The following is a 72,089-nucleotide window of genomic DNA, read 5'->3' on the forward strand; positions in this document are numbered from 1 at the left end:
TTTTTGTGGTGGATTAGCAGAGCTATAGGCTATGATGATGATGACTCTGAATCATTGAAGCTTAATGAAGGGGTGGAATAATAATGGCCAATAAAAGACATTTGGTGTTGGTTGAAAATGTAGTGGGGCCTAATACTTTCAAGCTATGCTACACTGTCATGGGAAATGCTGGTATACTGTTTAAATGAATTACACAGGACAACATGGGGGTTGGTCTCTGACCATGTCCACTCTCTCGTTAATTGTTAACTGTTAGAGCAAAAGAAATTAAAAAAAGCCTTCTCAACAAAAAATCATGGTTAACATTTTTTATAATGCTAGCTCGCTTGGGCATGAGAGTACCAAACTCTATTCTTAGTCTTACAGTACTACAATATATATAGGGCAGAGGGGAAGGTTACTGACAAAGCAGAAGACTAGTGCAGATCAGAAAAAGTCAGCAACCAAAATAAAAAAAAATACGAAAATGCAGGGGTAACAACAACAAGAATTAAACCAAAACTGGATAAGGGAGTTGGGGGGAAAATAGAGACTGTATAAAAAACAATAAACAAGGCAAAATTAAAAGTAGTATAATAGTAGTCAGAGGTAAACGTTAGGGAAATAATAATAATAAATAATAGGACTAAATGGGCTAAGCAGAGCCCTAAGAAGGGGTGCCGTTGGTTGGCGTCTCCTCCCCAGCTCCTCCCTCACTGGCCTCTACACAGCCCCTTTTCGTGCACTTAGGTTCTGATATAAAAAATAAAGAAGATTAAAAATAGATTTGTGGTACTGTTTATCTCCTCAAAATTACTATGACAGGCAAACACAGTAACATTATACTTATCCAAATCAGATTGCCTATAGAACTATTATCTACTGTCGTTGAGTTGGCCAAACTAATCCTAAAATCCCTATTCCAATTGTCCTTAAGAAAATCTACATTTGGAACTAATGCATTGCAATAAATGATCTTTGATTCTATTCTCATTTATCAGCTCCCTTGATGGGCCAACTCAGTCTCCCTTTTTTTGCAATACATAGATGCACACTATTACTACACATAACTGTGAAATTGCTTGGGTACTGTACAAGCTACATAACAAAAGTCACAGAGAAAGTTTAGTCACTGATATCAGTAATTCACTATGGTAACCGGAGGACAGAGGAGTCTGCAATGGGTTTTTAAATAATCGACCAATGCGAGAGCTGATGAGTATGATTAGGTAGTGCAAACTGCATCACATAATAATATATATATTTTTTTAATTTTATTTATTTATTTTCACAGTTGTATCAGTGACAATACCAAGAGACTTCATACAGTTGATACAATTGCCCAAAAAAAAAAAGGGAAGAGACAAAAAAAAAAAGAAAAAAAAAGGAAATAGAATAATTACAGATATACAGTGCTGTACTTCGGCCATATCTAAACAATTGACGTAAATAATAATAATGAACTTAACATTCCTCCAAGTACTCTTTCAGAGCACCCCAGATTAACATACCAATACATTTTTTCCTAACCCCCTTCAGGGCGTATAAACTCCACTCCATTTCATAAATATTATAAAGCTTAGCTCTCCAAAATTCAAAGGTCGGAGCCTCAGGCTGAAGCCACTCAGTTGCAATACATAAGCGGGCTACGGTCATGGCCATAAATAAAAAGTATTTATGTTTACATAGTGCATTATCGTTACAAACATTTTGTGCCCCACCTAGTAACATGAGCGCCGAAGATATCCTGATCGGATTATGCAAAACCTTGGCAATAAACATTTCAATACTAGACAAGAAATGCGCTAACTTAGGGCAATGAAAAAAAATATGCAGCATATCAGCATGCGCCCCACCACAACAGAAACATTTACCATCATATTTATTACCCCAAGTTGCCATTCGTTTTGGAGTATAGTATAGCCTAAACACTGTCTTGTATACTTGAGCCTTTAAGTTAGCGGCCAAACATACCTCCTTAACCATACATAAGGTATCTTGAATATCCAAACCTGGTTCATCTACCTGATTCGGCCAGTATGTATTATATTTTTGCATATCGTCAGTTCTAAATTCCATCAAGATCAAGTATAGCGATGTTTCCTTGAGACGAATCCCCTCAACTAATTTGTTAGGAGAAGGTTTAATTTGCTTTTTTAAACAAAAATCGCGAATTTGGAGGTATTTAAAAAAAGAGAATTGGGACAACTTAAATTTAATAACTAAATCTCCATATGTAGCAAAAATTGCATTTGTATCATATAGATCTCCGATTTTACATAAACCTTTTTTTGACCAACCCTTTGCCACTGTGTCCCAAAACACGGATAGGAGTAATTTATCCGCATTGAAGGGGGTATAATATGTAATTCTATCAAAATGTATAGATCTCCGTATACTTTTCCACACCTTAAAGGCCGCATCTAATACCATAAAATGTGTATGTTTGTAATAATTCCCCTCCAGCTCCTTTAATAGACACCCCTTTGCATGCTCTCCTAATAACAAAAAAAATATCGAAGGAGCTTCCGCTTCTTCCTCCGTAGACTCCCCAGTCAACATAAGTCTCATTCTTTGCAGGAAACATATATAATAATAAAATACAAAGTCCGGTAACCCTCGCCCTCCCCTTTCCTCCGGTAACGTCAGCCATTTCATGGCTCGCCGGGTTTTTCCCGGAGTCCAAAAAAATTTCAGACACATAGACTGGAGTTGTATATATTTCATTGGAAATTCCAATGGAACACTACGAAATAAATATAATATCTTAGTGAGAACATTCATTTTGATAATGTTCCCTCTACCAATTATAGATAGTTGCAGCCACCCCCACCTCTCTAAAGATTGCTTTACTTGTTGTGTTATCTCTTCCCAATTACTATCAACTATCTCTTGCATTTGGGTTCTGATTTTTATACCTAAATATGTTACCTCGGTTGTTGCCTTTGGATCGTTAAATTGTATCTTGTTTGTGCATAGAACCTGAGTTTTTGCGGAATTTAATTTATAGCCAGAGATGGCCCCAAAATCTCTAGCTAGTTGTTCAATCGCCTCTATTGCCTCCCCAGGATCGACTGTAGTTATGGCAATGTCATCAGCGTATGCAAATACTGAATATGCAATTTCTTTAACAATAAATGGTTTGATATTAGGTGAATTTAACAAATTAATAATGAAGGGATTTATAAATAAAGCAAAAAGCAATGGGGAACACGGACATCCTTGTCGTGTCCCTCTAGTTATAATAATCTTTTCAGATATCAATCCCATTGCAGCTATTCTTGCACTAGATGATTTGTACAGAACCTTAATTGTAGTTAAGAAAGGCTTCCCAAATCCCATCCTTTTCATCACCTCCCATAAATAAAGCCACTCCACACGATCAAACGCTTTCTCAGCGTCAAGCAGTATCAGCGCTAGATATCTTTTTTCAACTGCTGCAATATCAAATAAGGTAATAACCTTATTGATATGTGTGACTGTACCTCTTTTTGGGATAAACCCATGTTGATTTATTGAGATAAGTGGTGTAATAACTTTAGATAAGCGATTGGATATCATTTTGGAATATATCATGCTGTTGCAATTAAGCAAAGAAATTGGATGATAAGATCCAGGTAATTCAGGAGGCTTCCCTTTTTTAATAAATACAACAATTGAAGCGTCATTCCAAGTATGTGGGGCCTGCCCAGTATGTGCCATTCTAAAGGTCTCCAACATAACTTTTTTCAGTGGTTTAAAAAAGCATTTGTATACTTCTCCAGGAGTAAAATCAGGGCCTGCTGCCTTGCCGTTAGATATACTTTTAACTGCTGTCTCTAATTCCTCCATGGAGAAGGGACTATCTAGGAATTCTATTTCGCTATCTGTTAATTTATTAATCGTGCCCTCTTCCCATACCGGACCCACTACAGAATTTGACTGATGAGTTTATAATTCTGTGTAAAACTGCTGAAATATCCCAAGTATTTCCCCCGGCTCCTCATAAACCACCCCGTACTGATCCTGTAACTTAGGGATCATACGAGAGGTCTCCTTCATTTTTAATCTTAAAGCGAGGGATCGACCAATTGCCTCCCCATATTCATGAGTATGTCTCCTATTTACTAGATATTTCCGTGCTATCTTTTCACTCCATATCCCAGTTATACTGGCCCGACATCGTGCTACATTTTCCTCGGCCTCAGATATATTCAATGAGTTATCCTTCTTCCCAATTGTCTTGATCAGGTCTTCTTCCACTTTCCTTAAACAATTATAGAGATCTCGCATTTGAGAGCGTAGTTTATTTTGATGATAAACCCCATAACTCACCGCCTCCCCTCTAAAACAGGCCTTGAATGTATCCCACATAGTTTCAATATTAGCCGAGCCAAGATTGGTATTAATAAATTCCAATATCCATTTATTCATATGCGCTTTGTACTGTTCATCAAGACAAAGTTTTCTGTCATACGTAAAACTCATTGAATGGGTTATCTCTTTTACTATGGGACACTCAATTAAGATTGGAGAATGGTCCGAAGATACCCTGGGAAATATCTGCATTTTTGTCCCGGATTGAATAAGAGTTGAAATTAAACAATAATCCAGTCGGACAAATTTCCTGTGCGGAGATGAATAATAAGTATACCCTGGAAGTGTCGGGTGGTTTTTACTCCAAATGTCTATCAAGCCATGATGTGTAACCAAGTTGTATAAAGCTTTAAATACTCTTGGTTTGCGGCCCTTATAAATCTCCAAACCGGCAGCTGACTCCTTTGTATTTAAATTAATATTCAAGTCCCCACATACAATTAAAGGAGATCTCCAATTCGCAAGTTCAGTATTTAACAATCCCAAGACATCCCCCTCATCCATATTAGACCCATAAATTGAACATATTGTAAATTGTGCACCCCCCACCTTTAATTCCGATATTGCCCATCTACCCCACTTATCAGTCAAATTACGAATTGGAGTGCAAAAGCGCTGTTTAGAAAGAATCATCACCCCTCTAGTCATATTAGTTTGTTGGGAGGCTGCAATTAAGGTGTACCCCAAATCTGCTCTAAGCATCCGTTTATCCCATGTCAAATGCGTTTCTTGTAAACAGAGGATATCTGGTTGAATAAAGCTAATTTCGGAGGCTATTTTCTTCCTTTTGTTAGCATTATTAAGGACGGACACATTAAAAGAACAAATTTTAATATTTCGGGGCATGAGATATGATTTAACAAATTCTCCGATCAAAGTTTCTTCTACCTATGAAAAAATATTTTACTTTAATTAAGCAGCATGACTTAAAATCCCAATGCCAGCAATGTATTTTCTTTTCCGCATTGTCACCTGACATCACTGTGGTTTTTTCCCCCTTTACCCCCTGTGCCCTCCACCACTAACCCCCCCAACTGCCCTCTTCCCCCCTCCCAACATCCCCCCCCTTTTGCAAAGCTTTAGGACTCATGGTCCTGTTGATGGTAGCTAGCTTCCCGCCCCCTCTGTCGTTTCCCCACAGGAATATACGCCATATCATTTTCCATATTCAACTTAAATTCTACTTTTCAGCAACCAATATTCCTAATCTCTTAGCACTGGACACGGCTAGATAATTATTATTGCAGATAGAACCGACATATGCTAAAAGACCTTCAAATAACAACATTTCGAGCTTAATAATACTCCAATTAAGTACTCAGAAAGAGTCTAAGAGTCATTTATAGTCTGCAGATATTCCTTCGCTGCTGCCACATTAGTAAAGAACCGGGCATTCTCCTTATAGATGACCTTGAGTTTCGCAGGGTTCATGATATACGCTTGTGCACCTTTTCTTTGAAATCCACTCACCAATTATCGCAACTGCCAACAATTATCCATTGTGTATTTACTATAGTCCGGTGTGGCGAAAAAGGTGAACCCTTCCCCCATACTCTTATTATTTGGTTGAGTTCGCATATATATATCTTCTCTGGCACGAAAGTTGTTGAAGGCCACTAGAAGCGGTCTGGGTTTGGTCACGTGTTGCCCTGATTGAAGACAGATATTGAAGGGATATCTATGGGCTCGCTCTATCTCTCTTTCCCAGTCCCATTTATTCAAGCTCGGGAATGCCTTCTGAAAAAGCTCCACTATAAACTTTCGTGGATCTTGCAAGATGGTGCCCGCACGGATGGCCGTGTCGGACATGTGAGCTGACCTCTCTCGCTGACCCCACAGGGCTATGTTCAGGAGACGCTGTTTGCGGTACAAAATTGATGCGAGATAGCTGATGAGAACGCTGCCGGAAAAAAATATATATAAACAAGCAACTTTTCAGCAGCACCAGAGAACATACCGAGTGGGGAACGCCGTTAGAGAACGCCGATGCTTGCAGTGATTACAGCGCTGGTGAAACTCCGCCGAGCCCTGTGGGCAGTACCCTCTACAGGTGCTGCGGCTTGGTTCCGCGGTGAACGCCGTTTGACTGCAAGGAAGGAACAGGGAGAGTCTTTGCAGTAATGGGCCCGAAGGGTGTACGTAGTAAACGCGGCCAGGAGGCGAATACAACCGCGATCAAAGCTGGAGCTGAGAAGGCCACGAGTGGTGGGGCCGTGCAGAAAACTGGAGCAGGCATAGTAGGCGAGAAGGTAGTGGAGAACCCTGGAAAAGTTAAACAGACTATTTGTACCTTGTTTTCAGCTGTGGAGAAAAACAAAAAGGGAAGGCGCCCAATTTACAAGTTATATCTCATGTGGAAAGCGGTTCGATGGAGCCTTATACGCCGGTAAATGAGATGCATATGCCCATGGAGGATTCCGGAGCCACGCCGGGAGTTAAAGAGGTAACGCTGCATGATAAGACAGTAGAACTAGAATTAAGGGGTGCGTTACAAAATGACAGTACTGTATCTGGTTTAGACGGAGATACCGGCACGGGCATTATAGAGGCATTAATTGAGCGGAATTCTGGATTATTGGAAGCCAATATTGTTGACCACCCTGTGGACTCAATTATGTCAGAAAAGGTTCTGGTAGTAAAGCCGGCGGCAATGAACGAGGCAGAATCAGGTGATTTTTATTCGGCCTCGTCGTGCGAAGATTTGGCTACACAGTACTCTAAGCAAATGTGCATGGACGAGGGTGAGAGTGAGGCTGATGATGAGGAGCCCGGGGAATACCCAGAATATTCGGAAGACAGCCCGATTACGGTGAGAGTCGAAGGTGATATCTCCATGGTAGAAGGGGCTCTCAGAGGGCGCCAAGAAGGGTTGACGGAACATATTACTTTAGCTACGATATATCAAACAATTTTGAGTCATATGGACAAAACCGAGCAAGAAAGTCACAAAATTCAGAACTCTTGCCGAAAGCTTCAAAGTTCTATTCGGAGATTAGCAAAGTCGCAATCTGACTTTGGAGAAAGGTTTACCGAGGTGGAAACCAGAGTGTCCAATATTGAGGATGAATTGGTAAAGCAGAAAATGGTTACGGAAACTTTAAATGCCAATAAGGAAGATTTGTTGTGGAAAATGGCCGATTTTGAAAATCGCGCTCGTCGCAATAATTTAAGACTTATACATAATAATATTCTTAACGTAAACTAAATGCAACTTACCTCCGAGTGTGAGCAGCATGCTATTCAGATTTTTTTTTTACCATTTTAAAACACAACAAATAATTAATACTCATCGAAATCTTGATGCCTAGCAGGTCAAGCTGGTCCTGCCACCAGTGTAGGATATCTGCCCAGTGGTGCATCAGCTGCTGGGTAGTGCAATGGACTTTCCTGGCATGCCACACATACCTGCACACCCTCCCCCAATGCCGTTGACGCTCATGCAGAGGGTACCCACTGCAAGGCCTTCTACCAGCATGAAGAGGAGGTGGCGCTGCATGAACTACACTAGTGCTGCCACCTCCACCTCACAAAAGATTGCCTGTGGCTGCACCCCTTGGCAGCACCACTGTCCGAAGTGCAGGAAGCTGCTGCTGCTTGCAGTTTCGGGGGCCTGGCGTCACTACTTCCCTGTTCGCCGTGCTCTGACATGGTGCTGGGTGGGGGGAAATAAAGAAATACAGGGAGGAGAAGGAAGAAAGGAAGGTAGGAAGGATGGAGGGATGGAGTGAGGGTAGGAAGAAAATTAAACACAAATAAGAACCTAAAGGGAAAAATAGAAAAAGTACAAATACTCATGAAAAACCACAAAAAATTGAAAAAAAGGAAAAATACACAGACACAAAACACACACTACTAATACAATAAATAAAAATGAGTGGTAGATTAATAAGAAGGGTGGAGGATTGAACAGCTTAAGAAGGGATTTAAAAAAAGGCCCAGCACGTTGAGTAAGTAAACAAGATGGTTCCACCCATGCAAACCACATGGTGCTATTTGTGTATGAATTCCAATGCAACAATGTACTCAGTGTTGCGTTTGACGTAAAATGCAATGGGCATTCTTGGGAACTCCACCCACCCGCAGTACTTCGTGTAGTGTGGCAGAGTTTTTTAACACTTTGCAGAGTTTTCCGTAACACAACTCCGCGAACTCCGCCCAGGCCTAACAATAAGTCCCATGTAACTTTCTCTATATATTGATTTATGTTCTCTCAAGTCCCGTGGGCGTATTAGGTTGTCTTTGTTTTGTATCCACCCTTTCTTGTGGTGGCAGCCTACTGCTGCTCAAGTCCTGAAAATACCACTTCTTGCTGTTGCAGAAACACTGCAGTAAAACAAGCAGTATTCTACACCTTGTGGGTTTTTTTATGTCCCGAAGGCAAGTTGTAGTCCTTTCTGGGTTAAAAGCAGAGTGTTCTCACCAGAACTGTCTGTTAGATAACCTCATTAGAATTCTGATGCACTCAAAGCCAATTTCAGGCTACAATAGGTAAGGCAAGTGTGAGGGCCAAGATTTCAGAACACTACAGTGGAATATTCACTGCATCCTGATGCCGCAGTGTAAGCACCCAAGGAACAGAGTACCGACCCCAGCTCACCCCCCAACCACGTTCCTCATCCACTATGGCAAACACATTAATATATGTACTATTGAGAGGCTGCAGTAGATGTCTGGGGTCTGACTGACTGCAGGAGGTGACCAGGAGGGAAACAGCCATCTACTACTTCCTAAAGGCTATCTCTACCCTGACCTGTATATCTGAATAAATGTCTTAAAAATTCTGGACCTGCCAAGCCTAGATTGCTCTTCACAATAAAATTAGTGACTATTGCCTCCTGTTCTTTCCAGACTCCTGTTGCCTATAACCTCTTCCAATCCTTTTTCTAAAATTCGTTATTGATACAGTCAACACATTATAACTTTGAATAAGTAGAGAAATAGCAAGGTATAAAGTGAAGTCCAATCCCACAATCACATATAATTTGGTGTATAGATATTGCACCGAACAGTTAGAGGTACACCCAAGCCCTCGGGTACATTCCTTCATCAACGAGCAGTCACCCATCGAAGTGGGCAAGAGTTTCAGTCATTGTGTCATCATGCCCTGCACGACACCCGCCCAACTTAGGTGGGACCCTGCATCATGTGTCTATGCCGAGCATGATGTCATGTATGCACTAAAGAAGCTCTGTATGTCTTTGGGGCGGGACCACATCGGTCTCATTAGTCTTCAAGTTTATCTTGACATTATAAGATTTCCAATTAGCCAGTCCCTCACGTGTGGGTAAGTGTGACGACTCCAGTGCATGGCCACTCTTCTTTTGGCCAACAGCAGCATCATCGCCGCTGGCAGGTATGTCTTAAAGGTACCTGAGGAGTGCAACAAACGGGGATGTTGGCATTGGGCAGCCAAGCACCTGGGCAATGCAGTCTAGCACCTCAGTCTACTAATCTTCAATTGCTGTACAGTTGCAGGTAAGGTGTAAAAATGTCATGCCCATGCATCTGCATGGCAGGCAGCGAGAGTCAGGGACACTATTCATTCTTCCCATGGGGGTGCGATCTACTCTGTGATGAGATGTGACATGCAGCAGTCGTAGCCTAAAGTTGAGTGAAAGCAAGTCTGTCATCATGCAACAATATTTCCATTTTACTTTGGTAATTTCCCCAGGCAGGTCAGTCTGTCTCATCTGCAGTGCACTGGGCTCCACCATGGGGACCTTATCTTGCATAGTAATCAGCTTCCCGGGTAGGAAGATGAGAGGATAGTATCAAGGGCATGCAATGCGGCTGGCTCCTGTGGAAAGAAGGTAAAAAAGTGTCCCCTTAGGGTAGAGGTCACCCAACCTCCGTAGCCCAAAGGTTGTCAACTGGCACATAGGCTTTGGCTCTGTAGTAGGGGGCAGCATTAGGTTATTAGTGAGTGGCAATTCAGCAGAGTAAAGGCAACCCCTTCCTGCCCTTCGTCTCAGTCGGTCCCATGTCCAGGCGGCACACTGGACGCTGTTAACAGAGTTCCTAAGGTGAGTAGGTCTCTCACAGATCGCCTTCATAAGCAGGCATGAATTAGCATTATCCGCCTCAACAGCTGTATGCAGCAGTTATAACATGGGGTGAGACCAGTGAAATGCGTATTGGGCTTGTGCGCAATAGTAGTATAATTCCATGTCAGAAGCATTTAATCTGCCTTGACAGAAGGGGAGGGTCATCTTCCCCCAGGCCCATTTATGGCTGCCAGCCAGCCCAGATCAAGTGCACCATTAGGGATAGGAGTCAGGTGAAAAATGCCCTGGTGAGTGGTATAATCAGATTGATGAATATATATGGAAAGTTTGCAAAACTGCCATCTTGAGAGAGAGTGATAAGTTGATCCTCACCAATATCCAATCCTCCTGCTACTCAGTCGCCCTGCTGTAGTTCTCAAACCAAAGTTGTGGGAATGGCTTATCTCTACTCCTAGATATATAATCGCACCCTCTGCCCCTGTCAGTAGGTAGTTTACAGCAAATTTATCTGGAACACATGTTAATGGGATTATAAGTTCTGGGGCTAGGTTTTCAGCAGGATTTTCCACGAATATGGTCACATCATCTGCATGGCAAACCTGCTTAATGTGTAGTTAAGGCTTCTGTCCGAATGGTGCTTTCACTGGCAAGTCGCAAGGGGTTCAAAAGTAATGGAATATAATATGGGGGAGAGAAAACATCAATGTCAAGTACCTCTCAGGATTGGAATAGGGTCAGAGACACTGCCATAGATGTTGAGCCTGGCTGTTGGGAAAGAATAGAGAATGCGAATACAGCCTAGGAATGAGTGGCTGATTCACAGTTTGTTGTGTTGAAACCTCATATAAGAAATGAAGTAATGACTTAAATGTATCTATTGTAAAATGAGTGTAATAACACAGGAGCTGTGTAAATAATATTCAGGCTCTTATCTTGCTGACAATTAAAAGACAGCATTGAACTTGAGACCAGGCATTTGTGCATTACTATGATTCTGATGCTCAGCATTAGTGCAAAGGGGAAGGACCATTCCAGAGGGTTTAATGCTTTTGTAACATCTAAAAAAGCAGCCACAGCCGGGAGCTGCATCTGTAAGGTGTGAAACAAGGCACAAAGGGTCTGCAGGTTGTGAGTGGTAAAGTGCCCTGGGACGAAGCCCGACTGATCTACCACGAACATTGAGGAAGAAGAGCAAGCTGCCTGGAGGCAAGTTTGCAAGCTAGGATTTTATTGTGGAAATTAATCATGGCAAGTAAGAGTGGTAGGAGTTGCAAAGATCAGCTTGTTTTCCAGGTTTCAGAATGGTGATTATACAAGCTTCACAAACTGAAGAAGGCAGCTGACCAGTTTTTCTATCCATATCTCATATTACCAGGAGACATGGAGCAAGGTCTTCTGAATAGGTCTAGTGGAATTGTGCTGTCAGACCATAAGGCCCAGGGGCCCAGGCTGCACGCATAGCATTAATAGCCTGAAGTATGTTGTCACTTGTAAATGGGACATCGAGGAACTGCCTGCGGCAATCATCCAACCAAAGTAGCTGGATCGAGTCAAAGTATTCAATGAGCCTGTCCAGTGGGGGCACCTCAACTCAGAAATAGAGGTCATTGTAAAATTGATGTATGGTCTATGAGATAGCAGGTGTTGTATGACAGGCTACCCATGTGAGGTTCTGCAGCTCCAAGATGTTAGAGCTGCTCCCCTTTTTCTTTAGTAAGTTCTCTAACGTCTTGCTCACCCTATTTCCTTCACTGTAATGATGTGTTGTGGCTTCTCTGTGTAAAAACGGAGTCTCATTTCCTGATCACTCCTCATACTCCACCAGCCTAACATGAAGCTGCACTAGCTGGCTAGCATACGGCGAGTCGAAGTCCTAAAGTTCAAGGTCTTGCAGCTCACCCTACAGTAGTCAAAGCCATCTGCGTGTATCACGGATGGCTCCTGCTTGTTTAGATATGCAAATGTCTCATATGTAGAACTTGAATGCCTCCCAAAGGACTCGGTGGAAGAGACTGAACCAGAGTTCAGTTTGTAATAGTCAGCAATAGCATTACCAATCTTCACTCCAAAAAGGGAGTCCGATGGGCTTTTGGAAACAGTTTCTAGGTAAAGGCTTGACTTGATGCCCAGATCACTGCAAGCATTAGGACCAGAGCTATATGGTCTGGCAGCATACAGATGCAATGTCTAAATGTTGCTTGTATTGGAACAAATATTCCTGTAGAGCTGTCAGTACCCAATGCATGACTATGCATCCATTGAGGCACACATTCCCTTCCTTTCATGAAGCCATCTAGTGCACCACAGATCAACAAGGCCCTGATCAGCTAGGAGCAACCACAGGTAAGTTGTGGTCTGTGGATGTGGGCAATAGTTTGGTTGAGGATTGTCCATTTTGGAATCAAGGACCACATTAAAATCACCGCCTCATGGTACATTCACCTAGTGCTACTTTGTTGCTTCAGATCGGGGCAAAGAAGTCCAGGGAGTCAACATTGGGGACATATACACATTTGAGTGTGACCCTTGGGTCCAACATGGCATTATGTAAAATACCACATCGACCTTCTGAAACGCACAGGCATCTAAGGTACACCACTGAATCAAAACTATGAGGCTCTCCTATTCAGCCTGCTCACAGATGTGATTTAGTGCAGTCAGTTAAATGCAGTTTCTGTAACACTGCTAAATCTACATTGTATCTACGAAGATATGTTATCATCTGTCTGACTTTTCTAGGGTCAATTGTACCCCGGATATTCCTGGATATGAGGGTAACTATAGTTGAGTAATGTTGGGTGTCATGAGAGGTTTGCGTGCAGGGACATCTGGCACTGTGCAGAGCATGGGCCTCTAAGAAGAGAGCCATACATGGAGTTTGTGGGTAAGTGGTGCTCCATGGATGAACTGCATTTAACAGGTTAAACAAGATCCCCCCAATTCATCAAACCCACTTCAACTTGCCTAACTCGTTGAAAACCTTTACCCTCCCCAGAAAAACAACATAAGTATTGTCAACTGGAATAAATCCTGGGGACATCGTAGTGAGACAGGCATCACTCCAATCCTCAGATGGGATGGAGGGTCCTGCGCGGCCTTAGTTATGGTTGAGCTAAACGTGTTCAGTTATTGTCACTCGTGAATCAGGTACACCTATCCCACGGGCGCATTTATATCTGAATTTCATGGTCAGCTTGGGATCAGTGAAATAGTGTATCTTGTTATTTACTAGGACACGAAGTTTGGCCAGGTAAAGGAGGGCACATGTGGTTTTGCCAAATGATGCTTGGTGGGGAGAAGCTCCCTGCGAGAATCCTGGTGGCAAACTCAGGGATACCGAGGACTCTGATGTGGTTCCTCCTGCCTCCCAAGTCCTCATTTTCCTCCTTGCTAATTGCAAGAAGCTTTTCCATCTGTAAGAGGTGCCTTTTATAAGTCATTTTTACACCCTCTGAGGCCAAGACCCGCTGCTGTAAGTGGCCAGGCGGTCATCATGCTTGTCCAATCGATTGCTGTAATGACCTACTTCTCCGTATGTTTTGGTGCTTCTGTCAGTCACCAGGCCATTACTTACCACATTACTTACCACATCCTTTCTCATGATCCAGAAAGACACCACATTTCACAATACTTACCCAAGAAAGGAATAAACACTGACAACATATAAGACCATTGCCGAGGAGCTCGCAAATAACAAGTCACAACACCTCCCCATCCGAGAGGGTACACAGCAAATCACAACACCTCCCCATCCGAGAGGGTACATAACGCATGTTCCTCCTAGCAATGTATTGGATAGAATAATTAGAATTTAGACATTCCTGATGGGAGGCAATTTCCCTTCCGTATCAACAATTACCCATTAGAGGGGAATCACCCATCCCTCTGTAAGTACTTGGTAAAAAAGGGTCCCGATCTTCCCTCACAAGGAATACAAACAAATGATATGCTCTAGGGTTTGGAGTGGAGAAGCGTGGCTCAGTGGTTAGAGGCGGCAGACCCGAAAGCTGAGATCGGCCGTGGACCAGGGTTCGATTCCCCACCTTGGTGGGTCTCGGGCTCAAATATTCCACGGACTCGACAATTCTCGCTCTGGTGCCTACTCGACTCACGGGGTCACACTCTGCGACTCTGGGCAATAGCTTGCTTAATCTCCACTACGGCCCCTCGCGGTGGGATGCCTGGCTTTCACCTTGTGGATACCCTGCCGGGGTATCTCACAGGGGAATACCAGGACGGGTTCCCTAAGCAAGCGCCTTGATGCCTTCGGGTGATACGTGCGCTATATAAGTCGCAATACATTTACATTTACATTACATTTCTTTATTACATGATAATAGGATGACAAAAGAAAGAAATAACTAAACATCACAGTAAACATGAGTAGCAATCTTCAACACAAACATATACATAGAGCCTGAAAATAAAAGACATAGTTAGATACAATAAGTACACCTGGAACACCTCACCATAATCTTAGGCGTCTTGTCATCTGAAGAAGGGTCTGTCTCTCTTTCCCTCTCTGTTTGGGTCAGGACTCTCTGTTGCACAAACACGAATGCACGTCTGCACCGTGATGTATCACCAGACCGCCAAACCACCAGACCAGCATCTCAGCATCTCAGCATCTCAGCATCTCACTCTCTCTCTGACCCCCTTTCTCTAATATAGAATGCAGCTCTCCATCGAAGTTTCTAGCTAACTCTGCCTACAGTTCTCATTGGATTCCTGTACCACCTCGTACCAAGAGCACAACAAGCAGCTGACCAAGCGTTTTGCTATGACTGTGGCATCAAGAGAGCACATTCTTCCAATAAAGAACCAGTCCTGTCTGGTTCACTACTGGGGGACAACACATGTAATCTCAAATATAACCTCTCACCTACAGAGGCTCAGAAGATGGCTGCAGTTTAGAATATGGAGTTGCTCAAGCATAGGCATCTACTACTTGGAAAGCAGAATGATATTAGACCACGTCAAAGCCAATAGGCTAAAGTCATAATTCACCTAACTCAAATAACACTATGCACTTAATCCCTCAGTATCCACTATGGAGCACATGTGTGCACCATCACCAACAACACTGCACCTCGACATCCCATACCTTCTATTCTTTGGCAAGATTATTCTAATGCAAGACCAACCTACATTAAGTCTAAAGTAACATAGCACACTAAAGTCAGTACACAATGGTGGTGATCGAGGGTCATCACAGAGCATCAGACCACTAAAGTGGCTGATTCACTACAATTGCTCATGCGGGTCAAGCGGGTAGTAAGAGCATCTATTTTAGAGTCAATGGACTTGAGGGCACTGTGAACATTGGCTTGATGCTGCTGGACATTAATATCAACTCCAGAGGCACCGTGTCCATTGGAAGCGCTCCCTCTGCTTATCCCCCGGGGGCACAGGGAGCCTCTTATTGTTGAAAGTCAGTTTAGACTGTTTGTCTTTCCCGTGGTGGAGGGGGTCAGGGGGAAGACGCATCATTTAAAAATAGCTAAGCCCAATGCCATGTTCAATTCCAGAGGGCCCGCCACATTCTGGGGACACCAGGTGGCATGAGTAAGGACAGGAACACAGGGCAGGGGCCCCTGAAGTCAGTCCAAGTCAGATCTCCAGAATCAAGTCATCAGGACTTAAAGGATGATCATGTGGCAGCTCATCAACCAGGGGGCACATGCAAATCCCAGTACTAAGAGTCCAGGTGTGCCAGCAGCACCAAACCGAATATACTGGGGTCCAGGTGAGCGATGTCAGTGCCACACACAAGACACAAGCTCCCTGGCAGCTAGAACTTCCTGTGCTGCCGGGGCCAGCAGTCTCGATCTCTCAGGACAGTAGGCTCACCATGAAGCCAGGGGGGCAGTGCTCTACTCCTGCCCCAGTCTCTCAGACCCTGGCAACTCCTCCACTCACCTTGCTGGGTGGCAAGTGTCACAGCATGGGGGTCCCCTAGAGTCACCCTCTCTCCCGCAAGGAGGAGTTAGGTCCGTCCAGCACAGCCCCCACTCCAGCATTGTCCCCCTGAAAGGAGGATTCACGCCCATCCAGCACAGCCCCACTCTGCAGGTGCACCACAGGCAGGACCACAGGATGTGTTGAGGGCAACAGACACTACAGGAGGCACTTGGGACAGAGGCTACAACGCTGAGGGCTACCTCCATCGCCAGGGGCTAGAAAAGTGTGAGCAGGCCCTCCATTAGCAATCCACCACCCCAGTTGGCCGCAAGGTCCATCTAGACTGCAGGTCGATCGAAGCTGACCATGCTGGTTCATAAAGCATAAAAAAAGCCACAGCTCCACATCGGCAGCTAACGAGAAGGCAGCCAGCCTATCTCTGCACATCGATGCCAACTCGATTGGAGGATAATGTGCGGGTTATTTGCCAGACCGGCGGAGACTCACAGGGTCGAGGCCAGTTTGCAGCCTGGCTCGCTATGCCCTCAATTTAGACAGGATTAATAATTACAGTTTTCAATTCTTGAGTTTGAACATCATTTTCAAAGCAAACAAAATACTTTAATGTACAAAATTTAAAACAACTTATATCCTTCTTATTAGAAATATAAACTTTAAACATAACTATTGGAACAAAATTTGCATTTTAATTTCCGATCGGTATAAGAGCTCGGGTCCGTCACACCACTAATGTTACTTCTGACATTACATTTTAACGTGGAATGGAAGGTTTAGACTCCATTGGACACACACCTTGCTTGGAATGAGAGCATCAACTGACTGAAAAGATCAGCAGTTCAGCATGCTTTGGTTTTCTAATTGAGAGAAACATTGAAACCAGATATCTCTCCACCTCACAATCCTTATTTCAGTTAAGGTGACTTCTTTCTGGTGCGGTCACAGACTGTCTACTCATAGTTACAGTAGGCCTGCAACGGAGGACATCACAGACATCCCCAGTGTACACACACTAAAGGCCTTTATGATGTCTGGGATAGAACTTCAGCTAATATCTTGTAGAGTCCAGGGGGATTTTTTAAAAACAACTTCTCATCTGCATAAAAGTGATGGAGCTTTCCAATATTCCCTACCATCAATGTGAGTCTGGGTGCCATTTATATTTGAGGAACGTGACCAAATCACTTTTTATGATTCGATATTTTAATAAGGCGAATCCTAATACATTGCTATTTGGAACAAGTACATGATTGTAAATTTTAGTTTACCAAATTACAACATAAGATGTCTTAAAAATCGCTAGTTACAATTCAGTAAATTCAACACTACTACATTAGACCCTAAGTGCCCTTCTACTGTCAAGTTGGTTTAAGGGATTAACAGAGCGATTCCTATATATGATGGAGGAGAAGTGTGGCTCAATGGTTAGAGCAGCAGACCCTGATGCAGAGGTCCAGCCCGGGACCAGGGTTCAGTTCCCGCCTCGGCGGGTCTTGGGCTCAATTTCCTCGGACCTGCTAATTCTCGCCTCGGTGCCTATTCTAATCATGGGTCCCACTCTGCAACTCTGGGCAATAGCTTGCTTAATCTCCACAACAGCCCCAGCAATGCTAGGATGCCTGGCTTCACCTTGGGGGTGCCCAGGAGTGGGCACTTCACAGGGAAAAGCCGGAAGGGTTCCACAGCGGTATGCGTACAAGCGCTGAGATACCTTCATGGTTCGATTTGCGCGCTATACAAGTACTACTACATTTACATATGATGAAAACATAACGTCTGCTGGCTGCTGATATTCTCAGATTATTGTTTTAGGAGTTAAGCCAGGCCAGTTCCAGTGGGCAGGAATATATTCACATAAAGACCTATTGTAAGAGTTGCCTTGGACTTACTGTTGAATTTTAGGTAGTTATATTGTTCTCTTAATTGTTTTTGTTGTTAGGTTATTGGCATGCATTAACTTTTTTCAAACCACTATTTTAGCACAGAGAGCTTTCAACATCCCTCATCCTGTCTTGTTTAAGTACCTGGGATCTACACAGCTGTGTAATCTCTAGCTAGTAAATATAACTTTTGATTACAACCATGGTTGATGCAGTTGTGAAATCTTGTGGGAGTGAGATGTGAATGCCGGAAGCAAATTCTCTATGCCACCAGAACACTGCAAGGACCTGAAGGGTAAGAAACCCCTCAGGTGAGAACAGTGTCCCTGGGAAAGGGGAAGTGCAGAAAAACACAAGATAACATCCTTGGGATTCGTCAATGTGGCTGCATAAGTCCTCCAGGTTGCTGATACCTTCAGTGTTCAGTGTTCATGTTGTATCTAATGAACACACGGTATGTGTAGTGTTATATAAATGGATACATTATCCTGTTCGAGCCACGAGCAACTATAAATAAGGAAGTAGCATACAGCCAATTTGAAAAGGCTTTAAAGATCGCACCGTGAAAGACTAATCCTTTGGTGAGTTTGAATTTGTATATAGAGGCTTCACTGAATAACAAGACATGTGCTTGCATTATGCACTTACATGTACTAAATTTTAATTAGTCCAATCGTGTCTTTCCCTTTTAACACAGATAAAACCATTGTTTTTTAATCTTCTACTTATCGCGCTGCACCTTATATTGCAAGCCAGACGTCCTTAATCAAAGAACTTTGGATATGTTTACTAAAAAGGTGAGATAATTCAGGCCCTCTTTGGTTAGTTAGTTCTAAAGGAATATGCTTTGTATTTTTCTCATTGGTACTTCCTATCCTTGAATAAATAGGTAAACTCACCATTGATGTAAGAAATACCCTATTCCCTTTGGACTCTCTGCGGTACACGTTAGGAATCGTAGCCATATTAAGAAAGGGCACGAAGATAATCATACCCCATCCCTGATTTTAGTAAGTCCAATTACATGTACTCTATGTATTGGGTTTCTGACACAATAAGGAATGTCTTTTCTAAATATAATAGGACATAGACATTTTTGTATATTCGGTAGATCCAATATGATGATTGCATGAATCCATGTTCTTTTTGTATAAATGATTGGTTCTGAATAATTTCTCTGTAGGAAATGGTTATGTATTAACAGCTGGTTTTTATTATGTTATTTTTATGTTAATCATGCTGTTTTTGATTGTGCTGTTCTGTATATAATCTTGTGTTATACCAATAGGGTCTAATAGCTAAGGAGTGGAGGACAAACCTTTTTTGACTAAAGTAGAAATGCATTAACTAATGATTTTAATCAATAAATAGGGTTGTTATAATATATGTTTTTCTGTTACATTGCAGAAAATTGTGTGGCTCCTGAAGAAGGCGTTGTCTTGCACGCCGAAACGCGCGTCGAAATAAATTTGCCACCCTTGGTTTTATTATTAATTTTTGTTCTATTTTGATATTTATGCTTTATTATTGTTATTAATAATTTATTGTGTCATTGTGATTTATGAATTGTCTTTTTGTTTTTTAAACAACTTTGTGTACAATATATGTTTTTTGATAAATAAATAGTACATGTATGTATATGCATTTATTTAGTTGTCCGTCCCTCCTTGCATTAGTTTCCTTGTTTATGATTGCCTAGGAAGTTTTCACACACCTATATAAATGGATACATGCATAGGTTTGTACATTGATTATATGTTTTTACCTAATACCTCCCACTTTCCCACAAGTGTGTATCAGCTGCGACCTGGGGTGTGCAATTTGCTCCTAAGGGAGGTGAACTCAACAATGTCCGTAAATATATGCACTAACCAAGCACTTTCCAAATCAAATAGACATACTGATTAATACCTCATAAATAACTGTATTGTTCAACACAGACCAAACATTATACAGAAGTAGGAAATACTTTCCCACTACAACTGGCAAAAGAAATCAAATATATGTATAGATACATTTATCCATCTGAGCAGTTATGGTTCCAAGGTTCACCACAAAACAGTAATACAAATAATAGTCTTTTCTGTTCAACCTTATCCGGAGAAAGAGTATTACAGTTTTGTCCTTCTTTTAGCAGAGAAAATATTCAACAATCAAAAGACTCACCCAAGCACAGCAAGGGACGGGGAGTTTGCAGATATCCAATTAAGTATCTAAACATGCAATTTACCAACAAAGAAGAAAAGTCAGCTGTTGGTAAACTTCTATTGTACCCTTTCTGTATTGCAGGTATCCAGAGAAGAAGATGTCGTTGAGGAGGAATGCCAAAAAGCCAGCATGAGTAATGTGGAGTAAGAAGAGGGAGGAGAGTTCCCAGTGACTACTGGTAGAGTCCTCCAAGAAATCAGGTAAGCAGTGATTCACAAAATAAACACAGGCACAAAAATAGCAGGCATTTTGTAGGACTCCGGGGGCAGCCTTGATGCTGCCACACCTGAGAAGTCCCACCATGACTAGCGCAGTCTTGCAGGAGAGGCGTCAACAAAGGGGAGCACAGCAACACTAGGCCACATCCCCTGCCTTGGCCCGTGCCCGCTCTTCCATGTCCTTCACCATGCCACACATCTCACATAGAGACATGGGGCACAGCAGTGACCATGACAGTAAAGTGCTGAGTTCCTAGAAATGTTCTTAAAATTGATTCAAGAGGCACTAATTGCCTTCAATGGTAGGTCCAATTGACAAAGACATTCGAAAAAAATGAGTGGTCAGGCCTGGTGATGATGCATGTTAAGGCTATGGGAAGCACAACTGAAAATCTGTTTCTTCAAAGTATTGTACAACTCATACAGGATCAAGCACAGACTCATGCTGGAGATGTCGACTCTCAAACTATGATCTAGTCAATGTAACCCCAGACTGGAACCTTATAAGTCTCAGTTTTGGACAACTGTGAGGGAAAACAGCAGCTACCACCACCAAGCATCTGCTTCACTTGCCCATTCTCCAATATGTGTCTGGTATCAGTCCACAAACAAGCTGCTGGAGGAGCTAAATCACCATGTCGTTGGCAGCAGATTAGATCTGCGTTCAAACATAGTGAAACTCAAAAGAACCCACAAGGCAAGATGTCTGTATGTCAAAAACAATTTGCATATCGAGCCTTGAAAGGCTCATTTGCAGACTGTAACATCATAACCACATTTTAATGCACCTAGGCCCAGATGTAGGTAAATCTTATTTACCGATTCATAAATACTGAATTTTACCGATTCGGTATTTATGAATCAGAAAATAAGATGTAGGTAAATATTCAGTATTTTTTACAGAATCGGTAAGATTCGGTATTTACCGATCCGGTAAATACCGAATCTGTATTTGCTATTGAATCCTATGGGCCTTTAAGCCCTTAGGATTCAATAGCAAATACCGATTCGGTATTTACCTAATCGGTAAAAATACCGAATTGCAAAGGGGGACAGGGTGTCACTTTGACACCCTGTTGCACCCCTGTAACTGGCTTGCGCGTCAGGTGGCACACAGACATGCCCTTAGGGCATGTCTGTGTGCCACATGCACAGGTTTACATGCACAGATGTGCACGTACATACCGATACCGAATCCTGAAAGGCCTGTTGCACTGTTCAAAGTGCTACTTACATCTAAAAATACAGAATCGGTAATTTTACCGGTTGGTAAATTTACCGAATCGGTAAAATTTACAGATTCGGTAAATTTACCAAATCTGTAATTTTAGCGATTCGGTAAAATACCGAATCTGTATGGTTTTTCAGCCCCTACATCTCCATAGCCCAATACCGGTCGGAAACGACCAAAAATCGGTATTTTCGGCCGTTTCCAACCGGTATTGGGCTACCTACATCTGGCCCCTAGTGTTCACTTCTCTTCAAATGCATAAGTGGCTGAACAACATTATTGTAAGCCATTATCCGGCTGCTGATCCATCCCCGTACCATTGTGAATTCTTTTTCATGCTGGTTTTAATTTCTACAGCTGATATATACATGACTTTCTCAATTTGTGATGTCATGGTACCCTTGCACCCACCATACTACTGACCTCTTCCCGTGCTCCATTATTTTGTCCGCTCCCTTCTCTCTTGCCTGTGTGTTTGCACACATATGATTCTCCTTGGCATTAAAAATTAGGCATTTATTTAAAACTCTTTTTGGAGATGTTTATGTATTGTGTTATTTTCTTCATTTTGATCCTTACTTGTGTAATCAAACAAATGCAATAAAAACAACGGACAGATTTTATAAAACATTTTCAACAGTTTGCAAGCACTGCTTGGGTTCTGTCTTGGGGTCTGCCTATCAGGGATTTGACTCCTTATCAGGAGAAGCACATATCAGGGGAAGAGAACTGAAAGATGATGAGCAGATATAGATAGTGGGCAAAGTACAGATCTAAAAATGTTCTAACTCTGCACAATTGAGAAGAGGGACATAGTCTGTAAGTGAAGAAGATAGTTTGTAGGATACGATCTAACCAGGATGTTACTTAAAAAAATAAGGCTTGTCTGAAATTGTAAGTGATATTTCAAATCTTCTAAGGGCATAGTCGAGAAATCAGAGCAAAGATGCTTGAGATCTAGACTCCTGTCTGCCATTGTACACCTTTTTGAAGTGGAGTACAATTAGGAAACCATTTTTAATATCTTGAGAAGATTTTCAACTAGGCAGGTTTCGAGCCAACTGTGAGCAGGCCTACTTAAAATGAATTCCGATTGTGCTAGGTAGGCAGTTCTAGATTTTTACAATCATTGAAACATGGTTACTTCTGTTGAAACCCTTTGCTAAGAATACTACTGTGTTTGTGTTTTAGACCATCACAGCTTCCTAGTCAATGTCTAAGCAATGCAACACATAGAATGTGCCAGTAATCACGTCAAGCACTATCAGTAGCTCTGATCACTTCAGTTTTGTTCAATGGAGAAATGCAATGAAGGATTCTCTTTAGATTATGCAGTTGAAATAACAAATCAGAGAGAATTTGGTTCATATGAATTCTGTACATTATTTTCAAATTCCACCACATTACCAAACACACCCACACTGCCAGAAACCTATTTAACCCGAATTTCTCCTCAATCAGCAACATCACTGTCCACAAGATAGCAGCTATGACCAGGACAGACCCATGCCCCTGTTGGTTTCAGCATACCCAACCCTCATCACCACAGACCTACCACCACCAGAACCGCCAGCCATAACTGCAAAAGCCTCACAGAAGAGGATTAGGTTTCTCCCTAATGGCCCGATCACATCAGCAACTTACCAAAAGGCATCAATCACCTCAACAGCTGGATCACCTTATGGGGTCACACCTTGACTCCCCTGAAGTGAAACCCAATGGCAGGAGCCCACTCACAGGCCAGTTGGTACACAAACAAACTCAGCTGATAAAATTCCACAGCAAGGAACTGGGGCGCAACTGGAGAACAAGTCAAGAAGCCACATACAAAGACATCCTCAAATCAGCCCTAATACTCCACCAACAGCAGACATGGAACACTAAGCACACAGATTGCATTGATGCTGGCACTAACAGCAGCAAGGAAATATTTTCCATTGTCAAAGATTTTGCTGTGCCTCATGCTGCCTCAAGCAAAATCACCCCCTCACATGACCTTTTCTACAAGCTCTCGGAATGTTTCTGTATCAATATCACAACCATATACAGAAACTTTGAGCCTCAAGAAGACCCCATCACTGAGAGGAAACATCCATTACAGTGCAGTCATTACAACGACCTACCTTTACAAGGTAGCTGCCTTTACATCACATGCCATTACAATGCATGCCTTTACAATGCATGTCACTACAATGCATGCCATTACAACACATACCATTACAACGCATGTCATTATAATGCATTATAAGTAAGTAATGAGATTTTTTTAGTATTAGGTTGGGTATGGGTTTTCGGGGTACATGGGAATAGTACTATCTACATGTATATACACCTTTTCTATTTACTTACATTACAAGTTTGAGTGTAAAAGGGATCCTTTGTTCCTGATGAAGAAGCCAGGGGAGGGCTTCGAAACATGTTGACATAGGAGAAGCAGCTCATAATAGCCTTGTTTCTCCATTCCTTTCCCTACTCAACGGAACATTAAAGACTTTTTCCATAGAGCCTGGTATTTTTTGTAATATATTCACTCCTCCACTCACTCCTGACCCTTCCATCATCATGTCCCTGTGCATGAAAACATCCCAAGCAGTCTGAATTCAGGCTCAACCAAAGTACAGAAACAGCACTTATCACCGCTACAGACGACATTTGAGGAGACACAGAAGCTATCCTTCTCCTGGGCCTCACTGCAGCATTTGATATGGTCTCACACCCCATACCCATGGGGTGTCTGCATTAAATTGGCATCAAAGGACTCGCTCTATGCTGGATCTGCTCCTTCTTAATGGATAGAACACAGGCTGTCAGCCTGGCACTTTAGTCCTCGGAAGCTTGTAAACTTGCATGTGGAGTGCCTCAAGGTTCATCGCTCAGCCTTGAGGCACTCCACATGCTCTTGCATACTTGTTCAATCTGGCCAATGTCATCCACGCACATATTAACATCCTTTCCTATGCTGACAACACGCAACTCATACACTCCCTCTCAGCAAAGACCCCGAACACAAGAAACAAATTCACAGCCTAAATGACCGAAGCCACTAACTGTTTGAAAGCCAATTGTCTCAAGCTCAACACCGACAAGACAGAAGTAGTGGTCTCAGCAAGGACACCTCACCATGGTACCCCAAATGGTCACCTGCCAAACTCTGACCCACACCTAGCATCCAAGCCAGCAACCACGGAATAGTCATCAACAGCAAACTGGACACAACCACATAAGTCAGCACGGTCACTGCATCCTCCTACTTCCTGAAGATGCTGAGAAAGATCTTCAATTGGCTCTCATGCAACACTAGAAAAACTGTCACTCTCAGCTTAGTTACCAGCAAGTTGGACTACTGTAACTCCCTCTATGCAGGGATCACCAAACAACTCAGTAGAAGACTGCAAACTGTCTAGAACTCGGCAACCAGACTCATCCTCATACTCCTGCACAGAATGCACACCACACCTCAGGGAGCATCACTGGCTCCAGATATACAAGTGCACTCATTCAAAACTCCTCACACACTCATTCAAAGCACTACAGAACATAGGACTCACCAATCTGAACAGTAGCATCTCCTTCCACCAACAACTAAGACACCCCGCTCAGCAGGACTCATACTTGCACACATCCCATGCATACACAGAACCAGATTAGGAGGAAAGGCATTCTCTTACATCAGTACCAAAGCGTGGAACAGCCTCCCACTGCACATCAGATCCTCCTTCTCTCTTCTTGAATTATTCAAGAAGTGGAAGACCTAGATTTTCAACTAACCAACCTACCATAGACAGGGCTAGGCACACACACTCAGAGGGTGGCATGTCAATTCAAGACTTACACATATGCATATCTGTAATTGATTTTATTTAAATTGAACCTACCCAAAAGCCAACAGTGTTATACTGAAAGAAGGGGTACCACTACTAGGGTAGAAGGAGGTGGAAGTAGGGTTGGGGTATTTTTGTGAAAGGTGCTGGGAAAGAGGATTGGAAGGAGATGAACTATTAGGCAACTTGGAATGACTTGAAAGTGGGGTTGAGGGAGAATTGGAGCACACTCAGGGTCTAACTGGATAAAACGGTAGCTTGAGGAAGAGAAAGGAGGCACATAGTCATGGTGTGCTATTTTCCTATTGAATAAGGTGAAAAGACAACTCTACAAGCTTTGCTTGTTGCTCTGCGGTCAAGAGTACACAAAGGAGGAAGCAGTTACTGTGCAGTGCTAAATGCAAGCAGTGTATAATAGTCTGCCACAAACATCAACACAGAACTTTAAAGATGACACCAATCTTTCTTATCTTTTTCTCCTCTACCCTTGACCCTTGAATGCTTTCTAGATAACAAGGGAGGGGGGGGGTCTTATGAGGTAATCCAAGCCCTCAGCACATCTTCTTTTCTCGTAACCGCTCACAGGCAGCAAACATCAAATATGCTCTGCTACCAGAAATGTTGGACTTTACTCTTGAAACAAATATGAGGGAGATAACCTCCATCAACTCCAAATTAAGCACTTTTGATACACAAATTACACTGAAAAGTGATAAACATGAGGACAGGCCAGGCATCGTATATAAAAGAGTTGACTCAATGGACCCCACAAAGGAGCGGTGGGAAGACATGTCACTGAAGACCCTAACTGAGGAATAGAAATGTGGAGAGCGCGAAAGAAAATTACAAGGAGGACTGATCGAAAAGGAAGAAAGTTAGCAAATGCGGAGTTCATGGAGCAGGACGATATGATATCCTATATGATTAAAGGCTTCTTAGCACGCCTTTTGATCATTACTTTGAGGGTCCATTGGAATTTCAAAGAGCACACAGAATAAGGAGTAGAAGCGCAGAGAGAAGAGAGGGTCAGATAGGCCAAGACCAGTGATTGCAAACCTATAATACACCACCAGCAAGTCTGTACACTCCTGCATGGACTAGAACCTAGCCATGGATCCTTTTGTTGACAAGACTGGGCCGCAAGACAGAAATAATGAGGCTACTAGGGTGATAATGAAAGATATGGGACAAGAGCTCAACATAAATAATGCGTGGCATTTGATGCACCCAAAGGACTGAGAATTCACACATCCGAAATGATAGAGAGCAGATTTTTACACCCATACCTTAACTCAGTTTCAGTGAGCTGCATCAAATGCGACCATATGCAGACAGTTGGAACAGATGAGAAGGGACTCAGCAATCAAACATAAGGCAGCAAAGTAATGCAAAGACAATTGAACAAAATATACTGCAATTGAATACCGCATATAGTAAACATCCCACAGAAAAATGTGAATGCAAATTGATTGTGAATAAGTTAACCCTTAATGCCTTATATAGAACATCAGTTGAACAGGCACTGCTTAAATTACAGCTCAGACACTATGAGAGAGGTGAGAATGCTGGTATGATTCTGGCATTCTGGTTGAAACAGGGCAAGACACAACTAGCCAGACCAGCGATTTCAGGCAGATGGGGACAATGAGTGACACATCTGAAAGATATCACCAATATGTTTACCCAGCTCTGTGAAGAACTTTAGGATACCACATGGAGGGGATGAGACACAGAATGAGGCAACCTTTATCGACAAACATAGTACAACGTGTTGAGGGTCTGCCCACTAATCGTCAGCAGTATATCTTTAGAGGAGATAAAAGGAGCATACATTTGCTGCTTACATGTAACTCCCTGGTGAAGGACGGAATCATGGAAAATTCTGTAAAACATGTAAGGCTCAGGTAGCTCCTAGGCTTATAGAGGAACTCAAAGGAGTAGGAAATCTGCTTATTTGGCCATATACCTACTGCTGCTATTATGAGTATTTTGCCGAAAGACGGAAGGGATCCACTTGAATGCAGGAGATATAGACCAATTTCACTCTTAAACATGGTTCTTAAAATACTATCAAAGATTTTAGACATTAGACTCAGTAAGGTTGCACCGTCTATAGTACACAAGTTCCAAGTAAGCTTTGTGCCACGAACATTTTCAAGTAATGAAGAGGCACTTGCCATCTCTCTCGAAGTAGAAAAAGCTTTTGATAGAGCATAGTGAGGATATCTATTCATAACAGTGAAATCAGACTTTATTTTGAAGAATAAATGTTTATAAAATAATCCCACTACACTTATCAACAGCAGACGTTTCTTATCACACTTTATCAATGTCAAGCTCGGCACAAGACACGGCTGCCGTCTCTCTATGCTCTTATTTTTGATAGTTTTGGAACCCCTTGCAATAGGAACGAGAATTACAGATGAGATTAAATGCATACAAACTATTGAAGGCCCTATAAAGGTCTTCATATAAGCAGACTATATCTTCATGACAGTCTGAGATCCAAGTAATACCATCTGGCCTTGATGTTTTTGATTATTGTATTCTCTTCTTTTTCAGGGTATAAAGTAAACTTGGGCAAGTGTGATAGGATTGCATATAAAATGGATGATTCAAAAAATTAAATACTTAAGTGATCTTTTTAAATGAGGATTGTCTGGTCTGGTCGAAATTAATATCAAACCTTTGAAAGTCAAGTCTTCATGATTTTGAAAAATAATCCTAACTGATCAATCATTATGGGGCAAGGTGCACGCTGTTTAAATTGTGGTTGCTCCACTGTACAAGTATATGTTAGATATACTATCCCTTTTAGTCTGTAGGAAGATGCTAATTCAGATGCATGTAGACATAAGACGTTTTTTTATAAGTGGCAACAATCCTAGCTTAAAATGGGTAAACTGTATGTACAGAGAATCTGGGGGCCTACATCTACCACAGTTACAATTATACCACTTAACCCATCCTATATCCTAATTAACAAGATTGGACTCAAAACAACAGGATTCCCCTCTCTGGGTCAGGTTGGTAGAAGCAATGCTGAAGTGTGAGAGAGGTTTTTATGTAATATACACCCATAAGCATTTGCATGGAATATCTGATAACCAGGTTGTGCAAGGGACAATACAAAGCTGGAAACTAATTCCTAAAATGCTTAAGCTAGACTCTTGGCTGCATGCAGATGCACCCGTAGAGAGAATGTGGATATTGCAGTAACAAGCTTCTCGACCGTAAGAGGAAAGTAGAAAGAAGCGAATATAACACTATTGGACTGTCTGATCGAAGGGGGCAACTGGAACACTTTTCAGGCTATATGGCAACTGAGGTTGGATTGATACCTGTTAATGTTACATTTCCTTAAAGGTAGGTCCTGCAAAGGTAGGCAACCCCGTTCTAACTTGGATCTTCAACAGTCTCCTCTCAGACACAGCATGGATAAACTGGGACAGTTCAGAGAAGTGGTATCCAGGATTTATATTATCCTGACATGTGCATTACACTCTGAGTCCATACAAGCGATAGAGCACACTGGAGGACAGTATTGCAATGTGATTACAACAAAGAAGAATGATTGGCATTAATCATATTGCATCATAAATTGCTAGGAGAAACCAAACTAAAGTTTCTTTTTCGAAAGTGTTGCATAATTGGAAATTGGACACCCTCACATTTATATGGGGGCGGCCTGTTGACACATTCAGAATATTTGGAGATGTACAGCATTGAACTGTTATCAAATACACATCCTATAGAACTGTCACACTGTAGTCCAAAATTAGCAAGATGTATGGCACACTCTTACCTTGACCTCAGATGTAACATTTATAGGCTTGAGCCGTTTCTTCTTCAAAATTTATTAGAAGATTTCATAGAATTGAAACAGAGGAGGAGATGACAGGCGAAATATTGGCTCTGGCCACGACATGTTTATTACGCCACTGGAGGAAGCCCACCATGCCTCCACAAGATGAATTGCTTAGTAAAGGTCCTGGAGTGGCGAATTGTAAAAGGGTTGTGAAAAGGTTACATACAGGCTTAATGACCATATATTTCAATTTGGGAGTCATTTCTGAAGCCTCATACAAATACAACTGATTGGGTCTGAAACAACATGTGGAACCTTGAGGTAACATATACGCATAGGCCAGTGTAAATAGTTAGGTTTGTCTTTGGATGCTCATCATGGAATGTTGGTAATTGACTATGGGAGGGAGAATGGAAAGGGTGAAATGCATAACATCATAATGTGTTTGGTTGGTCTATATATTATCAAAGATAGTTGAATAATACTTACCTTAGAAGCCTTTTAATCAAGGTTTACAATAACATGTAGAAGGGGATTTTGGTAAACAGATCTATCAATGTAAGAGTGGGGGCCATTTTTTGACTCAAGGTTGAATTTTTACATGGACACGTATACTTATGTGATACTACAGGATGGTGGAGAGGATTTGGGTGGACATTAATACTTGAAGTATCAGACAATATATTGTTGTATGTTATTTCATAATACATAACACACTAAGATACTGCTTATGCCTATATTCTGTTGATTGAGAGACTGTCTGAGGCACAATTGTGTCATATTATGTGAAAGTTTGCAAAAAACAACAGCTAGAGAGTAGGAGTCATCATTTTTGTCACCCATTTTGAAAATGCTGGTTCCCCCCTTTCAATGAAAGAGAATTTAAAGGCATTGCGTATTAGCAGCCTGAACAGGAGGTCGTCGTTTATACGATCAACTGTTCATTTGGTTGGTTTAAAGAATCTACGAAGAGGAGCAAGGGAACATCAAACAAATTGCTAAAACTAAAAGAAGACCTTAGATTTTGCCAGTATATTTATCCTTCGAAATCATGAGTCTTGTGTGGGACAAAGTTTAAATGTACTTAAACTCGATCCACCAATGGATAAGATAATTTCCCCTTGAACTGGGTTATGGGGTACTAGACCAGATTCACATCTCGGTCAGAAACTATAAGACTAATGTAGCTATCGTTTTAGATTATGCTGCATTTCACAGGACCTTGTTAATGTGGTATTTAGTGTTAAAAACTAAATTCTCATAAAGTGTTTCCATGCCACAGTTAGTGGTGAAGTTATCTGATTTTCATTTTGAATATTTCATTGCTGGAGGCCATGTCCTTCCTTTTGCAGGCAGCGATCACTCATCAACAAAATGAACAACAAGATGATATGATCTGAGGTTTAGAGAACACACGCATGTAAAGCCTTGTGATCACTTGCTTATTAAGTGACTGTCAGCAGTACAGAAACACGTTCTAACGTGACGTAAAACTGTCCTCATTAATTTTGCCACAGTAGGACCTCACGTAATTATAGAAATAAATGGTAATGCCCCTGAGCTCGAACTATTCGGTGAGCAACTTGTCAATAAAAGCACTAAAAGTATTAATGCAACAGCACAATGTATGTTATTGTCATTATTGGGTAAATGGCAAACACAAATGTTCATAGCTCTGTATTACAAAAACAAGTTCAGCAGTTCATTGAGGTTGCTTAAACTGATAACATATGCTTCACCACCCATTCTGGAACGGAGAGGCCAGATTTCCTATTAATTGCATGCATGAATTTATGCATCAAACGCAAAATCGGGGATTGCTTGCAAATAGTCTAAACCACTGGCAATAGCTCTGGGTAGCATTCCAACCCAAAATTATATACCCATTGTGTCACTCTAGCTCACCTTATGTGAGTCAGTAAGGCATCTGCTTCTCAACTGCCAGGTGATGTGCCCTCCAGAAGGGAAATCAGACAACGGCAGTTCAGTTTTAGCATTGTTAGGCTGTGTCAGCCAGACATAGCTGGTGTACAGGGGGCAAAGGGCACACAGGGATTACTGGGCTTCAGCAATGGTGTGTGTGATGATTTACCATGGATGTCCTAGGACCTCTCCTTCAATCACACTGCAAAATTGTCCGGTAGACCCCCACAGCTTGACTCTCAGGATAGCAAGAGCAAGAATCCACCAAGGCATCTCAGAGAGGTAGTGTGGGGTGTAATATCTCCGAACTCAACAATCACAAACTAGCCCCAATGAGTAAACGTTCAGCCCATTGCTTTTCTTTTCGAAAACAGAAGTGCTTTAATCACACCAAAATGGTATATGCTACATGAATAAGGAGGTAGCAGTACTCAAATGGTTACTTTGGAATATGTGTGGTCTAGTAGATAGTAAAACAGGCAATACAGTATTTAAGTGGAGGCATTAGCCCTTTCTGGCTCAGTTTTCCCATAGTTAATGATTCGTAGGTCAGTACATACTCTTGGGTAGGCAGTTCAGTTATGAGAGTTGCAGCATTGTTAAAAATTCTCACAGAGCAGTTGTAATAAGCAAGTTCAAAGTCCATGTTCTAAAGTGTTGTCAGAATTCATTCAAACTGGTTGCCAGGGGTGCCTGGGGACTCTCAGTCGTGTGGTCTGGTTGTTCGTTGGAAGAGGAAGTTGTTTCCCTTCCTTGTGTATGCTGACATCAGGAGCGGGCGCCTGCCTGAAGTTTTATAGGCATGAGTAACAGGAATGGCACTGCTTGTCTTTGCTCTTTGCAGAGCTTACCCTTTTACATCACGTGTCTTAGTGTGGTAGCCTTTGTTTTGTTGCCAAGCTTTACTAGGGTGTACACTCCTTTGGAGAGTCCCTGACTTGGGTTTCCGAGCAGAGTTTTCACTGCAGCCTACTGCTCCAGCCGGGCGACCGTGTGTCACCAGCTTCCTGTTTCCCACATTTTGTGAGTTGGTTTGATTTAGGTTCTGCAAGTCAGTGAGTTAAGGTTCCTGAAATTATCCTGGTTATGTAGACTGGATTCGTTATTCATCAGCTGCGTGTTAATAGACTTGAAGTTTGTGGAGTTCCAACTCTTAGAGTTACTAACTTCTGCCAATGGTTTACTCTTTCTCTTCTCTTGTGAGGTATTATTTTGGGTTTAGTAGCACAGAAGAGGATGGTGTGCTTTATCACATTTGCTGAGTGAGGTATTGTTCTAGGTTTGTAGCTCAAGAAATCCACCTTTCAAGTCAGTCGTCGCTCTAGGGTGCAACCATTTGTATTTTTAGAGTGATTCAGTTGCAACACTTCTTCTTTAAGGCCTACTAAGACTATCTTTTGTGCTTACATGGGCAGAAGGTCAAGAGAGTTCCACAAGACTGGACTAAAGTCTTTATTTCCTCACAGCATATACGGTTTCAGGAGTGTACAGGAAACATATTTACAAAACCCCTATGTCATTTAACAGCTGTTTTTGATAATACTACAAAATACTAAAACATATCATTTTTCCTAATCTCTTCCACAAAGGAAGCTTTTTGAAGGAATGTCCAAATAGTACACATCACTCTCCCCATCCCCGCACATGCAACCTCTCAGTTCTTTAACTCCCTTTTTCAGAACCTGAAGTACTTTTGAGTAACAGGAAAGGGTGGGAACACAATGTTCCTGCAAGCCTATCTGAGCAAGGTATAATATTAATCTTTTATTTTTAAAATAGCATAGAACTGATATTTGCTGTTACATGGTCATCGACATGTGTTCGTGTTGTCATATGCAGTTGTGCTTCGGGACAAGCAAACAAATGCACTTGGGCTCAATGGAGTTCTGTCCTTGCAGCCCCAATTCCTCCTCTTCGCACTGACCAGTAGCGACTCAGCAAAGGGACACGGTCTCTGGCCATTGTGGATGGAGACTGCTTCCTCCAATCTGGGTGCTGAGATAGAGGCTACTGGCATGGTGAAGGTAGAGTAAGGACCAGTCCTGTGGTTTCCTTTGTGGTGGTGGCAACTGGGGCGCTTAAGTGAATTTCCTTGCTAATAAACTTGGTCCTTGTTTATTAAGGAAATCCAGGCACCCCTTATGTTCATACAGGTCAGCTCTAGCACACTCCCTAACAAAGTAACTCTTATGGGCCGCTTCTCTTCTGTACTCCCCTGCTGGGAAATTCCTTGAGAAATTGCTCCTGCACGAAAAACAGTCTCTACTATCCCTTCTGAGCTGGCAGACAGCCTTGCAGGTCTCAAGCAGACCCACAACGTTTCCTGAAAGACACACATTTTCAGGTGATTTCCTCTCACCTTTGGGAGACTGGCTATCAGTGACACCAAGCCTGGATCTCAACAGGTCTCTAGGTACTCTGCAGAATACCCCTGTCCTTGGTCAGTGAAGCAGCTTGTAACCGGAACCAATTGGGGAGATTTGGGTCTCACTTTTACATAGTTTTCTGGAAGTGAGATGTTGATCAACTGTCTACAGTTCAGAAACAAGTTTGGGGCAGTTCCTTTACAGAACGTCATCTGTTTTCCACAGTGCAGATATTTCTTTGAATACTGTGATGGCTGGCACAGCAGGTAGGGGTGATGGTGACTCTAAACAGGATTACACATTACACAAGCATAATGAGTGTGAAGCTCTGTACTTGGCTGTCATCAGCCTTCTTAGATTACCACTCAGAGGAAAACAAAAGGGCCCAGTACTACCTGGAAACTTCAATCCTACTGAAAACCCACAACCAGCGGACTCCCCCCTCCCTTACCATCACACAAATAGTAGTGCTCTAGTTGGACTACCAGTAAACCCTTGCTAAATAGGTAACATTGCATTTCTTAGGCAAGGTCTATCTCCATCCCTTCAGCTTCATTGTATGGGGCTATACCTTCTAGGAATGCAGGGAACATATGATTCCATTGTTTGTTGATGGTGTATGAACACCTTCATCTTGTGCCTTGTCAAAGCCAGAAGCAATCCAAAATGGATCCCAGTGGCCTTTAGCACACATACACTTATAACCAACAAGGAGTCCTTATAGCAGGCAGCATACAAACAACACACTCAACACTGACACAGGATGTCAGTGCAGGGTATGGGTATGACACATACGTAGAAGTTTACACGAGGGGTCCACAGGCATTACATTCAGTTCTGAGAGCAGGATAAAAGCCTGTATCCACAATGATTCAACAATTATATTCTGCCACCACCTCTCGCTGTACATGTTCCAGAGACCCAAAAATTAGTTTTGTGTCTCTAAAAAGGTACGATTTTGGTGTTCTGCAGTTAAACTCAGAGACAGTCTCTAGATTTCAGGGTCAACTTGATGCCTAGAACTCAGTGCACATGCTGTATTTTGTGGGTGCTGGGCCCATAAGGAAGTTAGGATATCAGTTTCACTCATAGGTATGTAACTTAGGGCAGGAGTGCACATTCAGGTACCATGCTGGGGAGATTTCCATCCCAATATCTAGGATTAATTGCTTTGGATAGCATTTTAGTCCATTATTTTTCACCCACCGTGGACGTCCGCTCTAGGGAAATTGCTACTATCTGAGGTTCTGAAATTCTGGACCCTACCGATGTCCCGGTATCGAGGTCCAATACCCGTGTCCCGAAACATCAACGTACCATGACGAATTTGGTGTCGACGAACCGATAATGATTAGGACATCATTCCTATGCATTTGCGTCATGATCGAGACATGCTAACACCCCTGAATCGTAGTTTCCGTCCCGACTCCTCAGACTCCATTTTGTAAACGGTATCCATCTTGTGTCTTGCCCTCATGATAAGTCAATTAAAGGTCGAGCTTGATCTAAAAGGACACGTCCACCTTCCCTGACTCCCCCCTGACCTGTCCCAACTGACTCCATTGCCTCCGGCCGAACCTGTTTGGGCAGCTCCTCGCCCAGTGGCCAAACACGATAGCATCAATGCACAACATACCACAAACCATTCACCGCGTACAGATCATGTTTTCTACACACATACACACCTGTCCACGCTCCCTGTTTATGGCCAGTTTTATGACTAGGAGGTGCCTTCTTTTATTGGGGCTTCACCGATATCTGATGGGAGTTCCGGGCCTGGCTAGGTAATCTATCACGAATTGGACATCTAAAATACGGGCTTGCCTACATGACTTCGCTCTTTTGTATTATTGTAGAAATATGTGTATAGCCATATCATAAACTCAAGAATTCTTGCTTGCAGCTATTATTTCTGTATATAAGAAGAAGGCTGGTTCTGTAAAAACGAACAGTCTCCTGAGAACACATGACCCGTGTTTGTCGTGCTTCTAGGACACCTGTTACTTGGTACTTATCAATAAAACTTGATCTCTGACTCGACTAGAAGACTCTGTGTTTCTGTGGTCCGGAACAGGGAGAACTCAGAGGTCTTCGGGTGTTATCCCCTGGCACCAAACGGGTTCCTAAAAACCCGTTACCTCAGTTGGCGCACAACTCGGGGCGGTATCAAGCGGCGACGGTCCAAGCCAGATGTTCGTGAGGAGCTTCGTGTGAAAATTCCAGAGGACGGCCAGCCACTTCAGCGACCCCTGTATGTCGACGTGGTTCCGAAGGTCTTTGCTGCGAGGTTCCCCGCGTCCCGACGGCTACGAAGGACTGCTGCCCTGACTATCGCCTTGTTTTGGACCCAGTGATCCTTGGTAGAGCGAAACGATAGACGAGTCTTCTAGCGACGTCACCGATCTTCAAATACTTCAGTTAAGTATAAGTGGAGCGTCTCCCAGTCCTTAGTGTGTCCTTAGTTTTTGGTATCCTTGAGATACGCTTTGATTTGGTACTTGCAAGCCCCAAAGCCGAAGGACTTGTGTATTCATGAGAAATATCGTAACAGATAATCCTTTGAAGTTTGAAGCTAGACTAGTGAGCAAAGATGCCTGGTTTTAGCAGACTTGGAAACTTGTTTTGTCTTGGTTATAGTAAGGACTCCCGATTAGAGGATTCCTGTCCGGTTCCTCCGATTGGAACTCCAACATATGAGCTCTATGTAAAGCACGGCGTAGGTCCTATCACATATAATGAAGTGTGGATAAAATACACCCGCAAGGATGGTGTTTTAAAATGGCCCCAATATGGTAGTTTCGACTCAGAAATATTAGATAACCTAGAGGTCAAATTATTCAAGAGAAAAGCCCGGCCGGCGATGTTTGACTCTTTCCGCTTATGGCGCAAAGAAGCCAAACAGAAAGAAATAAAATTAGCAAAAAGGAATAAAAGAGGTATGTCAATGGTGCAAGCTGCCGTTGCATACAGGGATAACGAGGAAGAGCAAGAAAGCGAACAAATACTTAGGAGCAAGAAACTAGCAGTCGATAAATGCTACCCGATGTCACCAAATAAGGGACAAGGTCAAGAGGAGAGATCCGAGAAAGATTCATTAATGTCCCACTTATTAAGCTCACCTCCACCGTATGCGTTAGACGCTACTACAACGCCAAAGCATTTTACTATACCGCGCCCCGGCGCACGTAACCCAGCTCTTGCACGAACGCCAGCTCCTCTTCAGCTGGCTCCTACTTCTCCGGCGCAGCCTTCTCAAGGGCCGCCATCTTTGCTACCTACTCCATCTACTTCTACGACTTTGCCTACAGCTCCAGCTATTGTCTATGATACTACGTCTGCTACTACTTCAACTTCCTCTGCTTTTGCCTCTACTTCTTCTTTGCCTCAGCCTGTTTTTTCCGATGCACTTGCTCCTCCGCAAGGTTCTCCTTCTATTAGACAAAGAGTGACAGGTACCGTCACTGGTCTGCTTTCACCTTTCTTCGGGTCGCCTAAAACAATGCCTAAAACAGAAGATAGACAGTTACATAGTCAACTGCCTGATTACGAGGAAAGAAAAGTGCTGAATGAACTAGCACGCCAATGGATTACGGATACTGTTAGATATGATGTTCAGTCTGTTATGGAAGTTTTCCGTCAATGGAATGCACCCACTCAGAGATACGTATTCGAAGAAATGTGTGTATATCTGGGCGAAGATGTGAAGACAAATGATCCCAAATACACAATGAACGAACTATGGCGTACACGCTTTAGGTTCTATGAAGGTATGATTATAGGTGCAGATGTTGAGAAAGCGATAGAGTTATTGCTCTCTTATAGGAGTAAGGGAAACGTCTCTAGATCATGTCACAAAGACGATGCACCAGGTGGAAAAAGAGCGAGACAGTACCCCATGAGAGAGGTTCCTCCAGGTTTGGAGGAAAGGTGATGCGAATGCGAATCCACCAATTCTGCCTCATTTCCAGCGTGTATGGGTACATGTCCCCTGGAAAAGATCCGATGTCTTAGCACTCAAGCAGACACTGCCTGATCCTCGTAAAAACCCGACTGGGTATTATAAGGAGTTATCGCAAACTACAAACTCATGTATAATGAATTTAGCGGATATAGACATGTTGTTTGGGAACGTTGTTCCACATCCTCTATGGAGCAAAATACGTCATACGAACCATGACCAAGAACTAGGTGACTCATGGGCGAACATTGCCGCTATAGATGCTAGACAAATAGGTGGTTCTAAACCTGAGCCGTTAATAGCTGAACTTCCCGGTAGAATTATCGCGTACATGAAAACGATAATGCCTGAAGTACGCGTAAACTGGGACAAGCTATCTGCGTGCAAGCAGAAGAAAGATGAGAATGTGTCTGACTTTTTCACAAGATTTGAGGAGACTTTCACCGATCATAGTGGTCAGGATATGGCTACCGAGGGTGGTCAAAGATTGTTTGTAGACAAATTCGTACATAATTTAATCCCTGAACTGTGTAATAAACTGAAAGATTCAGAGAGTGCTTGGGCTGTCTCTACGTCAGCGCAAATTTTAGCTACAGCCCAGTACTATGAAAATAGGCGCAAAGACGAGCTAGATAAAGTCGACAAAAAGACAAAAGATTTTAAAACTAAAGTTCTTCTCCAGCAAGCCTATCCGCCTCGTACGACTAGTCAGCCCAATTATCAACAACAACAGCAGAATTCGAGAAACGCGCAAGGAAACGAGTTTTCCCATCAGCGTATTGCTTATGGCCCGAATCAATGTGCGTATTGCAAGGAAGAGGGTCACTTTAAAGGTAATTGTCCGGCTCTTGCGCGACGTTTGAGCGGTGCTTCAGGTGTAAGGGGACGAGGTGTTCAACATGCCCCTAGAGGTAGGGGCCGTGGAAATTTCACCCAGAATACAACTTCTTTTCCGCCTCAGAATTCGATGAACAGCTTTGACCAACAGAATAATGCGTCGTCTAGGTCAGCTCAGTACTATGCTGACGACTATTACACCGAACACGAAAATGAGGGTAACGATTGCTAGGACAGCCATGGACAAAGAGAGGGAGTTATTTCAGTTCCAGTAGATCAGAATGGACCTTATGTCAAGGTAATTACGTCAGGATTGTCAGAGCCATTTCTGCTGGATACTGGTGCTACAAAAAGTTCTATCATGCACTCGAAATTTCCTGGCGCACCTTTGTCTGGCGAAATGAATGTTTCAGTAGGTTTCTCTGGCGCCCCTGTTAGAAACCCGATCTCCAGTCCTATATCTCTTTCTATTGGCCCGTGTGAATTAGAAGCACCCCTCATTCTTACAACAGGTTGCGGTGAAAATTTGTTAGGTTTGGATTTGCTAAAAAGGTTATATGCGACTTTGTACTGTTCCCCCTTGGGAGTACAACTTACTTTAGGTAAGAAAGTCATTTCTCCAATGTATTTGTCAAAGGACAATATTCCGACTGAATTGTCATCACTTCCTGATATACTTTGGGCTAATGGCTCTAATGATGTAGGTCGTTTGGAGATAGCACCGTATGTCATAACATTGAAAGCCAACGTTAGGTTGCCACGTATTCCCCAATACAAAATATCTAGCGAATGCGAAAATGCATTATTGACGATTGTTTATGACCTGATTGATAAAGACGTCATCGAAGAAACAACAGGAAATGTTTGTAACAGTCCAGTTCTGCCCGTCTTAAAGCGTACAGATCCTTTACAACCGCCTGTGTATAGGTTCGTGATCGACCTCAGAGAAGTGAACAAGATAGTTATCCCACAGTTTCCAGTTGTCCCCGACATTACTGCTTTATTGACGATGGTTCCAGCTTCAGCAAATTGGTTCTCGGTGATTGACCTGAAGAACGCTTTCTTCAGCATCCCGATTGCTGAGGAGAGTAGAGATATGTTTGGATTCAATTTAGGAGGACGAAGCTTCCGCTTCAAGTGCGCTCCTCAAGGCTACTGCGAAAGCCCATCAATATTCAGTCAGGCCCTGAAAACACAACTAGACACGATTATTCTACCGAATGGTTCAACTCTGATTCAGTACGTAGACGATCTGCTGATCGCTGCAGACACTGAAGAGATTTGCAAGAAAGCTACGTTATCATTATTACGTAACTTATGTGACATGAAGCACAAAGTCTCTCTTTCCAAACTACAATTTTGCCGACAAGAAGTAACCTACTTAGGTCACATCTTGTCGAAGGAGGGAAGGAGACTGACACCAGAAAGAATACAGGCAATTGCAGAACTGAGTGCCCCAAGGACACAGAGAGAGGTTCAAGCCTTCTTGGGCATTACATCGTACTGTAGACAATGGATACCGAATTTCTCACTACTAGCTAAACCCTTGCTGGCACTACTCTGTAAAGACACGCCAAATCCTATGCCCTGGTCTGAAGATTGTCAGACGAGTTTCCACGAGTTGCGTGATGCATTATGTTCGGCTCCTGTATTGGGAAACCCCAACTACAGTAAGCCTTTTACATTATATGTCCATGAGAAGGAAGGTTGTGCATTATCAGTTTTAACACAACATTTTGGGGACAGACAGCGCCCATGCGCGTATTTTTCGGCAACTCTAGACCCTGTGGCTAAAGCCCTACCAAGTTGTCTGAGGGCTACCGCTGCAGCAGCTGTCTGCATCCGACAATCCGCTGGATTAGTCATGAACAATACTCTGATCGTTATGGTTCCGCATGCAGTAGACATTTTACTAAACAGGACGAAGACACAACACCTTACTAGCGCTCGACTATCCAGTTACGAACTTACACTGCTAGCAAGTCACATCCACATAAAGAGGTGCGATGCACTGAATCCCGCAACGTTATTACCCATTCCGACAGAAACAGACAAGATTGATAACCATGACTGCTGTTTTAGGACAGAAGAAGAGACAAAAGGGAGAGTAGACTTACAGGACACTCCCCTTCCTGAATGCAACGATACTTTATGGGTTGATGGTTCATGTTTCAAGCTGCCGAATGGTGATACGACTGCAGCATATGCCGTAACGACATTACACACCATTATAGAGACCGCGCGCATTTCCCATAATTCTGCACAAGCTGCAGAGCTAATTGCGCTTACCAGAGCATGTGTGTTAGCGAAAGGAAAGCGAGTGAATGTGTACACTGACAGTCAATACGCCTTTGTTGTGGCTCACAGTTTTGGGAGATTGTGGCGTGAACGTGGGTTTCTTACGTCACATGGTGCAAAGATACAACATGGTCAGTTAGTTAATGAACTCCTCGAGTCACTGACCTTACCACTACAAGTTGCAATTGTAAAATGCAGTGCACACAAAAAGATTCAGGATGATGTTGGCCGCGGGAATGCATTTGCAGACGAGGTTGCGAAAGAGACTGCAAGGAACACAATGAGTCGGATGTATGTTGTAGGTCCCGCTAGATGGATTACTGATGTGGGAATGTGTGAGGACACCATTGAAAGCGTGAAATCTATACAAGCCGAGGCAACTGAGAAAGAGGTGAATGAATGGAGAGAAAGTAAGGGTAGGTTAGATGCGAATGGTTGTTGGGTCGAATTGTCAGAACACCAGCGATGGCTATTACCTAACGCCTATGTACTTGCAGTAGTAACAATGGCTCATGGATTTGCGCACATCAGTTCGAGAGGAATCTGTAAAGTATTGGCCCCAGTATGGCAAAATAGCAATATCCCGAAATATGCAGAGAATGTGGTCAGAAACTGTATGGTGTGTTTGAAGTACAATCCCGGTAGGGGAACCCCAACTCCAGCTGGTCATTTTGCGCCTCCAACGTATCCGTTCGAGGTTTTGCAGCTCGATTTCATTCACATGGAGAGATGCAATAATCTGAAGTATGTGCTCGTTGTTGTTTGCGCTTTCTCCAGGTGTGTGGAAGCATACCCCCTTAAGGACAATACTGCCTTATCAACTGCCAAAGCCCTTGTCAAAGAGTTCTTCCCGAGATTCGGCATGCCTAGAATCGTCTGGAGTGATAATGGAAGTGAATTCGTAGGACGCGTGATGAAGAGAGTGTGTGAGTGTTTAGGCATACAACAAAAGTTTCACTCTGCGAATCACCCCCAATGAGCTGGATTAGTAGAATGCTACAATGGCACTTTAAAGCTCAAATTAGCCAAGATCCAAGCCTGTACAGGTCTTAAATGGCCTGACGCCTTGCCCCTAGCACTCTTGTCAACCAGAATGACCGTCCATTCCAGGTTAGGACTTAGCCCCCATGAGATAGTATTTGGCCGCCCAGCCAACGTCTGGGGCGTGCCAAGGCCAAAGAAACTGAGCGAAATAGAGCACCCCGTACTGCTTGACTATTTGTGCGAATTAACAACTAAATTGCGTGTTTTACACCAACAGGTTCACAGTTCCTCTCCGCCAGCCTCTGACGATCCAGGTCACTCCATCGAACCCGGCACGTGGGTTTTGGTGCGGAATTTCCAGCGCACAAACAACGGACAGCCGAGGTGGACCGGACCGTACCTGGTACTTCTTTCTACGAGATCAGCTGTTCGGGTGGAAGGCAAAAAGAACTGGGTGCACGGGACCCATTGTAAACGGGTCCCTCTGCCCCTTCCATACGACCGGTGGGTCAACGAAGGAATTGCCGACTCCGAGACAGAATCCATACCTCGCTTCATCCCTTTCAGCGATGCACGTTTAAAAGAAACTAGTACCGAAAAGGAGAGTGATCATATTTTACAAGGACTTGTGCCACCGTCAATGCAGTTGGACACTACCGAACCTGAGACATTGTTTGAAGACCACACCGTACCTGGGAAACAACAATATTATCTAAGGTCAAGACAAAGAGACTAATATAAAGCAAACTAATGTGACTTCCCTTCCCCCAAGAACTATTTTTTTGATTTTTTCAGCTCTCTCACTCTCAGGAAACTTGCTCATTTTTGATTTTCGAACCGCCATCCGGTTCTGCTGCTAGGGTTGCGGTTGAAGTCTGGGGAGTGCAACTGGGGACGTCTAGGTCAACGGTTCTGGTTGGTCCAAGGGAGTTACCCCGGACTGAACAGAGCGCACTCCCTGGCAGAACCAACCTACCACCGCGGGTAGCAACTAGAGGATGGAATTTCCTAGGGTAAAGAGACCTACCAGACTCACGAACTTTGAAAGACAATTATGCACTGTACTGGCCAAAAGAAGGTTTTTGATAACGTGTATTTTAATGTTGTGTAGCATAACGATGTTTTTGACTGGTTATACTCTATTCGTATTCCAAGTTACTTTTTCAAATGACAACCGGCCACCGCCTCCTCCTACTATCTCTCCACACTACTTTCACCCTCTACCTGAACACGAGTCTGCCAGAAGACTCGAATTTGTAAATAACTCATTCATTCAACTTCTACACCAACACCAGTCCGTAATGAACACATCGAACTGTTGGGTATGCGGACTCATGCCGCACACGACTGATAAGGGTATCCCATACTTCATCCTGCCATTCAGTTATTATGGTTCTCTGTGGGCTTTCCAGACCATGTTCCTATTCGCCCTAGAACCATACCCGACCCATTCTACTGAGAGTGATTCCAGTAACAAGGCACTAGTAGCAGGGATAAGAAATATGAGTAGAGAGTTCGACACCTATCTTACGATTCCCAAAGATGAACTCACTCCGTACACTCGGTGGAACGTAACTAAATATGGGGTTTACCTGAGTAAGAGCCAGACAGCAAAGAAATCCCGCCCAGTTTGGATAGTAACCAACCGAGGTCACTTATGTTTACAAGGTATCGGCAGGGATCCCAAAGCACAATTAGGAAAGAGTATATGCACGGAAACCTATGTGTTCGCTTCCCGAACTTCCCCTATGCTATTAGCAGCCAAAGGCACGTATTTCGTCTGTCATGACCAAGCCTACACCTGGTTGCCCCCTGACTTCTCAGGTACATGTTTTATCTCATTTCTGCTGCCTCCCACCTACACGGCCAGAGCAGATTACCATCGGACAAGGACAGCTAGAGGTGTCGTGAGTAAAGACGACACCGCGGGTCAGGAATTCGCTGACTTTGCAAACGGTTTTCTGCCATTTTGGGGGCCTATGGTGAACAGCAGGAATATTCGCCAGTTATCGAGGATAGTTGAATCCGCCGTGATTACAACGGCCGGAGCCCTTGGCAATTTGACGACCGAACTTCAGTCGGATCGACTTATGACCCTTCAGAACCGAGTTGCCCTAGATATCATACTCGCCGATCGTGGTGGTGTGTGTAGAGTGATCCAATCCAGTTGTTGCATTTTCATCCCTGATAACGCACCGACAGTGTACCAGGCCATCTCTAAGCTACACGAGATATCTGGTTCCCTTCACGTAGAAAAAGGGGACTGGTCCTTACTAGGGTGGTTCTGGGAACTGATCGCTACCTGGGGATGGAAAACACTGATCTTCATTGGGATGATCTTAGCACTTCTGTTTATGTTCTGCCTGTGTGTACAGTGCGCTCCTGCACTATGTGGCCTTTGTGCTACCTCATGTGTACGGAAGCCTGTGTCAAGGGACGAACTGAGCAACAGAATGATGCTACAGCAGCATCTCCACGAATTCCTTCATACAGATTTAGACTCGGATTAACATGAATTATTGCCTTATATGAGGGCAAAAGGAGGGCCTGTGGTTCTGAAATTCTGGACCCTACCGTTGTCTCGGTATCGAGGTCCAATACCCGTGTCCCGAAACATCAACGTACCATGACGAATTTGGTGTCGACGAACCGATAATGATTAGGACATCATTCCTATGCATTTGCGTCATGATCGAGACATGCTAACACCCCTGAATCGTAGTTTCCGTCCCGACCCCTCAGACTCCATTTTGTAAACGGTATCCATCTTGTGTCTTGCCCTCATGATAAGTCAATTAAAGGTCGAGCTTGATCTAAAAGGACACGTCCACCTTCCCTGACTCCCCCCTGACCTGTCCCAACTGACTCCATTGCCTCCGGCCGAACCTGTTTGGGCAGCTCCTCGCCCAGTGGCCAAACACGATAGCATCAATGCACAACATACCACAAACCATTCACCACGTACAGATCATGTTTTCTACACACATACACAACTGTCCACGCTCCCTGTTTATGGCCAGTTTTATGACTAGGAGGTGCCTTCTTTTATTGGGGCTTCACCGATATCTGATGGGAGTTCCGGGCCTGGCTAGGTAATCTATCACGAATTGGACATCTAAAATACGGGCTTGCCTACATGACTTCACTCTTTTGTATTATTGTAGAAATATGTGTATAGCCATATCATAAACTCAAGAATTCTTGCTTGCAGCTATTATTTCTGTATATAAGGAGAAGGCTGGTTCTGTAAAAACGAACAGTCTCCTGAGAACACATGACCCGTGTTTGTCGTGCTTCTAGGACACCTGTTACTTGGTAGCTATCAATAAAACTTGATCTCTGACTCGACTAGAAGACTCTGTGTTTCTGTGGTCCGGAACAGGGAGAACTCAGAGGTCTTCGGGTGTTATCCCCTGGCACCAAACGGGTTCCTAAAAACCTGTTACCTCATAACCTTGCTCCCCATGGGAACAGTTCATCCCAAAATGCCTGGGGAGGTATCCCTCCAAAAGAGAAGATGAGCAACAACAGACTGGTTTCAGTCTTATTGAGTCTCATCAGAGAAGTATAGCTTCAGTGGCGGCCGCCGTAAACTCTAATGGGCGGCAGGTGTTGGGGATTGGACGGCACAGGCTACCCACTCAACCCTAGCTCTGCTCTCAATAGCATGAGAGTAGCACCAAGATTGGTCTGATCAGCTTGGTTCGCTGCTCAGACAGTGCCTGGGGATCTGTGCTGTTTTTCCAACCCTGCTGTTAAAAACAGCCAGGTTGGAGAAACCTAAGTACTCATGACAGTTTGACCGGCCTAAGACGGTTGGCCATACCGTCATGCGCATTTATGTGCACTACTCCTCTCCTGCTGGCTGTGATGACAGCCTAGCTCGCCCAGACTTGCCTGGCTCTAGAGGGAAACGGGAAAAATAAAATGATAATAAAACCAGTTTCTTATAATTTTATTTTCCCTGTTTCCCTCAGCTGGCTCTCAGCAGGAGGGTGATGCTCCTCCGCCACAGCAGAGGAGCCACCATTGTATAGATTGGATCCTGTGGCTGAGCGAGCTATGGACCCAATAGTAAGCCTGGGCGTAGCACTTCGCTACGCCCACGCAGTGAGCGTAGTGTTGCCTACTTCGCCATTTGCGAAGTAGGCGTAGCAGGCAACACTACGCCCACTCCGTGGGCGTAGCGAAGTTGCCCGCCACCCGCCTCCCTCCCACCCTCCCTAAATACTGAAATAATTATTTTAAAAACAATAAAACACCACTTGGTATTATTTTAAAAACTATAAAACACCACTTGGTGTTTTATTGTTTTTAAAATAATTATTTCAGTATTTAGGGAGGGCGGGAGGGAGGCGGGTGGCGGGCAACTTCGCTACGGCCACAGAGTGGGCGTAGTGTTGCCTGCTACGCCTACTTCGCAAATGGCGAAGTAGGCAACACTACGCTCACTCCGTGGGCGTAGCGAAGTGCTACGCCCAGGCTTGCTATTGGGTCCATAGCTCGCTCTGCCACAGGATCCAATCTATACAATGGTGGCTCCTCTGCTGTGGCGGAGGAGCATCACCCCCCTGCTGAGAGAAATGCGCATGCGCGGGCGGCCGCGCATGCGCATTACTATCCATGATGGCGGCGCGGTTACCAGAGGGAGCCCCGGAGACGCAGCCGACAAGGTAAGTGGTGTTTTATTGTTTTTAAAATAATTATTTCAGTATTTAGGGAGGGTGGGAGGGAGGCGGGTGGTATTTAGCGAGGGCGGGAGGGAGGCGGGTGGCGCGTAGTGGGGCTACGCGAAGTGCGTAGGTGGACGTAGTTTCTGGTCCACTTCGCGTAGGCTTCGCGTAGCCCCACTACGCCTACTACGCCCAGGGTTACCCGATAGGCAAACACCGTGTGGTTGTTTTCTGACCTAGTGGTAAGCTGAAGCTGTTAGGAAGTGGTAGCTCTACATATGATGCATTTCACTGTGGACCTCACCTGTGCTTAATATCCAATCATCACTACATCAGGTAGGGTGGTCATCATTTTCGAACAATTCAGTTAACAGTCCATTCCAGTCCAAGGCCATATCACTTTTACCCACCATAGTATCCTGGGTTTAAGTGGGCATGCGTGTCCAAGATGGCGCCCGGAGCTGTCGCAATCCTCTGACTTCTTTGCAAGGTTATATTCTGCATCATCTGCCTTGCGCCCGCCCCATCTGGGAGCACAAACTCCCTGCTCTGCTGGGAGTGCAGAGAGTACAAGGCCAGCGGTGTGTGGACCGCTGAATTGTTGACCCAGTCTGGGGGATTTATTTGCCTGTGTGGCTGACCGCCCCAGGGCCATCAAGGTCGAGAGCTGGGCCAAGTGATTGGGAGCTCCAGACCAGGTGCAGCGGGTGAGTGGCACCAATAGACCACAGGATGAGGGGCAGTGCCCAGGGTTCCGCTGTGGTCCATTGGTGTTTGGGCTGCTGGCAGTGCTGCTTGGTGGGGCAGGCCTCGGGCTGGCCAAGTGATTGCCAGCAGCTGGTGGTGCGACTGGGGCAGCTGACTGTGCCCTGTGCAGGCCCAACAGGAATGCAGTGAGCTGCGGCATGTTGTGTGCCCTGCTCTACAATGGAGGAGCGGCCACTACAGAATGTAGCCATGGCTGACGATGGGATGCGTGCGGCCTGAACCTTCATAGCTTGGTCTTGCTGGGTGACACCGGGACCTTCTTCCCCCACTCTGATTTCTTTCAACAGGTACTGTGAGGTGAACGTCGGAGCTCTGAGGTGACTGCAAGGTCTCTAGCCTTCCCCTCAAACTACTCTTCACTGCTGGTGTCCTGCTCCCTGCTGTACCAAAACCAAGCATCCTTTGGGGTGACAATGAGGTTGGAGAATGAAGTGACAATCAGACACAGGGTTGGTTTCTACACTCCAGTGGGCTACATGTATACCCTGGCCTCGGTGTTGCAGCGCTGCCGGAGCTGCTGGGGCCCTGCGGAGATTGTCCTGGCTGTTTCGCCACAGAGGGGTGCCCCTGACTCGCACCTATGCAAGGCATTCTGGGCAGCTCGCATTAACCAAAGTCCTGCTTATCGTACTCAGTGTCTGTGGAAGCCTCTGGGGACTATCAACCATTGCACAAACTTACAAGTGGAGGCTGGTGGGGGGTGCCCCAGACTAGATTGCCACCTTGTTGGGCTTTGCGGACCTGCCCCCAAAGATGGCAAAGCCAAAGTAGGGGAAGTTGCCCCCTCGCATGCAAAGAGATATAGCCTACCTCCTGGTGCCACAGGTGCCTTCAGCCAGCAATCCGCTGAATACATTGGAAACCACTCTGGCCAACTACTCAGGACAATTGGCGAAGATTCTGCAAGCAGTTTTATACACAAGGTCTTCTCTTGAGACCAAAATTGATGCAGTCAGCATCAAGATGAACCTCCTCCAGGCAGATCACAGGAAACTGGTGGGTGCATAGATGAGACAGAATCATCCCTCATGTTGATGCGGCCAACGCTTCTCCTTTTGAGTACAGAGGTGTCTCAGTTGCAATGCTGAGCTGAAGACACGGAAGGCTGCTAGAGGTGCAACAATATCCACCTTTTTGGTTTACCTGAATGCTCCAGGGGCCCCAAAATGGAGTTGTTTCTGGAGGACTGGCTGACGGACATGGTGCTGGGGTGTTGGCTCCCCAAGTTCTTCTCTGTTGAAAGTATGTGTTGCTCTACCTGGACAAATTGTGAGTGGTGGATGTTAAAGTGGCTCACTTCTTCCAAACTCCAGAAGAGGCATGGGCCTGGCTGCATCAGAGGGGTCCCACTTCCTGTTGAAGATGGTAGTGTGCCCAGTGTGGGTCTTGTCAGCCTGGTCGCCACCTCATATTGCAGTAGGTGGTAGAGGAGAGGGAACATGTGATGGGGGAGGTGCTCAAACATAGCCGCAACCCTTTTGCTGTCTTGGAATTGGACCAAGGGTCGAACTCAGACGCAGGCACACATACATCGAATAGCTAGCAGTGGATCAATCTGACCCTTACTCCCAGACTGTCAGTTGATATCCTTTGAATGCTGATTAGGGGGGCACATTGGTTTTCTGGTGTTTTCTTTTTCCAAGGGGGGCGCTGGGTTCTGCTGATGGTGCTGATGAGTGGATATGCCTTGGGTGTGCAGGTGGCCTGTTTGGTTACTCCCGGGCCTTGAGTTGAACCAGTACAGTGACATCACCACACCTCGAAGAAGGTGAACCTACGTTCGTCCTAGAGGTTTACCTTGTCATGTTTTTAATTTGTAATATGGCATGGGATGTGCAAATCAACATGCCTCGGAGGGGTTTATGTGAGGTTTTGTTTAATACAGTTTACTTTGTTTAAAGGCTTGCCATGCAGAGAACTACTCCGAGACACTGTCCTTCCTAGTGACCAAGGGTAGGCGGGGAGCGAACACTGGCCTGGTCCTATGTTACTGTGTTGTTGGAGGGGGGGACTGCACCTCCACACTGTGAGGCATCGAAGAGACCCCGAATTCCTAAATTGGGAAGTGCTACTTGGTTATATCACAGCGAGTTCATGCTAACCACACAAATAGTCAAATATGACTTCTTGACGTGGAAAATTCAGGGCACGGCCACTCCCCACAGGTGACATGCGGTATACTCATACTTTAAGCGTCATCACATTCAGATCGTATGCCCCAAAGAGACACACTTGACTGCAACGGAACTTGCAAAACTGTGCAAGAGGTGGGAGGTCAGATGTATTACACTGGCTATTCTGCATATGCCAGGGGTGTGCTCATATGGCTGGCTGTGGAGGTCCCCACAGAAGTTACCACCAACAATGTGGACCCGGAGGGTCGCCATGTCATCCTTGAGGAGCGGCTTCATGGCAGCTCTCTGAACATAACATCCTTTTATGAACCTAACACAGACCTGTCTCGCTTCCTGGAGCTCATGATCCTGTTGCTGTTACATGACTCACTGACACCGAGTATATTGGGGGGGGGGCGACTTCAATTGTGTCTTGAGCACAGATAAGGATCATCCGAGATTTGCCACTAAGCAGAGTTGCCTCTGTGGTGGCTCACATTTTTTTCAGCATTGGGTGCAGGGTATGTAGGTGCAGGACATGTGGTGGGAGAGAAAACTGTCATGCAAGGAGTACTCCTTCTATTCCCTGGTGCATCAGCTGCACACATGCCTGGAATTTTTCTGCACTAGTGCACTGTTGGAGAAAGTAACTTACCTGAAGTAGATAGGCAGCACTGCCTCCGATCACACACCGCTCCAGTTGACGTCACAGTAGAGGAGGATTAGGGCCAAGATCTCTAAGTGGAGGCTTCAGCCAGAAGCACTCCACAACGTGTCCTTCCGAGACGCAGTTTACATTCAAATTGCTGATTACTTCGCAGAAAATGAGGGGTCGACCCAACCCCAGTTGGTAGAGTGGAAGGCCTTTAAGGTAGTGACTAGGGGAAAATGCATGGTTACTACGTGGGGGTGCAACAGTCCCTACACACGGATATCACGCACACTGAAACAAACGGTGGGTGGAAGATGACTTGCCCTCCCATCCTGATAGGGCAGGTGAGTTGGGTTCACTGCACCACAGGCATACAGAACTTTCATCCTGCCTCAGATTGCTGTACAATAGGGCCTACATAGCTAGGCAGCTTGGTGAGAGCAACAGAGGTGGTAGGGTGTTGGTGTGGCTGTTACATGAAAATATAGCGCATAACCCCATATTCTGATGGGGTTGAGGTAACGTCTCAGGCTGAAATCACGGCGGCCTGCAGCAAATATTATACCACAATGTATTTGCAGGCTTCCGATCAACCTGCCGACTGGCATTTGGCATTCATTTGTGGCATATCATTTCCATGCATGAACCTATTGCAGTGAGCTGGATGATCCCCTTCAGATAGAGGAAATTCAGGTAGCCATAGCACAGATGGCATGTAACAAATTGGCATGTACAGACGTAATGCCCCAAAAATGTTTTTTTTGCTTATGGCACCTATCTGGGTCCCAAACTACTCCACATGTACAATGATGCACACAAATCAGAAATGCTCCCAGAATCTCTTCTGGAAGCTTTAATTGTAGTGCTATCTAAACATTTTTGCAACCCCACATATGTGAAATGAGTCCCCTCCTAAACTTGGATTGTAAGATACTGGGGAAAGTTCTTGAAAATCAGTTGCTGCTGCTGATGGGAATCCTGATTCACTCAGACCAGAACAGATTTATTGCCAACAGGAGTACATTCTTAAATATAAGGCACCTGATTGGTCTTATGAGAGATGCCTCCCACCCTCACTCAGACTTCTTGGCGGTGGCACTCAACATAGAGAATGCATTCGATGTGTTGGGGTGGCCTTTCGTTCTGGCCATCCTTGAGAAAATGGGGGTGGGCAATTGGTTTCTGTAGTGGATCCACATCATGTATAATCATTCCTTGGCCAGAGTTAAAACATGCAGGACCATACTGGATAATTTTCTGATTTGCAGGGGCACCCGACAAAGCTGCCTGTTGTCCCCATTATTATTTGCACTGGCCGTGGAACCCCTGGCTTGCCTACTCCACACCAGGGTTGCTGACTCGAGGATTAAGGTGATGGGTTGCTGGCACTTGGTCTCCTTATATGCGAACAATGCCCTGGTGTATTTACAGTAATGCAGCAGAGACACTGCCTCTACTTGAGGACATGCTTGATACTGTTAGGAGAGTTTTGTGCCTTCATGGTAATTGTGCTAAGTCTTCCCTTTTTCCTTTGAGGTGAGTTCCACCCGCCCAGTGTCCGGAAATCCGTCCTGCTAGGCTTGCCTGGTAGTATGATTTGTTTAAGTATTTGGCCGTACAGATATATCATGCTGAGCTTGACTTGTTGGAAGGCAACCTGGGCAAGACGTTACCCTCTATTCGTGCCTCCCTGCCATTCTAGACACTTCTTCCTCTCTCCCTGGTGGGATGGGTGGTGAGGCCTAAGATGCTGATCTAGCATGCTGTACTTGCTGGTGGTCCCCCCAGTCCTTTTTTTAGATATTACTTGGCCTTCTTTTGGACATCATTTGGGGTAGAGGTAGGGGGCAGGTTCCATTGCTCGAGGTACTATGCCCTATGTTGGAGGGGGGTCTAGGGGCTCCAAACTATGAGTTGTATTGGGTGGTAGTAAAGCTGCAATGGCCCATGAAATGGCTGGGGGTGGGCCCCAGCAATGAATGGCACAAGGCAAAGGGTTTGCTGGGTGACACACCACTAATGTCTTGGCTTCTCCAGCCCAGACGTAGGAGGGGCCTGCAACTGCTTTGATGAAAATGGCCTGGTCCTGCTGGAAGCGGTATGTGCACACTGAGGGCGTGTATTGCCCTATGCCCCCCAGTTGGACTTATTGGTGTGGCCTGATGCCCGAGATCTGGTGAGTCGGGTTGGGACACAAGTATAGAGGGAGGTAGAAGTGACATGTTTGGGGGGCCTGTTCCTGGTAGGAAAGCTAGGGGAGTGCCATGAGTTTACTAAGGTGTGTGGGATCCCACATGGCCAGTTCCTCGTGTACCATACACTTACACACATCACTCAAGGGCACTGGGTGGGCTGCACAGATGGAACCAGCCCCCTCCTCGGTATTGGTGAGGATATTGATGGCATGGGCAGAAGGGCGGTAACACTATTATATAACCTGTTAATGGCACAATCACACATTCCGACTTCCCGCCACAAGGCGCAGTGGGAGACTGACCTTGACACAGAATTTTGGCGCAAGTAGGGGAGCACCATTGTTGCCCAGGTTAAGCAGGTATCCTGTAATGCACGTCTCCACTTCACACAATTCAACTATGTGTGTCAAATATACTTCACAACAAATTGCATGCACTGCATGTTTGGCGGTACGCTTAGGGACTGCCCACAGTGTGGGGTCTTATCACATGCTGTGGAACTGTCGTGCATTGCAGCCGGTGTGGGTGAAGGTAATGACTACCACCTCAGAAACAGTGGACTGTCAATTCCTGTGTACGCCTGAGCTCTGCCTGCTTGGGCTCATGGCTCGTGCCAAAGTAAATAGTTTGGGATGTAGGCTTGTGGATCTGGCGCTGATATTGTTTAAGAGACAAATTGCAAATGGCATGGAAGATGTCAACACCCTCGGAAGTAAGTCTATGGACATGAGATTTAGTGAAATTGCCTTGGGTAACTTTGCTTAGACTGAAGAGTGGCCTTGCCCCAGTGGGGCTTATGTGTAATGTGTATGTTGAAGAACTGGCAGCTAAGGAAGAAGTAAGACCAGCTGAAATTGTAGGACGGACCTCTGTTGCCTTGGTCGCATTGCATTCTGCTGCTGTTCAAGGTGGGAATGATGCTGGTGTGCTGCTGGCAATGGGAATATGAATGTGCACTGGTATTCACATGAGACAAGTCTACTCATGATATCGCGCCATGTGGGAAGCAATCAACAACAATTCGAATTCCCAGTATGCAAAATGTTTACAACTCTCTTTAGAAACAACAGAATTGGCCCCACTCTGGGAAACCAGGCTTCCAGTACCGTTGTTCAAACAAACAGTAAAAAAAGCGGCCAACAGGCATTCGTTACTCAACGATAAGTCATCCCTGAGTCATCGCGAACACGCCTGGATGACAATACAATCATATAAAAACCCGGCTCCGGCAGCATATCTACAACTTGCCTTCTCAGCGTATATCAAACATAGATACCTACAATTAAGGCTGGCTAACCTCCTGACAAATTACGATCAAACGAAATGGAGGATGCAAGAAAATAAAGGGTGCGAATTATGTGGAGCAAGAAAACAAGACCTAATTCATCTGATCTGCATCTGTCCCGCCATGAATTCGGAACGCCAGAGTAGACTAAAGGCAAAGTTTAATGAAATTGGAGCACGCACCTGTCGGTCTGCAATCATACAAACACTGTGTTCTGTGGATCCTCAACTTATTTGCGGTGCAGTCCAATTCATAATTAATTTTGAGAAAAAGAGAGGAATCATGACAAAGTCTTAATTGAAAACACGAACTCGTATACATAGCATGATGTTTTCCGTATTTTAGTCACAGCATTCTTTAAAAGAATAACTTTTTTTACAAATCTTATGACCTATTACCTGCATATTTGTGGTTCAATGTTTATTTCCAGATTTTTTTTTTCCTTCTTCTTTTTTAAAAACACTCAGGTATTGCATATTTTTGTAATGGTTTTTATTAACTGTACAATAAAGTGTATTATTATTATTATTACTCATGATATAATTCTGCATGGTTGCACAGGTGTGTTATTTTTACAAAGCTATAAAAACATATATAATCTTTTAGGAGTATCCTCAGTTCAAGTGCACCACCAGCACCATCTCTGCCCATTTGGCCAAATCAGTTATCCAAATACTCTTGTTAAAATATACAGAATAAACTGTAGTCAAACTTCACTTGTTCATGATTAAGATGATTCATCGGTGTGCAACCAGATTTTGGTTGTCACTATACCGACTGCCATAAATATTGTGCCCTTAATGTTGTCTACAATTATGTCACCCAAATGAAGTTAATAACAGAAAATCTACACCCACTGGTATAATATTTTGGAAACGTTACATAGGACTAAGTATTTTTATTCAGATGACATTTCTCTCAAAAATATTCTGACATTCAATCGAGTAATCATAGATGCATTTCAGACTCCCCAGTTTTCTCTTCTGGACTTGTTTTATGGACTATTAGCTTTAGAGGTCAGACCTATTTAGTTTCTTTGAGCAGAATGTTTTGCAGCCAAACCAGTTAATCCTGAACTGGTAGAAGGTAGGTTCTGCTAGAGACACCTGTGAAATACCAGAGTCAAGGCTATTTACTCAATTTCAGTTTTGTTTACAATTGTCCCCCATTGGTCAGCCTGTGGAATGCTATTTTGTTCATCTCATAAATGAGCCGACTTCCTGGAAGAGCCCCATTCAGATGTAATGAGCCGTTGCGCTCTACCAAAGACATTGTAGTTGCAGTTCTTTGCAGCATTGAGCAACACCAAATCTGATGGCATATGTGTCCTTGCGGCATTCTGTAGTCAGCAGCAAGAGCACAAATTGTTGTCATAACATATCCATTCGTTGTCAAATAATTGTCAAAGGTCACCTTTTTATTAGTACCAAGTGGCCAGAGTCGTGCAGCACCATAGAGCAGTTTTACAGTCGGCATATCTTCTGGTTAGGTCTGAATTCTATTATTTGAAGGTGCCATGATTTCTTTTCCCTCTTTTTTTTCCTTTGACTCTGTTAATGAAGTGTTTGTGGAGAGTAATTGAATAATCACCGGTTCTGTTTTTATACTGTATTTACAAAGAGGAGCATGTTGCCAGTCTCAACATAAGGTGTCTGATTCACAGACGTTTGCTCGTGAAAGGTTAATTTATATGCAGAAAAAGCAATTACGATGTAAAATGTAACCAGTGAGGATTGTACAATTTTATATTGGATTGCATTTACAATTGTGCAAGATTCGCCAAATTGCATAATTTCCACCGCTGACAGTTTAAGATTATTCAAGGAACACGGGTCTTTACATTGAAAGGAAAGAAGATAACTATTGAAAACGTGGTAAATATCCAATAGGTCACCTTATCCTTATTCGTAAAAACACCCATTTGAGTTTTACACATCATTTGCAATCTTAAATCTCATCCTACAAACGCTGAAGAATAAGTGTTAATAGAGAACCCAAGAAGGGGTTTGTCCATTGGTAAAAAATTTTATTTATTGATCTCCAGAATGACAGCAAAAGTACGGCAACAGCTATACATCACAGGAGTAATGATATTAGTACTTGCACATTCCGTTCAAAAAGAACGTATTTTCATCTGCAACATATATGAAGAGCTACATTACTGGATCCGGACATATTAACGATAACTTAGAAGAAAAACAAGCCATAACGTTTATACTAGCCCCCTCCCATCCCCTTCCCTGGCCACTAAAGATAATTCCCTAGTATGTCAGATCCCCCAGATCGGACTACTTCTCACAAAAGTTATGTCTTTCCTACATTTCCGGATTCCGAGTGGATCTCATGTATTGTTATTTCCCCTGAATCAGCTTAACCCACCTGCGCCCTCTCAGACCCCTGCGAGGAGCCCCCCCAACCCACAGGGATTTCTGTTATCATAACATTCCAAGTCATTGCATCATCTTCCAATTTGTTGCCTCTCCTGACTCTCTTCATCCGGATTAACTCTGCTGCTGCCCAGTCCCGTAGGTCTTTGGCCCAGCTCGCCATTTTGGGGGGGTTTCAGACTCCTCCTCCCAATTGCAATTCTTCATTTAGCTAGCACTAACCCCAGTTGCAAACATGTTCTTGAGAGATTTTTCCCTTTAAGGCTAGGGAGGTGTCCAAGTAATATCTCGCTAACGGTGTGGGGTATCTGCCACCCTGTAATCACTTGTAAGCTATCCACCACCGACCTCCAGTAAGTTACCAGGTCAGCACAATCCCAAAGCATGTTTAGGAAATGGGCATCCTCATAACCACATTTAGGGCAATGGGCTGGGTGTACCGGGTATATTTTGTGTAATACTCGTGGAGTCAGATAGGTTTGGTGCACAATGTTATACTGTGTAAGTTTGAACCTAGTGTTAGAGGTAATTTGCTTGACCCCTTCATGCACCTTCCTCCGTTAAGGGTATGTCCAGAATCACATCCCAATTGGTCTGAACTGGAAGGGGGTTAGCTGAGATGTCATCCCTGAGTGCCCGGTAAATATGAGAGATTAACCTATGCCCTCCCGCCAAAGTTGCAATAGCCTGCAATGTAGTCAAAATATGTGGTTTCAGTGGAAACATCGGCCACAGTTCCCGGGCCACCGCTGATATTTTCCCATATTAGAGGTATTGTCCCCTACCCAGCTCAAACGTGGATTCTGCCTCCACCCTGGTAATGAACTGTTGGGTGGAGTATAGGTGCCCCATCACATGACATCCCCCTTCCGTCCATTTAATAACGGACATGTTACAACTTAACTGTTTAAATTGTACCACCGCCCATAACGGGGCGTCCAGAGCATACGTTGCCCTTTTCACCACGGTTTTTATTGCTACTTCCCAAGTCGTGACACTATCAAAAAATATTCCCCCTTGACCTCTATAATTCAAGCGGGATGCCTCCAACATTTTGATATTTATACTTTGATACATATGGGCAAACAGCAACATATTTTTTGAATTTATAATTTTATTATTTTTTCTTTTATTTGATTATATTTCATAATACAAAAAGTTTCTCATTTATCATTTTATCATTTCAATTTATCTATTTTCAAAAACACTTTCTAAAAAAACACACAATGCTACAATACAATCAATAAAAACCATTCCATGCAGAGAAAACAATATATGCAAAAAATATACATTCTCACAACTACATACACCCCATTCTTATCATTCATACTACATTCATTCTTGATTCTGCGTCTGAGGGATCGCAGATTGAAATGCGAATTTATACGCAAGGTCGACGCGTTTCGGCAGTAAAGAACCGCCTTCCTCAGGACCTGTCTTGCAGAATACTCATGTATTCAAAACGATATTTTATAGACCCTGCATGGTTGGGTATCTTCAAGTTAGCAATGGACTCATAACATGCTTCAGTCCCAGACTTCAAAGCCTTTTGAGATTAAACTTATGGCGCTACCAATTGTATCAATTTTATCATGTAGCGACTTTATCACTGGTTCCAAATGTGCAGGACTGTTGTGTTACTCTGTTTTGAAACCGAGGTTTTTTCTGTAAGGGCCTTGAAATAATAGTATTTTAAATTCGGCCCGAAAACATCTTATGTCGGCGGGTGATTCGTGCGCACTTAAGTCGTCACCACGCCCTTCATTAGTTTTGCCTCGGGGAGACGCAAATTCTGGTTATTATAGTGTCTCTCCCGTCGGGTCCGTATAAGTCCAAACAACGGTGCCCTCGCGCTGCTCCCTGTCCACATGTCAGATAATGTAAGGAAGCCGATCCGGTACTGAAAAGAAGAGGCAACACAGTAAGTAGAGGAGCTCTTCTTTATTCGCCCAAGTGCATAGGTCTCCCGGCAGCAACTGCCGACATGTCAAAGGTATACATTCCACGGCAGACCATCGAAAACAAAGAGATGTCTCGGGCGGACTGGCAAACGGGACATTAACTAAAGATAACATCTTTACAGGTACCCTCGACCCCAATATGAGAAGTTCAGGGAGGGGAATTCCACGATGTGTACCTGCCAGCAACCGCTTCTCCCAATTAACAGGTTTGTCGAACCACCGCACCGCATGCTGGAGCTGCACCGCCATGTAGTAAAGACCCAGTCGAGGAACCTCGAGTCCCCCCTTTTCTCATGTCCTCTGTAATGTGTCCAGTTTCACCCTCTTCCTTTTAGCTCCCCACAACAATTCCACCAACAATCGGTCCAGGCGTCGGAAGTATGTCTGTGGTTTTTGATAAAGTGAGTTTGCATCACAATAAAACAGCGTGGAAGAATCAGCATTTTGGTCAACGCGACCTTACTCAACAAGGAAAGCGGCAATTCATGCCAAAACACAATCGATTTTGGACACCCTTCATGTACCTCTCATTATTTCGCTCCAGATAGTTGTCCTCTGTATGTGGAAGTCTGATCCCCAAATAGTGCACTTTATCTCTTTCCTAGCCCATTATCACCGTGGGCAATTCACATTCCTCCAGTTTGGCTAGACATCCCATAGGAAAGAGCCTAGGCTTCCCTGGGTTGAGGCGCAGTCCCGAGATCCCCCAAAGTCGGCCAGCACCTCTAGCAACACAGGGATTGATTCCCCAGGACGTCGGAGGTATACCAGTGTATCGTCGGCATACATGGACACCACATGCATAGTATCTCCCAACTGAATTCCTCGGTTCTGCATCCCAGTTTTAAGGGCAATCGCCAGAGGCTGCTATGCGAGGGCGAACAGAAGCGGTGACAGGGTATTGGGGATCATGGACACCAATGCCTCCATCATGGTGTTAGGGAGTATCCCCCGGGTCAGAGCTACATTAAACACCGCTAAGTTTTGGTCAACCAGCTGCAGGGCAAATTGTTTATAAAACTTTGCTGGGAACGCTTCGCTCCCAGGACACCTCCCTGACTTCAGCTTTTTCATTATTACCTGTACTTCCTCTTTGGTTATTGGTGCCCCTAGGGCCTTGGCTTCCTCTTCCCCCAGCCTCAGGAGCGTTATCCTGTCAAAAGAATCCTGTAGTACGTGTGGCCCAGCCTGAGTAAAAGTTGTACAGTTATGTCGCAGGTGAGCTGCATATTCCTTAAGAATTGCATCCTGTGTGTATACTACGTTCCCATCATTGTTTCTGAGCTGCAGAGTGGGTGCATGTTCTATCTCTGTCCTGAGCAGCCGTTCCAAGAGTGCTCCCGTCCTATCCCCTTCCATACGTAATCTTTTTCTATATGTAGTATACTGATGTTTCTCTAACCTGGTCCAGGCCTCAAGTAACTGTCCGCGAACCCACATCCAGTCGTCCAAGTTCGAAGGTGCCTTATAAAGAGTGTAAGACCTGACACCCTTGGTGTGGTTTTCCCCTATCTTTTTGCCTCTGCCTCCTGTATTTTTGATGCTGTGCTGGATTCCGTTTTTGCTGGTTTAGATGCTTTGGACACTCTGCCACTGCTGATCAGTGCCAGAGTGTAAGTTCTCCCTATGGAAATTATCATATTGATTGGATGTACCTGATTGGCATATTTGTATCACCACGAAGTCCCTAGTAAAGTGCACTGGGGGTGCCAGGGCTGGTGATGACAGATGCTACTAGTGGGCCTGCAGCACTGATTGTGCCACCCACATGAGTAGCCCTAAAATGGTGTCTCAGGCCTGCCACCGCAGTGCCTGTGTGCAGTCAGTGAACTGCCATATCCTCCTGGTCAGTGTCCCCACTGGCTAGGCCTAACACTTCCCTTTGTGTACACATTGGTCACCCCTATGGAAGGCTCAAGGTACCCCCTTGGGCAGGGTGCAGTGTATATGAAAGGTAGAGCACATACTAGTGCAGGTAACATGCTCTGGTAGTAAACAGCAGCCATTTTGTGTGATCACTGCTGCAAGGTTATCTTGCTCCATAGACTAACATGGGGGAGGCTGGTCCCAATGTATACCAGCCTATCTTCCCACAGGAACAAGATGGGACATAAGTGATTGATATCCCTGAACTCAGAATTTAATAACACATCTTTTAGGAAAGGTTGTTTTTAAATTCTGTGTTTGAGAACAGTACTTTTAGAAAGTGGCTGTTCTCTTGTCTAACCTTTCTGTGTGCCTGGGCCTGCTTGTGGATTGACTGTCTGGTTTGAGGGTGACAGGGGCTGGGGAGCCCCCAGGAGGTTGTCTGAGTCAGCCCTTGGTTGAATGACTGCATCTGCAACTAGAGTGGTGGGAGGAGATAGCACCTGGGAGTGAATAGGGCTGTGCATGCCTGCCACAATGCTGGCTCCACCTCCTGCTGGGCGGTTGACGACCCTGCCCCTCACTCTGAAAGGAAGGAAGAAGCCAGGAAGCCCAAGTACTCCAGCAACACCCAGAACTGGTTTAGACCGGGCTCAGGGCCCACTTGCACAAAGACTTCAAAGACTTTTAGGGGTATAAGAGAAGGTCCCCTGACAACAGATTTTCAGATTCTACAATCAAGAGGAACCTCTGCCAGAATAAGGACTGCTGAAGAAACTGTGGAAGACTGCCCTTGCTGTGTGCTCTGGGGCTGACCTGTTTTGCTGTTCATCTAAAGGAGAGAAGAAGGGAACTTTACTGTGTGCTATGACCCCTGCCTGCTTGACCTACAAGACTTTGCTGTGTGCTGTGTCTTTAAAAGAATCTCCAAGGGCCTGAGAAGAGCTGGCCTCCTGTCCTGGAACCCAGGGTCAAAAGGTTCCATAGAAACTAATAGACGCTGTGAAGATCGTGCTGTAGTTTGCCTGGGGCTTGAGTTTTCAACTGCTGGCCGTGGGCGGAGATCGGTGTGCTCATCGGCACACATTCTACGAGGACCGGAGGATCGTGGTGCCTCCCCTCGTGGGTTTTGCCCCAAAGAAGATCTTGTGGCCGTGAGGGCGGTCTATTTGCGACCTGCGCCCCCGAAATCACTGTGCTGCCGAGTATCGCCCTTGCCCGGGGCCTGAAAGCGCCCGACGACCTCGCTGTCCCTTTCTGGGGCCACGGAGACGGAGATGGAAGCCGCTGCGTCCCCATTGGCTGGAAGAAACAAGCCTCCTCAGTAACGCCGCGCTGGGATTGGCCCAGCGCCGCCGCGTCATCATCGGAGCCGCGCTGTGAGTGGCTAAGGCCTCCGCGTCACCAGGGGCTCGTCCCGGGAGCCGCACTGCGATTGGCTGACTCCCAAGTGTCTGCGAGGGCTCGTCTGTGGAGCCGCGACCCGATTGGTCCACACTGGGAAAGCCTCGCCAGAAGACGCCGGAGCCACAACGAAAGAGAGACCCGTCCTCGCCGAGGGAGCCGCACGAACCTTCCCCAGCTTACCATCTTCACGTCTGCCCCGTGGTTCACCCAGAGAGAGCGGAGTGAGCATTCCCCGGCCCACCGTCTCCACGCCTGTCAGGTATTTAAGCTCCCCGCCGCTCGTAGGATTATCGAGAGCGGGCGGGAGAGCTGGAGGGACCGGCCGGGGGGCTGAAGGGGAGGTTATTTGCTTAAAGAGGCTCCGGGGGCCACCACACTGAGAGCGATTCATGAACACAGCGCTAGACACGGCAAGAGGGCTGCTTCTGAAATTGTACAGCCTGCACATTTACTCCTGCGAGATTTTTGGGGACTAAGAGTGAACTGTGACTTCCTAGAATAGCGTGCAAACATTTAAGAGAGTGAAGAAAACATGTAACTACACTGCAAGTGGTTTTAATTTGCTGAAACTAGATAAAGATATATTTTTAATATACTTTCCTGTGTGGTCTCAGTTTGTGGTGTGTTTTAGAGTCACTGTGTGTGTTAAGTGCAAATATTATACACATTGCCTTGGGGATAAGCCTGTCTGCTCGTGCCAAGCTACCTAGGGGTTGAGCAGGGGTTATCTACAGTGTGTATCCCTTTACCCTGACTAGAAGTAAGGGTCCCTACTTGGTCAGAGGTACTTACCTCTGCCAATTAGAGACCCCCAGTTCTAACAAAGAGCATCATCCAGGGTTTTTAGTTGTGCTTCTAAGGTTGTGATATCTCTACTAAGCTGGTGTTGGACCCCATATGTGGTCTGCAGACATTTCCCTCTGGTGATTACCTTCATGGCCTCCCACTCTGTGGAACTACTGGCCGTCGAGCCCCAGTTCTCCCTTAAGGAATGTTCCAGAGCCTCCGTCACTGTCTGTGCATTTGGGGGGTCCGTAACACCTCAGTCCTAAGTTGTCATAGTTGAATGGCCAGTCGGCCCGGCCCACTTCTCAAAGTTAACAACAGTGGAACATGGTCGGAGATATACTTAGTTAAATAGAAGACATCCTCCGTAGTGACAGACAGACCCGAGGAGAGGTAGCAGTGGTCAATCCGAGTAAACGTGTTAGCAGCAGGCGTGAAACAGGAGAACTCAAGTCTATTTAGGTTAAGGGCCTGCCACTCATCTCTTAACTGCATACCTTGCATTATAGTTGCAAGTGACCTCGACATGCGGGGCTTGTTATTTTCTTTCGGGGGTTCCCTATCCAATTCTGCATTCAAGATGCAGATAAAACCTCCAAGGAGAACAAGTTCTGCACCCATTCATGGTGTCGCTGCTTTTAGGACTGACGGGACAAAATCTGGCCACTCCGAGTAAGGGGCATAAACATTTACAATGCAAATTTCTTTACCTTCTCACCTCCCAAATAAGATTAAATAGCGTCCCTCAGGGTCCAAAACATGCTGAAGATGTTGGAATGGGACCCAGGTGCCACCCACACCAGTGCCCCTCGGGCAATGCCAGAGTGTGAGGTAGCATATAGCTGTCCCGACCACTTTTTCCGTATGCTCGATATTGTGTTCCCAAATATGTGTGTCTCCTGGAGTCCTGCAATAGCTATTCAAAACCTTATTTAAAATGTGAGCACTCGGCGGCACCTTTCCAGACCAGCCATACCCCTAACATTCAAGGTTATTATCTTCAAACTTTTCACTGACATACTGGTGTCTTGGTGTGTACACAATATTTACCACCAAGTCCTTTGTGTTTCTGACCCAGTAGACATTTTATCATAGTGTAATCTAACCCGACCCAGGAAAAACCCCATCAAACACTCCGAAAAAACTGCGAAAGGTAAACAACTATGACCCCTTCCCCACCCCATGGGCAGTTGTATATACTCCAATGTATACCTTGTGATCCACAGTAGATTTAACACACACCGCCCCATACCACCACCCTCCCTTCCAAAAAACCTTTCAACATTGGTTTATTTGACCGAAGGTCGAAACCCATTCCCGCCATAAGTGGCAAACACAAAGTAATGCTGTGCAAGAGACCGGCTATGACGGGGCGTGAGATTGCTCTCAGGCTTCCCAGGCGGGCTTGGACTCTAGTGGGGGCGTCGCTACTCTGGCAGCAGCCTATGCTCATAATATAGTTAATGATCAACATGGAGTTCACCCATGCACCTACAACTCCACCCATGTAGATCAATTACAGGTCTCCCAAGGATCCCTTCAAGTTATCTGCATAGCAGTCTCTCAGTAATGCCACCATGGTGCAGAAACTTATCAAACTTACCTGTGCTGTACTGCTCTCCCCTGCCAACTCTCAATGTTCATTCTTGGTCGCTGTCTTGGTCCCCGGTTCCAACCACCATGTGCGACATCTTCTCTATCGAGTCTGGTACTGTTTCTGAATTCAAAGCCTGCAGTGTGCCATCTTGGAGCACAGTGACACAGCCAAGCTAATCGTCCGCAGGTTTTGCCTCTGCCGTGAAGAGTAATTGCGGTCCCACAGGATTCTTTGTGCGCTGTAGGAAGCTTATCTGTGAGGCAGAGCGCGTTTTTAAAATATCGTTCCCGTTTTGCTTATTTTATTTTAAAATGGTTTATTAAATCCCCTGATTTTATCAGGACCACTTCCCACACACTTGCATTGTAAATGTGCCCCTCACCGCTGCTTTAGCGGGCTGACCTGTGGCTCCGCCATCTTGGGGGTAGCTGGGGAGGTCTGGTGGCGCCATTCTGCTGAGCGCTCTAGTGCTCAGGCGACCAGGTGAGGTGCGCTCCCTACTTAAACCTCCCATGCAGACGCGCAGTGGTGACGCGCAGCGGGCTCGCCGAACTCTCGCCGGAGTCGAGCCAGAGTCTTGCCCGTCTGCGCCCGTCAGCGCCAAGGAGGCAGCAGAGGCGGGGGACTCTGTGCAGTTCCATGCCCCTCGAAACGGCTATGACATTTCAGGTATGTCTAGGGAGTTATTCTATTCCTATAACATGCCTCATATGCTTTGTCACGAGGTGTTAAACCCTGACAATTGGTATGGACCTGTGTGTTGTGGTCAGTGTAAGTTTAGGCTGACTCCAGAGTCTGCCCCGGAAGTGCCCTCACAATCTCCTGTGTTGCGAGGAGGACTCATCAATGCCCGATCACTTTGTAGAAACGCCCAAAGTATTAATGATCTGATTGTGAAGACTAATTTAGACTGGCTCCTGGTTACAGAGACATGGCTAAAACCTTGGTGCAACCCTGATTTAGCCGTAGCTCTTCCTCAGAACTTTCTGATACAGCGTTTGGATAGGAAGGAACAACGGGGGGGGGGGGGGGTTTGGCCATTATTTATCGCAACTCACTCAAATGTTCCACTCATGAGTTGGCAGACATCAAAGGGGCAGAGGCCTTGGCTTTCTGTTTGGGTATCCATGACTCTTTCACCTTTTTACGGGTGCCCTTATCTATCGCCCTCCTGGGTCCCCCACCGAGTTCTTAGAATGTGTAGGAGATGCACTGAGCGATCTGGCGCATAGATTCTCCCATTTCACGGTGTTAGGGGATCTGAATTTGCACCTAGACTCCCCTAAAGAGCCAGGAGTAGGTAGTTTTACAGACATCATTAATATTCTTGGCCTCACCCTCCTCAATCGAGAACCCACACATATAGCGGGACATTAGTGGATTGCATCTGTTCCAACTCAACCAGGTTAATAGTTCCGTCCGTTTGACATTGCGTTGAAATACAATGTCTCAGCAAACGCTACTAAAAATAGAAGACCTGATGATAATTATAAACTTAACTGGAAGAAATTATCCAGTAGACCTGATATCGTAGGAATGTTAAGAGAAAGTACGTCCGTTCTTACAGGCGATACCTCCACTGACAATCAGAAATTTTGTGACTGGATAGCAACTGCTGGCGTCTCATTAGGTCCAACTGGTAACAATAATTCCGGTATCACCAAAGGCAAAAGGAGTGCCCCATGGTTCTCGCCAGCCCTGAAATTAGAACTAGGGGAGGTGAGAACACTGGAGCGGAGGAGGCGCAGGAACTATGATGCAGCTGCCCGCAATGTCTACAAATCGGCCAGAAGGAAATACCATGCAGGGATTAAGTTAGCCAAGAAAGCCCACTATTTGCAGGCTATATCTACTGCGGGTAACGGACAAAAAGAAATCTTCAAAATAGTAAATGATTATACTAACCCATCAGCCCTATCGCAGGATATTCCTCCGTCCCAAAATCTCTGCAATACGATTGCTGACTATTTTGAACATAAGATTCTCGATATTGTGAAGACCTTTCCTCCGGTATCTTCTATTTCAGGGAACCTAGAACGGATAGAGGGGGAGAAATCACTAACTAGGTCCCCTCGCCTTCATTCATTCGACCCTGTTTCCCTTGAGGATACCTTTAAAGCCATTTTGATCAGTAAATCTGGATCTCCTTTTGACCCTTGCCCACCTTCAGTTTTGCAGACGTTAGTGGAGGTGGTTAATCCTACCATAAACAGCATCATAAACTCATCGTTAGCCACGGCATAAATCCCTAATGAATGGAAGCTTGCAGCAGTCAAGCCTCTCCAGAAAAAGGCCCTATCTGACCCGACCACCCTCTCCAACCTGCGTCCTATCTCCCTGCTCCTACTGGTATTCAAACTGGCGGAAAAGTTAGTGAATAGCCAACTCACGAACTTTCTGGAGGAGAATAACATCCTGCACCCAAACCAGTCAGGGTTTCGGTCGAAACATTCTACCGAGTCTGCCCTGCTGTTCACAGCAGAGACCCTACGAATGGCCATGGACCAGGGAAAGAAGGCTGTCCTGATTTTACTTGATCTGTCGCCAGCCTTCGACACGGTCTCACATACCATCTTAGTGGACCGGATGGTTACTGCAGGAATAGGAGGGGTGGCTCTGGCTTGGCTCAGAAACTTTCTTAACAGCAGACGCCAAGCCACAGTTTTGGGCCCATTTCAATCTTAAGCTAAAGTCATCAGCTCTGGGGTCCCTCAGGGCTCTAGGTTAAGCCCCGTACTCTTCAACCTGTACATGGTACCCCTGATTGAGCTAATTGCGTCATTCCAAATTAGCACAATATCGTATGCTGATGACACGCAGCTTATTCTGGTGTTGAATAGGGAACTGCCTGGTGCCGAGGAAAACCAGAAAAATTGCTTGACGGCTACGTTTGAATGGATGACTAGCAATCACCTCAAATGCAATTCCGGCAAGACGGATATCCTGCCGTTTGGAAATCAAAATCTGTTTTCCCCGAAACACTGGTGGCCTGATGATGCTGAAGCCCCCCCCCAATACCATCTCGTCTGCCCGAAATTTGGGCATCAAATTTGATGACCGATTGTCTTTTAAACAGCAAGCGGTGGCCGTAGCTGGTATGTGTTTTCACATAATTAAATCTTTGAGGAAATTCTTGGATCTTCTTCCTCTGTCGGCCAGGAAAACGGTTGCAGTCGCTTTAATAACTTCGAGATTGGACTACTGCAATAGCCTATATGCTGGAGCCAATAAGTCCGTACTCCACAGGCTACAGATGGTCCAGCACGCAACCGCCCGGCTGGTGCTACATTGGCTCCGCAAGTCATCTGCCTCGGCCGCGCTTAACGCGCTTCATTGGTTACCAATTGGCAAAATGATCTTATTTAAGATCCTTCTGATCACTTTCAGAGCCTTTCAACAGCAAGGGCCCAAATATCTGTCCAATGGCTTTAAACGGTACCATCCCACCCGCTGTTTGAGGTCCACTAGTCAGAACCTGCTAATAACCCCCAGATTTAGTCTGGCAACAAAAGGAGGTAAATCCCTTTTTTTCTGGGCGCTAAGGCCTGGAACAAGCTTCCGCTGTATCTTCGGTCATTGTCCCATGAAAACCAGTTTAGGAAAGCCCTAAAAACTTGGGTGTTTTCTCTCACAGATGCTGCGTGCAGAGCACTAGTGTAAAGTATGTTTCACTAAGCTGCCTTCTTCCCTCCAATCTATTTTCATCTGGATTGGTTGAGCGCCAAGATACTCCTTGGAGTGACAGGAGCGCTATGTAAGTGTTCATTACATTTACATTTACATTACATGTATGAGACGAGGCCGCCCCAGTGGAGGGCACCAGGCATTGCCCCCCCCCCCCCGCGAGCCCTAGCGTCAAGACAGTCTCTTGCCTCCTCGGCCGAGAAGAAAAACAGCACATGACCTTCATTCTCCACTCGTAACTTAGCCAGGCACATTAGACTGTATTTTAAGTTTAAGTCTCTAAGTCTCCGCTTAATTGCAACAAAGGTCTTTCGTTGTTCTTGAACTCTTTGGGTGCTGTCAGGGTACACTGATATTGAATGACCCTCAAAGATAAAACGGTGCTCACTGCGTAAAAGCTGGAGGAGGAGGTCACTATCCCTGAAATTAAATAGCTTAGCAATTATAGCTCGTGGGGGTGCTCTGGGTCATGTATCAGCCGCCAGCGCTTTGTGCGTTCATTCAATACTGAAGAATTTGGACAGCTGTTGGGAGCCATTTCGTGCATGATCCACTCCTCAAGAAACAGTTCCACCGAGGGCCCCTCTTCCTTTTCAGGAAATCCAATAAATCTTAAATTCCCCTCCGAGACCTTCCTTCTGAATCTTCTGTCCTGGCGTCCAGCTTAATGACCTGACGTTTCCGTTCCACCACTGTGGCACTAAGATTCGTTAACAAGAAGGGGACTCAGTTGTTCCTAGACGAAGAGTAATAGTAATACGGTCAAGAGGGGAGAAAAATTGATGAGGGGGTAGTGCTCAGTGGAGTGCTCCCCTGGGCATCCCATTAGTTGGAATGAATGGCCTCACACACTCTTGCGAGTGTCATGCTTCATCATCGGCCGTTGCTCCTCGTTGGGCAGGCGGTGCAATGTCCAACGGGCTCACCTCTAGGAGGGGCTCTTTATCGGAGATCTTTTTTCCAACAGCCTGTGGGTGAAGTGCAAGTGAGGGGCCAGGTAAGAAGTGGATAGTGTAGGTGGGTGTGTTAAAATATAGCAAGGGATACCGGAGAGCAATTTATTCTGGTGGTTCCCCTACTATAAGTAAAACCAGTGGGTGGCCTATGATCGCCAGAAATTAAGTTCTGTATCACGATCTAGGACTACACAGCGTTACGTGAGGTCAACATGTTTCTCGCTTCTGCGATTATGCTGCGATTCTTCAGGACCTTATTTAATTTTTACATCTATCACAAAGGAAAGACCTGAGAGTGTCAACCTATAAACATCAATTTGTAACTGTTGTACTACCTGGGTGTAACCGCTCTTGCCTAGAGGAGACAAAAGGAAGAGTTACCAAAATACAAGGACAACAATTAACCATTCTTGACCGTGAGCACACTGTGATTGCGTGAAGAGAAGTGACTCAGTGTCTGTGGCATTCTGTGAGCAGTGACCTGTGAGTATCCACTTGATTCACATATATCACAAGTCATCTCTATCACAGTAGAAAAATAATATAAAAATAATAATAAAATAAAATAAATAAATAAACTTAACTTAAAACATGATAGCAGCAGTTATTGTTCAAGGTGTCTAATTATTAACCCCTCTGGGATTCATTAGATACTCACCTATAGGTCAAGGAGTACAGGTGTCAACAGTACCCGGTAGGTGTGACTTCAAGGGAGAGAGCCAATAGGGGTTTAATGGCTATAGGGGAGACAAAGGCACCAATTTCCAGAGTTATCAGAGAACCCCCAATGTCATAACGTTTCTTAGGTGGAATACTGATATGCAGGTGGGTAAGCAATTGTATATTATCAACTGCTTCTGTAGAAAGATTGCCATATTCTTAATCAAGTATCAGAGACATAAGTACATATGTCCGTCATATAGCGTGGGCATATTACGTTCTGATTACCAATGCCAGTGTCTGCGTATTGATTCTCGTAGGGATGCTTAACCTTACATTGTGCTCGGTTCAAAATAATGAGACCAGAGGCCAGTCGCACTCGAAAGCTCTAAGAGATTATAGCGCATATGTCATTCATCCAACGTGGGCACAACCGGTTTTAGTTACACGTGCCACTGTCTCTCGTGTTAGATGTTGTGGCCCTGCCCAATCTCACCTTGGTACAACTGCGACCTCCAAATCAGAGGCCAGGGGCGGTCATATGTGGTTGCCTGAGCAGCGAAATGATCAGAGATATAGGCCATACACACCCCTCTTATATTAAGCTTGGTGCTCCCGCTACTTCAAAACCAGATGCCAGCAGTACTCCTTCGTAGTCGGCTGAGCAGCGAAGCAATCAATTGTATAAAGAGACATAAGCGCATCCAAACACGTGCCACTGTCTGCGTGCTGAATATTAAAGTATAGCAGAGACTTACATTGCGCCCTACAATGTGCCCAGTACACACACACAATCAGAGGCCAAAGGTACTCGTTTGCAGCCGGCCGTGCAGCGCCCGCCGTTACTAAGGAAGCGCCCGGCGCGCACATCACGTGCGGGGTGTCCAGGTCAATTGTATAAAGAGACATAAGCGCATCCAAACACGTGCCACTGTCTGCGTGCTGAATATTAAAGTATAGCAGAGACTTACATTGCGTCCTACAATGTGCCCAGTACACACACACAATCAGAGGCAAAAGGTACTCGTTTGCAGCCGGCCGTGCAGCGCCCGCCATTACTAAGGAAGCACCCGGCGCGCACATCACGTTCGAGGTGTCCAGGTCAGTACACCACACCTGCTGCGCTAACGCGGGTCACTGAAGCAAAGCGCGCCGCCTACTTACTTCTCAGAGCCTCGGTCAGTGCTCTTGCGCCTACCCATCACTACCGGGATCCGGATAGTACCGGGTCCCCGGTACACTGTTGTTTATGTTGCTGGTTTGGGGCGTCACCCCAGTGACTTGTAGGTCACGTGATGAGTAATGTAAACGTGGGCGCCATCTTGGAATAGGCAATTCCAGGCGCCTACATTACGACGAAAGCCTGGATGACACTAATAAAAGATGTTTTCTTCGTAACACTCTTAATAATCATTATTGGTGAGTGTGGATATACACACAAGAGTAGGTCCGTCCTCGTATATTTCAAGATTACGTTAGGCACAGCACATCTCTTTAGTAAGATGACGCTAATACGGGCGCCATCTTGGAAGGGTAAAAAACGGACCCCTTCTAATAGTTAGCTCTATGCGGCGCCATCTGTGCAATACAATAATTGTTGTCTTAAGCTATTGGAATTCCCTGGAAGGACCTGTGCTGTATGGGTCCAGCTATCCAATGGTCCACCTTAGGCATAAGCTAGATACAGACGCTTAGTGTGTATCAAGCGTAGGACACAATCCAACAATGTATTTATAGACAGCTCCACGGGATATCTTCGTTCAATCCCCGCTTATCTGAGGATAACCTGTGTATCCAACGCTGCTCTTTGTGGAACAGATCCTGTTTGCATCTGCTGTTGGGTGTTTCAAGGATGACCCACCAAATAGAGTCAGCAGTGTGATTGTTTTCCAGGAAGTGACGGCACATCTTTGTGTTGGTCTTTTTGCATCGTATATTACTGCGATGTTCCGATATACGAGTCTTGACCGATCTGGTGGTCATGCCAACATATTGTAATTCACAAGGGCACCTAATGAGGTAGATACAATTGGTGGAGTGGCAATTGGTATGATTGCGGATTTCCCAAGTGAAGGTCTCTGTCAAGTTGATGGACTTGGTAACATTGGTAAAGGGGCAAACACTGCAGGAACCACACGGGTAATGTCCCATCACTGGCGGGAGTTGCCAGAGTGTGTTCTGTCTGCGGCCTCTATTTTGTTTTGGTCTGGTGTGTACCAGGACGTCTTTGATGTTACTGGACCTTTTAAAGGCAAACCTAGGGATCTCCAGAGTCAGCTCTCCTGTATTGAGAATTTGCCAGTGTTTCTTGACAATTCTCTTAATATCATTAGAGATTGGTGTGAAGGTTGTAACACACGTCAAGGGTATGGTCTCTTGCGAGGCTCTGATGTTACCCTCCAGGAGTGCCTCTCTGTTGTTGTTCTGTGCTCGCTTCCGAGCTTTGTAAGTCTCCCTGGTGGGGTAGCCTCTTTCCTTCAGATTTCGTGAAAGGATCATGGACTCACTCCTGTAGTCAGTGAGGTTGGTGCAGTTACGCCTTACCCGCAAAAATTGACCAAAGGGAAGGTTCAATCTCAAAGCTCTAGGATGGTGGCTGGTGAAGAGTAACAAACTGTTTCGGTCAGTGGGCTTCCGATACATCGTGGTATTGATCTTTCCCCCTTCCAATCTGATAGTAAGGTCCAGGAATGCAATCCTGGAGTCTGAAGCAGTGATTGTGAAGGTAAGGAAGTTGTTCAGGGTGTTCAACCACGTAAAAAACTCCAGGTACTGGGGTGTTGTCCCTGTCCAGAGTATGAGGATGTCATCAATGAACCTCCTCCATAGTATGATGTTAGAATGGTAGGGGTTCATCGGTCCATTGATGTATTGTTCCTCAAAGTCTGCCATATACAGGCATGCCACCGAAGGGGCAAAGGTACTGCCCATAGATGTACCCTGGGTCTGTTGGTAATATTGTCCTTTGAATTCAAAGAAGTTCTTAGTCAGGGCAAGTTCCGCGCATTCCATGATGAAGGAAGGTGGTGTTGCCGATGTCCATACTTCCATGTTAAGAGTCCTCTCTATCACCCCGAGTGTGGCCCTCTGTGGGATGTTAGTGTAGAGGGCCTCCACATCTAGGGTAATGAGGAAGTCTATATGGATGTCCTCCTGCAGATTGTCAAGGAGGCATAAGACATCTTTGGTGTCCTGCACGTAGGAGGGGATTCTCTTCACCAGCGGTTGCAGGAAGTAATCACAAAATTGTGATAAAGGCTCCAAAATAGAACCTATCCCTGACACAATCGGGCGTCCAGGTACCGGT

This window comes from Lissotriton helveticus, chromosome 1_1, assembly GCF_964261635.1.
Source record: "Lissotriton helveticus chromosome 1_1, aLisHel1.1, whole genome shotgun sequence".
Taxonomy (NCBI): domain Eukaryota; kingdom Metazoa; phylum Chordata; class Amphibia; order Caudata; family Salamandridae; genus Lissotriton; species Lissotriton helveticus.